The sequence below is a fragment of the Alosa pseudoharengus genome, unplaced genomic scaffold, assembly GCF_046254945.1.
Source record: "Alosa pseudoharengus isolate Yale_2024_CS ecotype anadromous, Long Island Sound unplaced genomic scaffold, YU_APseudo_1.1 YU_APseudo_1.1_scf_22, whole genome shotgun sequence".
NCBI classification, from domain to species: domain Eukaryota; kingdom Metazoa; phylum Chordata; class Actinopteri; order Clupeiformes; family Clupeidae; genus Alosa; species Alosa pseudoharengus.
The window spans coordinates 23,962,509-24,032,762 of record NW_027468680.1 but is presented as its reverse complement, the minus strand read 5'-3'; the positions used below and the strand labels follow the sequence as shown (position 1 = coordinate 24,032,762).

The 70,254-nt window shown below is 40.5% G+C and overlaps 6 protein-coding genes across 10 annotated transcripts in view; 4 read left to right on the top strand and 2 right to left on the bottom strand.

Moving 5' to 3' along the window:
• The window catches only part of arel1 (apoptosis resistant E3 ubiquitin protein ligase 1), a 16,874-nt gene extending 7,318 nt beyond the window's left edge, over positions 1-9,556 (bottom strand). Inside the window, exons 1-8 of one of the 2 annotated variants that reach the window (XM_076299410.1) lie at positions 9,486-9,556; positions 8,492-8,792; positions 6,862-7,030; positions 3,318-3,538; positions 2,699-2,770; positions 2,359-2,585; positions 1,597-1,834; positions 658-827 (exon numbers count right to left, since the gene is read on the bottom strand). In XM_076299410.1, the coding sequence (XP_076155525.1) occupies positions 658-827; positions 1,597-1,834; positions 2,359-2,585; positions 2,699-2,770; positions 3,318-3,538; positions 6,862-7,030; positions 8,492-8,639 (1,245 nt within the window). In that variant the 5' untranslated portion in view covers positions 8,640-8,792; positions 9,486-9,556. The remainder of the gene's footprint in view (positions 1-657; positions 828-1,596; positions 1,835-2,358; positions 2,586-2,698; positions 2,771-3,317; positions 3,539-6,861; positions 7,031-8,491; positions 8,793-9,485) is intronic. The other variant, XM_076299409.1, reaches the window with a different exon arrangement.
• A 1,551-nt stretch (positions 9,557-11,107) lies between these two features.
• fcf1 (FCF1 rRNA-processing protein) lies at positions 11,108-16,960 on the top strand. 2 transcript variants are annotated; one of them, XM_076299989.1, is made up of 8 exons: positions 11,108-11,161; positions 12,044-12,111; positions 13,918-13,989; positions 14,096-14,244; positions 15,105-15,177; positions 15,459-15,546; positions 15,644-15,738; positions 16,745-16,960. In XM_076299989.1, exons 1-8 carry the CDS (start codon positions 11,159-11,161, stop codon positions 16,791-16,793), a joined length of 597 nt encoding a protein of 198 aa, XP_076156104.1. In that variant the 5' UTR covers positions 11,108-11,158; the 3' UTR covers positions 16,794-16,960. The 2 variants fall into 2 exon arrangements, with proteins under 2 accessions (XP_076156104.1, XP_076156103.1); XM_076299988.1 differs by lacking the exon at positions 11,108-11,161 and adding an exon at positions 11,364-11,383.
• Positions 16,961-19,311: 2,351 nt separating this feature from the next.
• vash1 (vasohibin 1) lies at positions 19,312-31,057 on the top strand. Its single transcript, XM_076299408.1, has 7 exons — positions 19,312-20,645; positions 21,213-21,301; positions 21,859-21,915; positions 23,788-23,862; positions 26,676-27,057; positions 27,912-28,021; positions 29,172-31,057. The coding sequence occupies exons 1-7, from the start codon at positions 20,418-20,420 to the stop codon at positions 29,242-29,244; spliced, it is 1,014 nt and encodes a 337-aa protein (XP_076155523.1). The 5' UTR covers positions 19,312-20,417; the 3' UTR covers positions 29,245-31,057.
• A 366-nt stretch (positions 31,058-31,423) lies between these two features.
• Positions 31,424-38,225, bottom strand: angel1 (angel homolog 1 (Drosophila)). 2 transcript variants are annotated; one of them, XM_076299405.1, is made up of 10 exons: positions 37,867-38,225; positions 36,655-37,656; positions 36,124-36,359; positions 35,786-35,855; positions 34,755-35,191; positions 34,457-34,589; positions 34,144-34,254; positions 32,764-32,794; positions 32,479-32,642; positions 31,424-32,296 (listed from the first exon to the last, which is right to left on the bottom strand). In XM_076299405.1, exons 1-10 carry the CDS (start codon positions 38,024-38,026, stop codon positions 32,142-32,144), a joined length of 2,499 nt encoding a protein of 832 aa, XP_076155520.1. In that variant the 5' UTR covers positions 38,027-38,225; the 3' UTR covers positions 31,424-32,141. The 2 variants fall into 2 exon arrangements, with proteins under 2 accessions (XP_076155520.1, XP_076155521.1); XM_076299406.1 differs by having other exon boundaries at positions 31,432-32,296; positions 37,423-37,656; positions 37,867-38,222.
• Positions 38,226-39,574: 1,349 nt separating this feature from the next.
• On the top strand, positions 39,575-45,500 carry lrrc74a (leucine rich repeat containing 74A). Its single transcript, XM_076299987.1, has 13 exons — positions 39,575-39,701; positions 40,110-40,285; positions 40,467-40,574; positions 40,961-41,054; positions 41,141-41,190; positions 41,272-41,353; positions 41,461-41,546; positions 41,849-42,043; positions 42,593-42,688; positions 43,035-43,178; positions 43,324-43,428; positions 43,818-43,903; positions 44,797-45,500. The coding sequence occupies exons 1-13, from the start codon at positions 39,575-39,577 to the stop codon at positions 45,386-45,388; spliced, it is 1,941 nt and encodes a 646-aa protein (XP_076156102.1). The 3' UTR covers positions 45,389-45,500.
• Positions 45,501-46,807: 1,307 nt separating this feature from the next.
• Positions 46,808-57,495, top strand: rps6kl1 (ribosomal protein S6 kinase-like 1). Of its 2 annotated transcripts, none has more exons than XM_076299404.1 (11): positions 46,808-46,936; positions 48,684-49,015; positions 49,742-49,866; positions 50,223-50,315; positions 50,615-50,662; positions 51,047-51,179; positions 51,855-53,057; positions 53,495-53,584; positions 54,909-54,991; positions 55,376-55,471; positions 55,624-57,495. In XM_076299404.1, exons 2-11 carry the CDS (start codon positions 48,880-48,882, stop codon positions 55,732-55,734), a joined length of 2,118 nt encoding a protein of 705 aa, XP_076155519.1. In that variant the 5' UTR covers positions 46,808-46,936; positions 48,684-48,879; the 3' UTR covers positions 55,735-57,495. The 2 variants fall into 2 exon arrangements, with proteins under 2 accessions (XP_076155519.1, XP_076155518.1); XM_076299403.1 differs by having other exon boundaries at positions 50,220-50,315.
• Positions 57,496-70,254: the final 12,759 nt, after the last annotated feature.

Here is a 70,254-nt window from a genome sequence, read left to right as displayed (position 1 = left end):
GGAGCAGAGACAGGTGGAGAGGGAGGAGCAGAGACAGGTGGAGAGGGAGGGAGGAGCAGAGACAGGTGGAGAGGGAGGAGCAGAGACAGGTGGAGAGGGAGGAGCAGAGACAGGTGGAGAGGGAGAAGCAGAGACAGGTGGAGAGGGAGGGAGGAGCAGAGACAGGTGGAGAGGGAGGAGCAGAGACAGGTGGAGAGGGAGGAGCAGAGACAGGTGGAGAGGGAGGGAGGAGCAGAGACAGGTGGAGAGGGAGGAGCAGAGACAGGTGGAGAGGGAGGGAGGAGCAGAGACAGGTGGAGAGGGAGGAGCAGAGACAGGTGGAGAGGGAGGAGCAGAGACAGGTGGAGAGGGAGGGAGGAGCAGAGACAGGTGGAGAGGGAGGAGCAGAGACAGGTGGAGAGGGAGGGAGGAGCAGAGACAGGCAGAATGGCAGAATAGCAAGAAAGCCGGACATGACATAATGATGAGAATAGCGACAACATCTTAGATCACACAGAACCATAAATCAGGTTTAAGTCGGAATGTGTGCATGTGCAGTATATAACAATACACAGTGGCTTGTGAGAATGTGCTCATTTCTATAAAAGTTAGCCAATACTTTTTTAGTTTGCTCAGGTGATTACATTTGTGTGACCGTGCCTTTATTTTTTGTCTTACTGAGTGCATGTGGACACTATAGTTGACTTCATCGACAAGAGACGTAGAGTTGCTGGTAGGGTTGCCGTATTCATCTCGAGGCTCAATCTGAAGCGTGTGCTGTTGGCCACATGTTAGCACCAGTGTAGAAAAGTGGTATGCAATCTTTGTTTTGGATGGAACCACATTTCCTGAGAAAAACATAAAAACAAAACAAATGATTAATATTTCAAACAATCGTACATGCAACATAGTTGTTCTGAAGGAATGGTACAATTATGATTTATTTATTTTTGCCGTCGTTTCTGCTGCCTTTTGAGATATAGACACTGCTTTAACTCTGACAAGCCTTTGTAGTGCCAGTGACTAGAACACTATGCTGTGTGAGACTAGTATCAGAGACCAGTAATGTCTGTATGTATGTATGTTTGTTTGTTCAAAATCGCTTTGGACTAAAGCGTAACCATAACCATGTATGCATATTTATATGTATATATATATATATATATATATATATGTGTGTATATATTTATGTATGTATTTATGTATGTGTGCATGTATGTATGTATGTATATATATATATATATATGTATACTGTATGTCTGTCTGTCTGCTCTTTGCCTCTGCATATCTCTCAATCCGTTCGTCAGAACAACTTCACACTTGGTGGGTGTATTGCCAAGGACACAAATGAGTGCAGTATCAAGTATGATGATGTGAAATGTGAAAGAAATTGTACAAAAAAAAAAACCTCTAGCATAGCAGTGGGACCCTAGCAGTGGGACATTTCATGACTTAAAAAACTCTCTGAGCCACAATGAGGAGTTCTGATCCACCATGTTGAAATGCAAAAAAGCAAAATTGCAGTCCACTATCAACATCACCATTCACTTGCTTGTATACAATTCAATTTCCACTGAAAGGCATGCTTATGCAACCCAGGAACCCAAACTGTCTCACCTGGTTGAAAGATCTTGTAGTAGGGGCTGTAGGCCACATTAAGGCCACCCAACTTAACGGCGACCTCATAGCGGCCTGCTTTGCGTACAGTGAAAGCCACCTTCACGATGTTGGCCTCGGGCTCCTGCAACACCTCCTGTGTGACGGGAATGTCCAACGCCAACTCCATGTGAGTGATGTTTACCCGCAGGCCAACCGGTCGGTGAGCAGGGAATGGCTGGCCATTTTTATAAAACAGCTAAGGAGACAGAAAAAAATATACATTTCCTTAGTGTGCTATATCAGAGCTGTTGTGAGATGCAATATCCCATCCAAAATCTTGGATAAATTAGATTACCGTCACTAAAAACAATACTGGAAATAATTAAAATAGTTACTGCATGAAATAGTTGCTCTCTCTAAAGAAAGGCTGGGCATTATCTCTGCATGTCACAAACAAGATACAGAAAGAAAAGATCTCCGCTGCTGGCCTAATTAAGACTCACGTAAGATTGAACGTAAGATTGAAATTACTCTGCTTGTCTACTACTGGGATGGTAACAGGCATGTTAGACCTATTTGCTAAAATCTAAACCACAATTCCTCACTGGCAGCCTTAAAAAAACACACAAAACAAACCATATAAAGCATCATGTCTTTATCAAGCAGGCTGCACTCCATGAACTGCACTCCATGAACAGTTGGCATGGTAACATTTCCAATCCCCAAAACAATGTTACTATATCTGTATGAGAGACAAAACAATACGGAGACAACACCCACCTGCACACGGAAAGTCATGGTCTGCCCTACTTCCTGTGGCTCCTTCCAATCCCACGCCACTTTGCAAGAGCGCGGGTCGAGGTAGTTGCCCCGTACATAATCGTAGATGCTACGATCACCACGACGTCCTGGGTCCTCATTCTGGAGAAAGCTGACCACCCGTGCAGCAAGCTCGCACAGGAATTTTATGGTGAAGACGAATGCGATGATGGACACAGTTATTCCACCTGAGAAGGAGAGGAGGAGTGGGTTCAGTCATCATCAGGGAGATACACAGACAAATGGATATAATGAAACTATTCTTCTATGCACAGGCACAGTGCAAAGCTTGTGCACTCACCAATCACGTAAAACATGAGGTCTCGAATAAGAAAGCACAGTGCAACAGTACAGCCAAATATAACAGCTCCTGCTGCAAAAAGAGAGAAAAGTTATTCATTCAACATGAATCTCATTTTTATGAAATCCATTATATTATCATTTAACAATAAGATGCTATTTCACTCAGCATTTCTTCCCACAAGTTTATTTTCCCAGCGTTTCATCTTTCCATCACAGTGGCCCTCATTTACGAAATGAATGTATGGAATAAAACATACGGCATACGGCAACGCAGGTGTATGGTAATTTCCACGCAAAGCTTGGCATTTATCAAATCATGAATGACATAAATAGATATTTTTCAAATTGTAAGGTATTGATGAACGAATTGCCATCTGTTTGTACGTGGCTTAATTAGTTCAACTGTGATTGCAGTGTGAGAGTGGCTATATCGAGGTAAGAGAATGTTCTGTTCTTGGACATATTATGCATCTCCATGTTGTGAATGCTATGGCCAAGGCCTCTAACCCGAGAATATTTCCGCACAACCCCCAATATAAGGTACTAACAGCAAGTTATGAATGTAAAATAACTTATACACGTTGCCTCAAGGAAGCTGACAATCAGCACACACTAACCAAAGGACCACCTCTCGTTGAGACGCCTCTCAGCGAGGCTGCGGACCAGCTGAATCTCGTAATCCTGATCACGGTGATTTCTACTGGCCTGGAGGACCTTCACGCCGGTGGACAACTTGATGTAGTCCTCGTAATAGTAGCCCCACGCGGCCAAAGACAGCTGAAGTTGGCTGTCAAACTGGGCCAAATCATCCAAATTGATGCAACCCAGGGTTTTCAGCCTAAACATACAAAGATACAAAGATTCAAGCCAGTGTTTTCAGCCAGATAATGTATAGAACGCTGGTCATTATCGGAAAATAAGTCCCGACAGGGCGAACAGGACCCCGACACGCCAGTTGCTTTCACTTTTGAATGAAGTTCCATTGCACAAAGTGACCGGGCTACTTGCGAAGTGATATGAAAGACTTAAATCAGAAACACAAAACCCGTTACCATTGACAGGTAATTATATGTTTGCAGTGGTATAAATAATTTACCGTAGAACGTTGGGAAATACCATTCAAGTTAATGGAGCGTTCTACTAGCATTGTGAAGAGCCGTTTAATAAACAAAGAGAATTCAACCCCAGTGTTTTCAGCCTAAACACACACACATGCAAAGAGAATTCAACCCCAATGTTTTCAGCCTAAACACACACACACATACAAAGAGGATCAATGCAAAATGTCTGTGACTGATTCACCATTACTTTTGCTGTTAAAACAGCAAATGACAAGAGAGGGCAAAACACAGAAGGCTACAGTGGCATGACTTAAATAGGGTAAGAACCAGTGCAACTTTTTTTAAAGGAACCGTATGTAAGAAATGTATTTCAATTAATCATAAAATGGCCCTGATATGTCACTAGACATTAAGAAATCATGTTCATTTCAAATACTTATATCACTGACAACAGTAGTCCGGCCAGGATATTGTCATTTAAAAAGTGAAGTTGCAGCCCTCAACTGATGTTGATGTTGTGTTTTGTCATGTCATGTTGTGTTTTGGCCTGATGCGCCACCCTCTACCTATCTACTCATCACAAAGTCAGTAGTGTTTCGGCATCCGGGTTGGCAACCTTGAGTCAGGGGGGAGGGGGAGGGGATACACCACTCTACAGTAATTTGAAAGTGATTGCAGTACCAGTTTTGGCCACAATCTTACATATGGTTAAAAAAGAAAAAAGCCACATATGGTCTCCAAAATTGCAGCAATGTCATGTAACTGGAGTCTTATGGCGACATAGTCAGAAATGTCATGCTGTCATTTTTGTGGTGTTCCAGTTCGGAACACAGCATAGTGCATATTCTAGATGGCTGGCGGAAGTGACATCTGACCTTCACATGACAAAACACCATCAAAATGAATTTCAAGATGATACCAAAAATACTTGCCTGATAAGAGCATACTTCAAAAAGTGGCAAATTGTTGTATAGTGTTCTCACAACAGAACATTAACATTCTCCACTGACAAAGTGCAGAATGCAAAGTAGCTTTTTTTTCAAAGACAAAAAGCTTTTACTTGACATTACCACCCCCCACCCCACACTCTTTTACATCTGTGTTAACATAATCATATCCCATCCAGACTATATTGGGACTGGGAAGGTGCAAACACAGCAAATGAGAACAGTCAGCTTTGTAATGCTTTGAACGTATGCAGCTTTGTTATGTCAGCTATGTCTTTTCTAGAGTCATAGTACTACTGCAGGGGGCATAGGCTGGGGCATAGGTAATAGGGCATGTTAGAGGGAGAATGTGGTGGCTATAGGTGGCTATAGGCTACGTGCCAATGCAGCACTGCAGTAAACGTTGTGCAGCACTGGGTGACATCCCTTCTCCAAAGAATGCTCACTGCAGCAATGACCCTCTGTGCTGCAGTTGTTACAGCTGAAAGTCATTGGACTGACAACAGTAGGAAAAGCCTAAGGCTGCCCTCTAGAGGTGGACAGAAGAAACACCAACATTGCCTTCAGCCATCCTGCCAATACAGACTGTACAAACCCTTATCTGAATATTACCCATTAACAGAGTACTGTTCATTTGTCCATGAACTTAAGTTAAAACATCTTTGCGTTAACTCACTTAACTGACGTCCTTGTACATATACAGTTGAATCTAATCTAATCTAATCTAGTTGTGCTGTGGGCAGGCACTTAAGCAACCACACCTAAGTAGAATGGAATTTAATCTTAGGCTGGGAATCAAGTATCAGAAATCAAGTAGATCAGGTTCTACATTTTTCAACATATCAGAATCATACGCCTCATCAATTCCTCTTATCGATGTCAGCATGTTCTTCAGACCATGGTCAAAGACTCTTTCTGAGAGTGAACAGAAAGTGAAATTGAAACAGTTCTACGTGGTTTACTTTATTCTAAGGTGCAGTCATGGCCTCCATGGTAGGATACACAACACTATTTTAAAAGTGTTTTTCTTAAGCAGTAATAAAGGTTTTATGTGCCCAAACCTAAAAGGTGTTGCAGTTCGACTATACATTTACTGGACCTTACACTTTGGATTTGCAAAACTGAACGAGCTGAGGGGTAAACAAGTGTAGGCTACTAAATGCAGACAATGGTACTAGGCATACATGATACAAAATACCCCTTTAAAAAGGGAGCATGGCAAATTATTTTAAAATGTTCAAATGTTATTTGGCAGTGATTGTACACTGCATTCAGACAGCGATAATAACAACTGTGTTGATGCTGAAAATGACTACCTTTTCCACCCAGAAAATGATAAAGATGGAACTGATAGGGAATTGATGGCATCAATAAAACCCCATCAATCCCTATCTGTAATATGAGTTGTTTAATTTTGGCTGTAATGTACAACACGCCTTTGGTCACTTTCACACTAAGATTGGAAGAATATATGTATACACAGAACATAACATATCATACTACATATATAACAACATATGGTGCAGTTGAAAAAGAAAGAGCAAAATGCTAATACAGTCACACCTAAACATAGATTACCTCAGGGTACACAGCAGATTGCTCAGTACACCAATGTTTGCCCAAATGTTCCTTTGGCTCTACCTTACACATATCAGTCATGTATGATTGATCTTGCCTGTCCCCAGTCTATTTACAGAGCAGGATTCTCTGATTAAGCATTCCATGGAGTCCAACAACACAACATAACCAGTTCCGTGTATTCTGATTGGGTGATCATGATAATTGGCCAACTGATGATTCTCAGAAAATAAAATGTTGGCCAATATCAGTGGGAGTGTGCGCCAGAAGAACTACACTCAGGAACACTGCCCAACAACATTGCTCAAAGAGCTGCCTTGTGTATCATCAGTTTTAGATTTATTAATTTGGCAGATGTTTTTATCCTAAGTGAGGGCAACGCAAGCTACAAAAATCAAAAGGAGGAGACTCAGTGACTGGACATCTTCATTTCTAGTCAACTTGACGAGGTAACAAAGTCAATTCAAAAAAACAAAAACAAAAAAACAGTAGGCCTATCTGCTTGGATAACTTGTTTAAGTATTGCATCCTGAATGAAGTGAGGCCCAAGTTTTGGAGTGGAGGTCTGTACTCACGTGTGGTAGTAGTGCTCCAGGCTCTGGGAGCTGAGCCACTCCTGAAAAGCAAAGTCTCTGAGGAGCTGGATGTGGGCTTCAGATATGTCCCGCCAGTGTCGCTGTTCTTGCACGACCTCCTCCAGCCTTGTTAACACATTCAGACTCAGCTCCTCCAGTGTCTGTACATCTACATACACATACACATACATTAACATATACATCTACATGCACATACATAAACATATACAAACACAAACATATGTATACACATACATACATAAACCTATATATACACATAACATAAACATATAGATAAACATGCGAATAGCAATAAACGGCAGGATCAAATCAAACGCATCGGAGTACAATACCGAGTTCTACAAGTTTGTAGGCGGATATAACGTCATCATCACAACAGTTAATACTGGAAAGGCCTTTCTGCAGACACACTCTTATAACCATGGTGAGTCCCCTAATGTACCACAGAGTCACAAAAATGTCCGTGTTACTATGGTAGCATAAAGCCTTTTGTAACTTCAATGTTTAAGACAAAAGCTTAGAGCAGAACAGCGAACAGGTGATCTGAAAGTCAAGGACTCCTGCACAGAGCACAAAGACATTACAAAACACGAGTTTAAATAAAAATGAGTGTCATTGCCTGGAAACAAAAAAAAACGTTCCCAGGTTTCTCACCTCTACTGTGAGATGTTTTACTTAAAATCTGGAAGCCAAATCTCAAAAAAATATCAAAGGCTGGAACTAGACCTACACCATTCTGAACTCAAATAGCCTTCATTAATCATTAATTAATCATGTTTTAAAAGGAAACTGATATGGATAACATCCACACCGAAACATCAATTTTCACATCAAGGACAGCTGAATTCTGACTGGTTTTAGAGGCTTCTTAGCATTTACACTTAACAACCACTCTGTTAAGTCAGAGATAAATAAATGTCAAAATAAATAAATAAAAATGTCAAAATAAATAAATAAAAATACTACACCATGCAACAATATGCATACACAGTAAAATCACCCAGGACTGCCTGATATTATCAATGTATTGAATTAGTTATGACTAACTAACTAACCATATGGAAAGGAATATTTCTTACTACATTGTGAATTATATATACTTGATAAACGATGCCTAAACTGCAAAGAGAATCCCACACAGACTCTACAAAGGATCAATAACAGATCAAGCCAACTTGGCTTGGCTTTGGCCTTGGCTTACTCCACTCCACCACAATCACCAAGCAAACAAATCATGTAGTACCACAGTGGACAGTCAGGGTCAATTGCAAAATGTCATCAATCTACTTCTGTATTGTGGTGATGAAAGTGCAGTAGGCCTACTGTCTTACTGTCTTTGCAACAGTACACTATCTCTAAACCAAATTTCTCCCAAGGGAGACGAATAAATGAACTTGACCTGACTTGACTATTTCATCACTGTGCCAATGTTGTCTGAGCTTGTTTATTTTATTCTATGTGGGGGATACTTTTGGACCCTGCACACAGCCTATTCCACAACATTATCATGCAAAAAATTCGAATCATGGTGCATGATTATCACTATATAATATATGGCAGAATTCTACTATCACAGTGTAAGTGAAGTTCAAGCCATTTCCATACTAACCCTCAAATAAGTGCTTGTACTCGGACAAGCGGTGTTTTTGGAGCCATTCTTCTATCTGAGTTCCCTTCGATTTCTTCCAGCGCACTTCCCAGAAGAACACCCAGGACACAGAGCAGAAGATGAAGGTCAGCACAAAGCGTCGGTCCATCAGACCATCTTCAGTCTGAACTTTGACCTCCGGTCTTCGCAGCCCACACGCTCTGCCACTTAATTAATGTTTCTGATTGGCCTGTGATCATTAAAGTTCCCAGCCGGTTTTCTTGCTCATGTTTCCTGGCTTCACATGTGTGCTTGATTGAATCTAAGAATGAAGACGACAACGTGTAAAGTTATATCTAAAAAAAATGTGCCAATAATATGAAATGTAACGTTTAGTTCTAGAGACAAGGGGTGATACCACGTTAGAAATCTTCAGTGGAAACGACAATCACGTAACGTTACGACCACAATGGCTGACACATTACTCTGTAGCAAACATTATAGACGACAAACAACTACCATGTTCTTGTGACAGGAAAAGAACAGCTAACGTAAACGGTACAAATAACTTTACTCGCCAGATTTAACACACATTTTGAAGTCACTCACCGTTGCCAAATGTTAATTTTCACGTTAACATACAAGAAACACAAAATGACCCCAAGGGGTCCGAGTAAATCGAAAGCTCACGTTAAGTGACACAGAAACGAAACATGCAACGTTATTGGCATCACTAAAACAACAACTTGACCCAAAGTAGCCCGCAATGTCTGCATTCTTGTGAACAGTATTAAGCCATCATTAACACAAGCTATCAATGTCAACGCTGTTGGCTAAGACGCTAACATTGACTGCATTTTAGGGTTAACGTTAGCTGAATAACGTTGTGGATGCGGCATAAATCAGCCAGATCACTGTTCTCTCACGCACATTGTCGCATGTTAAGAAAAGAGACAAACTGTGTATTGTAATTAGATCATGCACATACAGTCATTCTAACCTAGACATTATTTACCAGTATCTTACGTTCTGTTATTGACAGTCGGACAGTCGGAGTATCAGAGCACGTCAGACCACAAATTTCTCCTTCTACACTTCCGGTAGAGTGAACTAACCCTCTCATGCGAATTGCTGCCACCCACAGTTCAAGATGTGTGAACGTTTTAGGGGCCTCATTCAATTCAATTCAGTAGCCTATTAAAAATAATATTCTCATAAGAATAAGCAGAACTATGAAGCAGAAAACAGTCGAGACCTGATTTGTTAATATTATGGGCGTAGGTAAGGAACATGGAACACAGGATGTTTCATAAGAGGTTGCATAACAGTGTGGTGCAAATGGACAGCTAGATGCAGAGGGTTTCTGCATCAGAGAGAAGAAGGAAAGATGAACAGCATCCCACAGTGGAGATAGCCTAGAGTGGAGAGAGGAAAAGAAACAACATGGTTGGACAAAACTCAGATTATTATATAATCTGATATATATAATACATATTTCCATACAAAACTATTAATCTGAAGTACAGTTAGGAACAAAAGTATTCATATGCGTAAATTTCTTTAGCCTAATGTTGGTTTTCTCTTGACCAATATGTTTGTTCTGACTGTTCAATGACACTGCCACATGCCAAAAGATTGTGGAGAAACATGGGATCAATCATTTAAATGAAAAATGGCGTGTGCAAAATCATTCATACCCTTATAATCAATAGAAACATCTTTATTTGCCATCACAGCTCTCAAAATAGTTCTTATAATAATAACCAAGCCTCTCCATGTCTCCACAATGATTGTAGACAGCACCTTTTTAGCAGTAATCCGGGTTTTAAGGCAGGAACGATTATTTGCCATCACTCTGTCCTTGTGCTCACTTTTTTGGATTGAGGTCTCGACTGGCTGGGCCACTCTAAAATGTTGATATTGTCTTGAGTCCTTTTGGCATGTGACAGTGTCATTTTCAGTCAGAACAAATATATTGGTCAAGACAAAACCAACATTAAATCAATATTTGCCAGGGGTATGAGTTTGGTTCCTAACTGTATGTTAGTGTTTAATGTGTTCTCAGGCTCTAAGGTTTACCAAATCCATTCATTAGCTATTTAATTAATTTGCTGAAATAATAATTTATTAAACAAAGAAATGTAATACATTTCTATTAGCCCTGCAGATTGTTTCATTATTATATGTCTAGTAGATGTATTTCTGGGTGTCAAGGAGATAGTTTAGCCTACTCACTGCAAAGCTCTGTGTCAGCTAGCCACTCTTAGCTTAGGCTACATACACAATCCATTTATAGGTATTACATTACCAATACAGTATGTATGAAATGCAGTCCCACTGGAGTCAAGAAAATACAAGACAAGCAATGTAAAGTGCAATGTGATAGTGCAAGCAGCTGTGATCTGTAGGCAGTTAGGTTTAGCCTGAGGCTAACTGTGACAGTGGTTTTGACAGAAATAATTGTTTTTGATTAGGTATTTAAATTCAATATAATTCACAAAAATATTATTTAAATATTATTATAACCCCTTTTAAGAATACATTTCTCCACACTCGAGACCAGTAGGTGGCAGTGATGTTCGCACTCTCATGCACGAACCTGAATGTCGATTGTTGATGACGTTTAAAGAAGTCGACCCAACACACACAACACGCCGACAGAACAGAACACGCCGAGTTATCAACAAAATGGTGATTTCACCCCTTTTGTACAGCTTTTTTTTAACAATTTCTGAAATATTCCGAATCTATTGTTAGTACACTGTACTCGACTAGTTTAACTGTAATTCACGTTACAGTATAGCCAGCGATTTGGCGAAATGCTGGTGTTTTAGGTCAGAAACCATTGAAATAGCCTCCATTCTGCGCCTCTAAAGCAAAGTATTGATTGTCTGGAATTAGCATATGGTTTGGGTGTGTAGAATTCCTTTTCATGATTTGAGAAGAATTTGTCATATTATTGATCTTTATGATGACATGTTTACATATGTGCTGCCAGGCAGGCTGGTTGTTCACTTGTAGGCTAGAGCCAGAGCAAGAATGACGAAATGTGGAGCTCAAACTGTAACTGTTAAGACAAGGAAGAAGAGTTCTAATAAGGATCAACTTGTACTTGTGTTTTACTTGTGTTTGCACGGCTCTCAATGCTGTAAACTGATGTGACTGTTGCGGAGAAAATAGTCCACGTAATGTCGTCCATCCCTAGGATATGGCTCAGTCTGAGATTCTTTGTCTCACATACAGAGCTGATAGGACCTGGGTAACTACCTGGGAGAGGAGCACAGTTAGCAAAACAATAGCACACAATAGTTTCACAATAGCCATTCACACCAGAGTTGACTGTGGTCCAAAGCATGTCAAGAGGTGGGTAGCTAAACAGGGACTGACAACCCCTATCAACCCTTTTGGATAATCAATCAGTGTGTGGAGGCCTTGGTATGGAAGGAAGGTTTGAACTAAGAAAATTCAGAGACGTGGTAACCCTAGTCGGACCCTGGTCTTTGGTTTAAAGGTGGTAGGCTATTAGATTCTTTGTATGTGCACAAGTCCAACTGTACTCACTTTCTATTGTAGGGTAAACAGAAGAAGACAAAGAAGTTTGCCACAATGAAGAGAATGATCAGTCTCAAGGATGCACGATTGTAAGTATAACATTACTTAGTTTATATCATTATAACTGTTTATGGATTTATGTCACAGTAACACTTCACCTGTGCTACACCTATGATTACTCATTAAAAAATATTTAAAATTAGCAACACAATTAGTGATTTTCAGTGACGCTTGATCTTGTCAGGTCCAGCAACTAAGTAAGCAAATATCAGAAACCCCACCTGAAACTAACTTTTAAGGCCAGTGTACACCATGGTCAGACATCTGATAACGTTGAGATGGTTCATTAGCGTCTGTGGCCCAAAATTGGTGTGGTATGTGCTGTATTGTCGACACCAGCAGAACTCCATAAGTTTGGTTGCAGCCGCATTGGAGCTTTTGGTAAAGGTAAAAGGGTCGCTCTGATTGGCTGTTTAGCTTGTTTACCTGTTGCAAGTGTGGTGCAATCATCAGATATCCCCCTATGGAGATATGATCCTGGTAGTTTTGTTTTGCCTCTAGATGACTGGATCTTCAAATTACAATGTATTGAGTATTGCAGAATTGCTGTATTGGGGTGTTATCGTTATCATGGGCAAAGTATCGTCACGGTATCGATTCCTGAGTTATTCTGTGATTCCCACCTCTACTGACAACACCGGTGCCATTTGCAACTTATCAAACATATTCTTTGTTAGAAGAACATAATTTACAAAACTGTTTGTGGTGAACAAGAATCATGTAAAAACAGTAAGCAAACACTGTTTTGTTTGCATTTTGTATGTTGGCATTATGTGCAGGCACAGAATCACGTGCAAGTTGGCCCCGGATAGTAGTCTTTGCAGTGTGTTCCAGTGCAGCTTTTTTGGCCCAATACAGGTAATGCAAAGTGACTCAACAGTCAGTCAGCATTACCGCTAGTGCTTTGAAGGCTGCATGGGGTGCACTTGGCACTAGGTCAGTGGTGACAGTGTCTCTAAATGACATTGGAAAAAAAAGCCAATTAGCATGGACGGACCAAGGGTTATTCAACCATGGTTTTAACTTGTGTCAAATGAAACAGGTTATACCTAGATTGTGAAAATTCAGATGGGGTCTGGATTGCAACCTTGGTTCAGTACTTAACTAATTAATCCAGGGTACAGAATGAGGTGAAGGATTAACCCTGTTAAGCGGTCAGATGGACACTTTAACGCATTATAGACACAGGTGAAAAAAACAGCGATATGACTCCATCCATGCCATCCATTCATGATCCAATTTGGTTATTAAGTCATTATGCAATAATGGGCTGATAATTCTCTTTCCGGGTCCAACGGCTTTTTGAGCCGCTCATTTTTCTCCATAGACAGTAAAATAAAATATTTTGTCCTGCTATTCAGAGTAGCCTTTGAGAAAATGGTCATCCTACTACTCACTTGTTGCCTCAAACTAACAAAGTCCTATTTTTCACGGAAGCCTGAAAGTTACCCCTTGATTATATCATCTGGCTGCACAGCTACAGTAATTACTCTGTTAAAAGTTAAGAGATTTTGTTTTACCCTCACTAAAATGGAGGTGATGGTGACAAGGTTTACAAGTTGTTCAAAAAAAAAGCTTGTTTCTCTAGTAAGCAAAAAGCTGTTTTGCCCATGATGCCGGTCTTAACAAGCGAACAGTAACATTTCAGGGCCTTCTTTGCTGCCATAGTAAAATGCAGTTGTTTCTTACTTCATTCAGCAAACCGGAGAGTAAATAAATGGGCAAATTTCAGTTGCTGAAATAGATGTGGCCTTTAATGTCTTTTTCTTAATCTTAATTAGAGAATTACCCAAGAAGCTGACTCATTTCAAACTGTTCTGTTATGTGATTTTCAGAAAAGATAAGGATAAATCAAAAAAAGAAGTGAGAAAGAAAGAAGACCCATCTGAAATGAAAGAAAAGGAGGTGTAAGTAATTTCTCCAAAGATATGTTATGGTTTCTGTGGAGATTCATTTGGTAAATTCAAGAGAAGCAAAAATATTGAATCCATGATGTCATTTTTTTCCCTCCAGGCCAAAGTATCCATCATGCCTGTTCTTCCAGTACAACACACAACTAGGTCCCCCTTATCACATTCTTGTGGACACCAACTTTATTAACTTTTCCATCAAGGCCAAATTGGATGTAGTGCAATCAATGATGGATTGCCTATACGCAAAGTGTAAGTACCTGAGTCTAAACCCAGTATGTTTAACATGAGCACTTGGGGTTTGATAATCATAGAGGACTGTCCACACCAAGTACTATAACTATAAAGGCAACTGTAACCATAATGATAGGAACGTTTACATTGACCAACGGTAAGAATGGTCTTACTGGTTCATTATTGTGATTTCTAAAATTCTATGGATTCTGATTGGCTGTCAGATTTTTATCTTTCTCAAAATTGCTCTGAATGTTATTCCCAAAAACATAGTTCTTCATGTCCTGGTGATGGGACGTGAGGTGGACGTTATTGTTCTAAGTAACTACAGTGATATTTAGAGCTAAAATATATACCCCTCTAGTTATTCTGGACAGTGTGGGCTTAAGTCACAGGAGTTGTTTGTGGTACAATTGCTGTAGTCTGGGTCTGGCATGATCCCACTTTTTCATACCAGTATCACAACCTGGAATGTCTACCAATGCCAATACCAAAGCATTTCACATGATTGTCGATTAACATGAATGAACAAATAGCAAGCAGCCAGTCAACATTATTTTGGGGTTTAGTTACCTCTTTAAATCTAATTCTGAATTCAGAGTCTATTCTTTGTATTATTGGTCCATGTCAATGGTTCCATAATGGAGATTTTTGACCATCATTTTCAGTTATAAACACAAGGTTGTAAAAAGTGCTTAAAGAAAATTGAACATATTTGGAAGTGGTTTACAGTTTATGATTTACATACAATTTGCCAGATGTATATTAAATGGTATTGTTTACTTAAATGATTCTGTGCACCTTTAAACGTTATTTAAAAAGCTTAAGTGTGGTTTGTGAACTCATTTGCTTTGCTATGTATTTTGTTTATTTGCTAGGTATCCCTTGCATCACAGATTGTGTTTTAGCGGAGTTGGAAAAGCTGGGAATGAAGTATAGAGTGGCATTAAGGTATGGAATTCATGCACAAGGCAAACTCAAACAAAGTGAGGAAAGGCTCTGCAATGAAAGTGTGTTGTAAGGAGATGGATGGCTAGAATAGATGTTGAGTGAGACAGAGAGAGAACAGATCGTCATAGATAAAATAATTGAGTCAGAGAGACAAAGTATGAGATGTTGAAATAAAGATACAAAATGTTGAGGTCACAAAGATTCTACCATTTGTTTTTTGCTGGTTTACCACTTCAACACAGCTTATTAACACAACTGTTGTCTTAAATGTATATCTGCAGAATAGCCAAGGACCCACGCTTTGAGCGTTTACCGTGCGCACACAAAGGAACATATGCCGATGACTGCCTAGTCCAAAGGGTGACACAGGTACCTTTTCTCGATGTATAGCTCACATTCACTTTTCATGTGTCATGATGCCTCGAAAGGGAGTATTATTTTGGTAATTATTTTTCTTCTGCTCTAGCATAAGTGTTACATTGTGGCAACAGTGGACAAAGACCTGAAAAGAAGGATCCGTAAGATACCTGGTGTTCCAATCATGTACATCTCCAATCACAAGTTAGTGTTCATTTTTACCTCAAACAAAACATTTCTGTGGAGTCTTTTGATTGATGCATTCTACCATGTGTGATGTCAGATTTCTGGAGTGTTAAAAGGTGCGTTAAAATTTGGCAAACAGTGGCGAATGTTCGTGGTGAACATCTTTTCTTTGAACAGTTAAGTTTGAACAATTTGGTGTTAACATTCCATTGTAACGGTAATTGCATTGTTACCTTCATCAAGCTCACATCCAGTTCCACCCTATGTTCGCGGAGAACTACCTCCGCAGACTGTTTGCGATTGTTTGCAAGCGTTCCCCCGAAAACTCAAGGCAAACGGAAAACTGTTCGCAAACGTTCGCCTATGTTTGGGAATTTGAATGCACCTCAGAATTCCCACTTTAAATACATTTTACTCTAATTAGTCAAAAAATAGAATTATCTGAATTTGGACCTGACTTAATCCAGTCTTCATTTTTGTTCTAAAATGTATGCAAATTAGTACATAGCACATATTAGATACATATTAGATTTTTACATATTAAAACATCAAATTTGACCAAACCTGCAATACAAAAAATTGATTGACTAGTAAGTAATCAAACGGTGATATCTATTCGTTGTTTTTCTTTTTTACCTTATTGGCCATGGGGGGCTATTTTCTTATGTTACTTCACCCTTCACCATCAACACCCTGAAATTACAAGGAATAGCCAGCTTATTTTCCACAAATTTGCTGACAGAAGTTCTCTTTAGCGAAAATGGTCCTAGTCTATAATATAAGTGATGCAGTTGGCTCTTGAGATTAAGGCATTGTTTTGTGATTTAGACATTCTTCACAACGATCAAAAACTCAAATTTATCAAATTAATTGGAAGATGTCACCCAGTCCTAAAAAAATCTTCTGGACATCTGGAAGTGGTTTAAGTTGACAAGACATTACTGCATAACCTGATAATTTTAGGATTGTTACAGATTCTTAAATGCGAAAATTAAATGGCCTCTTGTCCCCGTCTCCCATTCAGGTACAACATAGAGCGCATGCCCGATGATTATGGAGCACCAAGGTACTAAGTTACAAGAGGTTGCACCAGATGGAGATCATGTTAACCTGTATTATTTTGAACTGTTTACACATTTTAAATTCATTTGTGCATTTTCCATAAGCAGCCCTAGTACAAATGATATGTTGTAAATAATGGTGATTTTGTTTCTGTTTGAATAAAAAAGCAAGTAAGAAATCTGTTCGAATGAAGAAAAAAATAAATGTGTGGAATATTATTTGGCATGAATGATAAATAGTCCTAATAGTAAATAGTAGAAAGATGTGTGCTCCTCAATATGGGGTTGGGGGTTATAGTTAATTAGCTCACTTTATAGTTTACAGGGACGTTGGCACCAGATGAATAGAGTGCATTTGAATTTGCTCAGCCAGATCCATCTGGACAGTGTCCCATTGAAACCGATAGCCAAAATAATCCAAATCCTAGGAACCAATCACAACCACTTATTATCTATGTGGCAGACAGAGACCACCGTTGTTGAGCACCACTTTTGTTTTTGTGCCTGTCAGTCTTTGCACTACAACCCCCCCCCCCCCCCCCCAAACACACACAACATACTATTCATTCATTATTTATTTTTGAGGAGCAAGATCTTCAAGAATCAAGAAACAGTGTTCTGACAGTGGAAAAGTAAGTCACTCATTTTGGATGGTGACTAGTGTGCTACTATCTAGCTTACTGTACATGTAGTGTTGAGTGTGATTGCCACTGTTCTTTCTTAGCCACAGTAAACCTTTCTTTCTCAGGCTCCTGGGTTTGTCACTAATGTGGATTATGCAGCAAGGTGCATTTACTCAACATTTTTTTGACTGAATGGTGGAATCTGTGTCATGTTTTTGAGTGAAGTATGTATGATTGTCAACTTCTATGCTGGACAAATGGACATGTGTGTTTAATGTGTTGCTGAGAAGAGTCGTAATTTGTAATGATTTATGTGATCCACTGTCCGTCTCAATGATATCAAGGAGGGGATCCTATCCTGTGACCAGGTGGGAGGATATTTTTAGAGTGGGGGACATCATTTTGAAAGCTGAACTGTGTTGGAATTTGCACTGATGTGGCCAGGACAGGAGTATGGCTGGGTTTAGTTTGTGTTAGTGGCTCATGTTTCCATGCTCTTCAAATTAATGTGACTATGAAGATATAATGTATAATGCGTCATCCACAGCAAAGCTTTAGCCAGCAAAGCCTTACAGCATAACCTAGGGCAGGTTTTCATATGCTTGTGGTAGTTGCGAATCTAATAAAAAAAAAAAGGGACCGCTACACTTTTCTTTTCTTTACTGAGCTGTCGAAGGAAATGGGGATAGAGAATGAATATCTGCTCGTTCACAATGGAAAAAGTTTTGCAGAGAGTGTGGGAGCTGAGAGAAGATGTCATGGCCTACCTCAAGAATGAAGACCCTAATCTGGCCAAGCATTTTCAGGACAAGCAGTGGCGGACCAGATTTGCCTATGCTGTGGAAATTTTCAACAAGCTTGACACACTGACCACAAGGAGGATTTTGGAGCCGGAAGATGCAGTGCAATGATTCAGTGCATAGGCTATGTGCGTTTGGCTGTAGCAGTCCCAATTAACTGGCAATGTTTCTGGTCTTCTCTGCCAACCTAGAGCATTGTGCACACGTCTGGCCAACAGGAGAATTGAAATGGTATTTCCCCTGACCTGCAGGGATCGCAAAACCTTCAGTGGGAGAGGCACCCTTTCCAAGCTGTGCCATCACAGCCTCTGTCAGATTTGACGGGACTGGCCAGACTACAGGTCAACAGTACAGTGCTGTTTGAGACGGTCACCCTTTTACAGCTTTGGATTGTTAATTTCCAGCAGGAGTTTTCCTGCTTGGCTAGAAGATCTACAGATGTGTTGATATAATTTGGCACCACATTTGTGAGAATATGCATTTTCTACTGAATAAACAAACATATAACAAACTAAACAAACTAAATAGCCTACTCAGTATGACATCAGAATGGCATTCTGAAAACCAAACCCAGAAAAGACCTGCTGGTTAAAAAGGTCAACTTACCACATACATCTAATTAAATTCCATTGTGTGCCAATGCCAGCATCATTTTAAAATAGTTAATTAAGTAAAACTGTTGGTGTTTGGGCTGAGGGATGAAATGTAGTCTACGTGTTTGAGCCCATGAGTCTGAGCAGTGGTCTTGTGGTTTTGGTTTTGCAGACCAATTTTAGGTCGCAAACTGAATAAGCTCGTTCATTGCGCCATCTTAAAAAAAAAAAAAAAAAACTCAGATCTCAGGTCCTAATGGCTACATACCAGCCTATTCAGATGACTGGCATACGGTAACCTACATAAAATAAGCGCAATATATAGTACAGAAGACAACAGAGTATGCACACAGACAATATAAACTGGAATGTCTGTTTAGTGCATTCCATATGGCATGGCACATATGCAGTAGCGTTGGCTACTCAGCCACAGGGTGGACAAGCTGGCCTGTCACTGAGCATGCGCACATGTAGGAAATATGTAATGCGTAAAGCTTGGCCAAAAAGTCTGGATTGGTTGATAAGCGGCACAGTTTGGTGTCACAAGAAGATAATCTGAGTTAACATTAGGAAAGGGCGTTACGGAGAGAATGCAAGGGAATTTCATTTATGACAATAACGGACCGCCTCACTAGCTGGTAACATTAGGTATTTTAATCAGTTGCTATGTTATATCGTGAAGTTGTCGTTAGCTAACGGTAGATGCCGGGTATGGGTGATCTGTGGCATTCAGTCATTGTTTTCAATCATCTCTGGGCAGTGGCCAGCATTGTCGGTTCATCGTGCGCGGCGAGCATTTATCGATTGGAAGATGTTCTGTGGCCAGAAATATCGCTTTAGTGAAATTGAGCTTTAGACTACTTAGTTGAGCAAATTGTTTTCTGTAGTTAGCTGATAAGCTAGCTGTTGGCTAACGGTAGGTTATAACCTGAATGCCTGTGAACCAAGAGGACATTTAACGATAGCCTATGACGTTATGTCTGACTGAATTTATTCTCTTTGGAGTCAACGACTTCTAATGTTAATAGCTAACGCTAACTAAAAAAAAGAATATGAACTAGTTTACTTTCGTAACGTAAATGTGTTGAAGTCGCTCCTTGCCTTAACGTTAGTTTGAAACCCACATTGACGTTAACGTTAGAGCCACACGTTAACGCGGCGTTCGCTAAGGATAACGTTACTCGGTCAACATTTTGTGGATGTCAAGAATCGTAACCTTTTGCGATTTCTACGCATCTTGGATTAAACGAAGACAATAGAGCAAGACCGAGGTGTCTTCGGTCGTTGAGTGCTCCCAAGTCAGAAGGCTTCGTTAACATGTTCCGAGTCTGCTAGGCCATCATAAATAAAGGCATTGTGCGGTGCATGGTCAACCAGACTTCTCTACCAGCGAGACTGCTTTATAACTCAGTTTGTGCGTGCCTTTGGCGTTGCATCTTGATAAACAGTGGTTGACGTGATTCCAGGTTGACCGACATCGGTAATGTCATGAACTGTCGGCGTCTGTCACCTGCTGCGGGAGTGTCCATCAGAATTCAACGGACTAACGTTAAGTAGCAAAGTGCGCGACACCTCTGTGCCAAGTTTGAACCAAGACAACAGTTCAGAACAGTGGGAACAATGTTGCGGTCCACGGCAAGTTTGGGATGTGACGAGGAGAGAGAGGAAGAGCAAGAGGACGAGGGAGACGAAGATTTACGGGATGGAGGAGTCCCATTTTTCGTGAACCGGAGTGGACTGCCAGTTAATGACGAGACTTGGGAGCGAATGTGGAGGCACGTTACCCGTATACACCCGGACGGCGATGCAGTGGCAAAGAGGATACGTGGAGCCATTGACCTGCCTAAGGTAGGTTTGTTTTTTGTTTACATTACATTATTCCGTTAGCCAAATGGAATAGGACGTTAGGAAGTAGCATCAATTTCTAACAAATAAACACAAGTTGATATAGTCAACAGGTAACCGTTTATGGGAGAAATAGGTTACTGCATCACTCAGTAAAATACTCACTCTATAAAAGCACTTGAATTTGTGGCACCCTCTGATAAAAAAACAAAACAATTCCCATATTATTTTGAGAGTGAGGAAATAGAAGGTGCATTTTGTAACAGTTCTAACAGTGTAAAGTCTTTAAGCTTTTAAAAGCAGTAGCTTAACGGATTATATCTGACACAGATTCCTTATTCTCTGAGCCTAGCTGAAGTGGTCTAAATCTAGTTGTTTTTTTAATATGAACGTTTGTGCAATCAAAAGTATGTGTATGTATGTCACTGTATTGCTGTCTGTTATGCACAGTTTGGCCATATTCAGCAGGTAGCCTTGTCTGACTCCTTGTGAAAAAAAAAAGCCCAGGGACTTTGAATGTGAAGAATTGTAGGGCAGCTCATCAGCCATGCCTTTCTGCTCACTTGGCAGATTCCAACACCAAGCGTGCCTACATACCAGCCAACCAACAGCATCCCCCAGCGCCTGGAAGCCATACAGAGATACATCAGGGACTTGCAGTATCCTTCTAACTAGATGAAATATTATACTGCATAGCGTCAAGTAAATGGATAGCCATGTGGTAGCCACACTGTCATGTTTTATTTTTACAATATTTGTCTACAATAATCAGAATGCTGTATTAAACAGCACCAGATGATGCTTGACATGTTGGTTTAAAAGTCTTGTTTTTCAGAGATTAGCCTGCATAGCACTAAAGGCTAGAAATGAAGCTACCAAGATGTGAAGATGTTACCAGGCTACTAGTGACCCCTGAAATATTTACTAAACATTAATATTTCATGACATGCTTGCATCCATGCAAAATGTATACTACCAGCACCTTAAGTAGGAATTGTAAATTGGTGGGTATTTCATATACAAAGTTACAACTGGTAGAATCTAGGTCACTGGGTCACATTATTATACTATATTGTTTTAGTGAAAGAGTATCAACATTGCTGTATCAAATTATTGCCTAAAGTCTAGCAAACCATGCAATTACACATTAATATATCAATCAACACTTTTGTTCAAAGCATTGGTGTTTTGTTGTACACTTAACAGTGTTTTCCAGGTACAATCACACTGGAACACAGTTCTTTGAAATCAAGAAAAGCAGGCCTCTCACAGCGTAAGTACGCATAATTGTGTTATCAGACTTATATATATCAAGCTTACATGGAGTCTATAAAAGCTGATTTAACCAATCCACTGACAGCAAGGAGAAAGTTCTTGAGAGTTCTGGAGATTTTATATTTCAGACAGACAGATCAAATGTGAAGTTTTGCAGATAGTAATAACAGCATGGGGAGCTTTGTGCCAGAATTACTAGAATGACCAGATATAGGTCTATTACATTGGTTAAGAATTATAAATGGTTCGGAGTCTTTGTTTTGATATTTTTGAATTTGTAAATATTACAAAAGAAAAAAAAGGGGTGGGGGGTTCATTCAAAACAGGTACAGTTGTGGCGGCCCACCACAATATCAACATTGACTACCACACAATGATTTAACAGGTTGTACTAAATTGTGATTAAAGCTGGTTAGCATCATGACCCCGCTGCGCTAATTTGTTTAAAAATGTTGCATTCAAGTTAATTCTGCAAACCAACCACCACAAATAGAATTAAATTCTGTGGGAAACACTGAGGTAAAGATAAAATCCTGGTTTATTCTGATGAGTGTCATGAAGTGAGAGTCCATTGCAGTGGATTCTCTGCTTAGTAGCTGAGGTAATGTATACTGCTGAACTAGCCTGCTCCACCATTGCAGTGGATTCCCTGCTTAGTAAATGAGGTAATGTATACTGCTGAATTAGCTTGCTCCACCATTGCAGTGGATTCCCTGCTTAGTAACTAAGGTAATGTATACTGCTGAACTAGCCTGCTCCATTGCAAGCTAGCTGTGAGGCTTCATTTAGCAGCGTAAAATAATTTACCGTACGCAGAAATGTGATCTCAAAAGATAGAACTATTAAGTGTCACACTTGTGTCACGTTTGTCATGGTTGTGTTAGAAAATGTGAGTAGCAGGCTGATCTTGTCACAAGATAGCTGTGTCTAACTGACTTTAGACGCTCTTACATTGAAAAACTAGTCAGACTACTTTTTGCATTAGGTGTGGTAGTACAACAGCTAGTATTACTGTTGAGATTGTTATTTTGGTGAATATGTCTGCCCAATACCTAGCCTTACAATACAGGCCTTAGCTAAAGCATTGTCAGTTACATCAGCCCACCCCTTTTTACATTTTTACATTTTTTTAAAGGATTAAATAGAGGCTGCTGCCTCTCATCTAAGTGCTTGAAGATATCAGTAGACTTACTTGATTTAACCAAATTTATGTAGGCTAATTACTCTTCTGTATGATAATTAAAAATGATTCACGAGTTGATGATTGCTTATGACTGTTAACTGAATAGTGTTCTGTGAAGCCAAGATAAAATTTAAAATGAAAAGGTGTTCCCTGGTGAATGCATTGCAGTCAGGTGTGTGTTCACCTTTACTCTGTACATGGGTTTCTTAGAGTTCTTTTAGGGGACAGAGACCATTGCTGACACCCTACCTAGAACAAGTCATAGTTGAGGGCTTTCAACTAGGTCCATACAAAAACAGGGCATGTTGTTTTTTTGGCTCGCTGAAATCTGTTTTTCAGTTCCTAAAAAGTCTCAGGGTAACGCCACACAGGGCATCTGCTATCTCCATAGCCATTGTGTCTCACTGGACTGGCATTTTACAGACCGCCCATTAGAGAGCGGTCAACCTGTTGATGGAGCAGGAATTGGAAGACCCCAGGAACTTCCAGAACGTTTATGGAAGAACAGAGTATTCTCAAAATGTTTAATCCATTTAGCAGCATTCTATGTTATTGCATTTAAATTGCATTTTCAATTTCAAAATAGCAGAGCCTATCAGAACCACCAACATTCCTGAATCTAGCTCCATACTCCTGGGGGTTAAAACACAAAGCCTCATTGGTGTGTTTTTCAAACTTTCTTTCTAGGTTGATGGATATCGCAAAGGAGATGACCAGAGAAGCCCTACCAATCAAATGTCTGGAAGCTGTGATCCTTGGAATGTATCCTTATCATATAGGTTTGGAGTTCAACTGAACAAAGTGATGAGCAGGTTACTGTGGTTTGGTGCTGTCTGACTATAAGGCTTTAGTCAGATTAAGTATAACTGTTAAATACTAAGTATTGTGATATTAGTAAAAATGTATATATTTTTAAACATATCACTCCAACGTATGGACAACTACGCTACATATCTTTAGTTTGATATCTTATCAATAAGTCAATCCACTTTGTTAACTTAGTCACACAATCACACACCAGATCACACCATAACACACCATTACTTCTGTCTAGCCATCCAGGCTGTGGACCATGGATGGCTTTCCTTCACATGAATTAAGTCTGGTCCTTCACTAAATGCTTTTTTCAATGGAGTTGAACATTTTCATTTAGTCTAATTCTAGGCTTAATCCATGTACAGGAAACCAACCTTATGAATGTCAGTGGTCTGAGATGGAACACCCATGGAAGAACAGCTCTCACATCGTGCCAGAAATATTAGTTTGCATGCTAGCAAGCTGCAATCTGTGTCAATTGGTCTGTTGGTGTTTACAATTAAATTCCAATTCAAAACATTATTTATCCCTGAGTAGCAATTCCAAAGAAATCAGGCATAGTAACGTATAGGCTACAACAGGACGTGTAAAAACAGCACATGTCCGACAAGATATGGCAGAGACGGTACAAGACAATACAAGAGTGACATGACAACTGGCTGCAGGAGTTAGTGTCCAGCGACTGGTAGCCTAATGAATTAGAGACAGGTGTGGTGGCACAGCGACTGGTAGCCTAATGAATTAGAGACAGGTGTGGTGGCACAGGGTTTGCTGTACACTCCTTGCTATGTGGTCAGAATGACCAAATTTGCTTTGTCTTGGCTTGTGGCAGTGTTCCTAGAATGAATGGCAAACGTTGCCTCTGTATTTAACCAGTTTTTTTTTGCCTTTATCGAAACATTGTTCAGCATTGTTTCTGTGAATGCTCGTTTTCTGTTGCCTTCTCTATTGCACGTCTCCTAGGTTATATTTGGAGTTTGGAGAGCTCCAGCAGGATATCCTGTCTGTAGATGGCCAGAGACACTTCCGTAGTAGGGCTTCCGCAGAGACGCCTCGGCCCACGCCAAGGAAGCTCATGGTGGCATCCTTGTTACTCCAATGAATAAAGTGGGCTAGTACTGTAAAAAGTCTGGAGGTTCATAGCAACAATGTACTGTATGTTCATTCACTTTTAAATGCAGATATGAAAGAACATGAAACACTGACTTAAAAACAACAACATTGAGTAAAAACAAACAATAGACAAACAAAACTATGCCAGAAATCAGCTGGTCGCCACAACAGCAGCACCACGGCATCGCCTAGCAACCTTCATACCTCATACAAGGTTTTTTCATGCATTGTAAGTAGTTTAGATTGATCTGCAGTAACTGTAATTGTGCAGTTTTGTTGATGGATTGTGCTAGTAAAATACAGCACCCTGCTGTTCCATAATGTAAGTCAGAAAAACAAAGTATTAAGTGATCAGACAGACTTGTGAGATTTAGACTTTTTGTTTGTACAAACCCATTTCTGAGGGATATTGTAAACCCTCTGACAGCATGAACATAATGCTATATTGAAAAATGACATCACTTGTATGGCGTGGAACATCACTGAAAGTAGGTCATTTGGAGAGAGACTCGACTATAAATGGAATTACAATGATATTGTAGTTAGACTTAAGCTTTATGATGATGTGTGCACAGACAAATCACTTTGAATGGGCTTTTTACGTCATATCCAACTCATTCATATACTATACGTCGCTTTCTGTGTCTGCTGCCAAATACCATAAACATAAACATCCAAAACACTCATGCTAAGTGATATTTAGGGGCAGCCGTGGCCTCCCGGTTAGCGCTTCGGACTTGCAACTGGAGGATTGCCGGTTTGAACCCTGACCAGTAGGAACGGCTGAAGTGCCCTTGAGCAAGGCACCTAACCCCTCACTGCTCCCCAAGCGCCGCTGAATTAGCCGTGAGATTAGTGTGTGCTTCCCCTGTGTGCTGAGTGTGTTTCACTAATTCACGGATTGGGATAAATGCAGAGACCAAATTTCCCTCACAGGATCAAAAGAGTATACAGTATATACTTAAAATGTTAACATCCAAACACACTTCACACTCATGCTAGGTGATACTTAAACATCCAAACACACTTCACACTCATGCTAGGTGATATTTAAACATCCAAACACACTTCACACTCATGCCAGGTGATATTTATTGCCGTCATAGTTCTGCTTTGTCCCCTCCCCTTCACCCCACCCATTGAGGACCGCAATGGAAATAAGCTTTTTAACTTTATGCATTATCCTTGATATCTTTGTAAGAATGCACATGAGAAGCAGATATTTATGTTGTTTTCCAAAATATCGAATAAAGTTTCTATCTATCTGTCTATCTATCTTTCAAGCTATATATGAACAAACTGACAGACACATGGGCACACAGAAATCCCTTGCTTTAGATGCAAGGAAGTTTGATGTTTTAGGACATTTTAGCAATACAGCCTAGTATAACACATGACCACCAAATCTCCACTGATTGTAATGCAAGAGGTTTTTGTCTTTAGTCCTCAAAAATGACGTTTGCACCCCTTGGTTTATTTTTTAATGAAAGGATGCTCTAGTTTTTCTGTTTCAAAAATAACAAGAGCATGCCTAACATAAAGTGACTGTGAAGACAGATCACTTAATGGATGGAGTCAGGTATCTATTTGCTTGGAATGCCCCCCATGACCTACAGAAACGTTGTCCTTAACCCAGGTGTTGTCAGTTACCTCACCAACTGTATGGCCACGGTGGAACGCTTTCCTCTCAGCTTTAAAACTCAGTTCTCAGGGAGCCACTTCCGTCACATCGTGCTCGGCATCCACAGCGGCGGACGCTTTGGGGCGCTCGGCATCAGCCGACGGGAGGACCTCATGTATAAACCACTGGAGTTCCGTACGCTGGCCGACTTGGTGCAGGAGTTCCAGGGCGCATATCAAGGCTACTGGCACACGCTGCGTAAAGTGAAGATTGGTCAGTATGTGTCACATGACCCTCATAGTGTGGAGCAGATTGAGTGGAAGCATTCTGTCCTGGACGTGGACAAGCTGTCCAAGGAGGAGCTGAGGAGGGAGCTGGAGAGACACACGCGTGACATGAGGCTGAAGGTGAGCTTCGGTCAGGAGCATGAATTGTGCTCTCCTCACCAGATATTTCAGTGTGTTCAATTTGGATGAATGACCTTGTTGGAGTTTATGTTCTTGAGTCCATAGTGTTGGCAAGTTGCTAAGGGCACTTTTACTCTTTAGGTGCTTTCTGACTGCAGGAGATTGTGTTTTTTTTCACAGGGTCAAACCCTCAGGTGAAGGGCTGGCTTTCCTGCCCTGTGGTAGCATTTCTCACTTTGGGAACCAATAAGAATTCAATTATTTGTGTGCCGTCAGTGGTTTTTTCACTCTTAAACAGCCAGCCAAGTAGCAAAACAACTCTGACATTTTGATTGGTTTACTCAAAGGTTGGTTTACTCAAAGGTGTTCTTTGTTATCAACTGGTCCATTAAGGGCCCTGTAGATGGGGACATCTGCTGGCCACTTCATGTATCTCACATGTGATTTAGCAAAAGTCATGTGCTTAGATGCTGATATGTCCTTTCCAGTAATGTTCTTGTTCGTGTGGTCCTGAAAAGTGACACAATAGTGAAGCTGATTTATAAAATTCATGGCTAATTTTGAAAACATGTAAAGAACATGTAGCTGTTTTGCTAGTTAGCATATTTTAGGATACTTGTGCAAAGGTACAAACAACTGTTTGCTTTCTATTTAAGAAGTGTGTTTATGAATTTGACAAACATTCAGTTACATTAGACAAAGAAAAAAAAAACATTTGTTAAGGGTATTCATCAAAGAGAATGTTGTAAGTGAAGAGTTGATAAAACCACTTACTTCCATGCACTGCGTATTGATATCGCTTCACTGATGATGCGTGATATGTATTTTAATGACAATGCAATCTGTTTTCCCAGATTGGAAAGGCGATCCCCCCCTCCCCCACCAAAGACAGGAAGAAAGACACTGGCTCCCCACTACGCAACCCGGGCAGCCCCATGCGCCGGAATAGCCGCAGCGATAGACGGTAGGGTGCCACTGACTCAGCCCTTTTTCCTTCGTGTTCACGTTGCATTAAGTCTGCAATGATAAGAACTAATGCACACTACAGAAGTAGCCATAAACAGGAGTATTTCAAAGGCTGCATCAATATGGACCGAAAGATTTTATTTATTAGAATTGGGGATTGAAGATTTTATCCTGTATTTTAGGTAGAATAATTGAGTGCTGAGTGTTTTGTGGCTACCCTTTTCCCCAGGCCCTTTGTGCTATTAGCCTTTGTGGCAGCAATCTCTTGTTGATGTATCATGTATTTGATTCCTCTCCAAGTTGCTATTTGTGTACCAGATGTTTGGATGTTAAATATACTGGTCATCACAGGGTTTTGTAGGAAGAAGTTATTATATTACTCACTATCAAATCTGTGTACCCAAATGTCTTTTGTGGTCTAAAAGGGCCTGGGAACTATAGTCTGACTATGCTTTTGAAATAACCCTGTCGGTAGTTGGAAATGTATTTAGAATTGTTTGGACAGCAGCGTCTATTCATATACAGCCGTACTGCATTCACGTCATGGAATGCAAAGAATCCAAGAGGAGCAATCAGCTCTACATTTCTGTGTGTATGAATGGCCTTTGTTTCCCGTCCTGTACGTTCTGAAACTCAACACATTATAGAAGAAGACTTACTACATTTATCTTATAGCAGGATGGTGTGCACAAATAATTCAAATAAATGAAGAGGAGCTAATAATAACTGACATGTTCTTCATGTTGGTCAGACTATAATAAGGAGAATAGCAATAATAAACAACAGTGTCAATTCAGTCAATAGCCTAATGAAATAAACAATGGAAATGAGGGAAAATAGTAATAATAAACAATAATATCCATGTAATCAATAATATAATAACAATATCATGGTAAGACTACATTAAGGAGAATATCAATGAACAACAATGTCAAATTAATCAACAGCCTAATGAAAATAAAACAATACTATACTGTACAGATCGTTAACGCATATCGAGCGCTTAATGAACTAAGTGCATGTTGAACAGATATGCTATATAAATGTAATGTGTTGTTGTTGTTGTTTCATAGGAGGGATTTTATATATTTATAATGAAATCAACTTCAACATAATACTTATTTGTTGTTGTTATGTCTTTGTTGCAGGCCGTCAGGGGAAAAGAAGACTCTTGAACCTAAACCTCCATCTGACATGAATGGATACCAGATTAGGGTGTAATCTGGAGAGGATGTGCTTCTTCTGCTACAAGTGGATACCACTGATTTTTCTACTTTTTTTTACTCTTATACAGTTGATTGTGCAGTTGATAGAACTGTTGGATTGTTTTTTTAAACAATCAACTGAGTATTTGGTCGTACATGCTGACCACCATGGGACTAATTTTAAGACAATACAGAAAAGACATGTCTTTCAAGTACACAGGGTTTGCGTGATTATCATGAGTGTGACGTTTTGCTGTCTTTAAGCTTTTCCGAAGGTTCTGTACTCTTGTCCCCTGGAAAAAAACTAGCATCTGCATGATGCCACAGTGGCCAGAACGTCCGATGATGAACGTTCTCTGTACCTCTTATATTCTTTTTTACTCATCATATTGTACCTATAGCCTTTAGACCTGTTAGAAAGCTTCCGACATTTTGGAGATACATGTTTCCATATCACATACCTAGTGCCTTTGAATCCTTGTCACAACGTTCACCTTCAGTGATATGGTCTCATGTTGGAAGCCAAGACAGCAGAATTCCAGATATGCCTCCTTGTTGCAGATCTATGTAGTCATGCAGACACCTGTCAATGCTATCGGACATGTTTTGCCTCTCTCCAGTGCACTGTCTACTGCACTCAAAAGTTTCATGTACTAGACTCTGTTTAAGTTCCGCACTGTATATCGTAGTGACATAATGAGCCAGTCCTCCCTGCCATTTCATCTAGGGCTTGGCAGATTCCGTCCAGAATGTTCAAGGAATCCAGCCAGATTGGCAAAAGGCAGAGTTCGCCCCTATTGGCTAGTAGGGCTCATTACATATCGATTTTAAATGGCTGAAATACATTTTACATGGCTACATGAATTGAGATCCAGTTGTTAAGAGACTTGACAAATTGTAGCTCCCTTGGATTTGGGTTATGTTTATGTGAATGAACCCTTCTGACCTGAGCTACACCACTACAGTCCAGTGAGAATGCTAGCTCCAACCTTGATAAATCTCGAACAGAGGTGTCCCAGGTCAAAGTACGTGATAGCGTGCCGATGGGGGAAGGGTAAAGTACAACAATAATTGTTCTGGGAGACCTTTGAAGTGGGAAATCTGACTCAAAACTGAATTCCAATTCATGATGCCATCTGAAATTTTACTTTCAGTCCTTTATCAACAGTACTCAGTGGTATCCAATACCTGTAATAACCCCGATTAAAGGTAAAATGTTTATTACCATGTACTAAGCAGCTATTTTAAGTACCCTTTTAAGTTTTGCATGGCTGGATCGATTTGTTTTCCATGGGAATTGTTGATGTGACCGGCCAACTCAAACCAACTAATCAAATTAATTACCAAAGTACCAAAAAGAAGAGAAGAGTACTCACAAAGAGGTTTTGCATGCTCTAACATTTGCGTTACACCACAGATATACCGATGACTAGATTCTAAGCCTATTGCTATGTGGAAAATGTTACATTATTGTCAATTAACAAAAGGACAATCAGAAATGTTAACATTTGCCACTTTGCTTAGGGGAAAGCATTCAAAGCATATTTCCTGTGAGATGGTGGCACAATTGTTCACGTAATTGTTTGTGTATTTCTTCAGATAATAATGACAAATGCCTTTCCTCTGTCATACGTCTCCAAAGACTAGAGACCACCTTAGCCCTTGAGCAGACAAGTATCATGAAGCAATCTGATGCGTTGTGTTGTTTTTCTGCCGTCCCTATAACTAGTACATTGCACCAGACTGACAACAGCATCCTGCCAGCCTGTGACTAGCATAAGAGCGATGCTATTAGAAGACATGAATAAAGTCAGATTTACTCATTTTAACCACTTTATACAATGTTTTTCCATTGGACAGTTTTTCAGTTGTATTCTATTGAAGTGTCTTCACACTGTGCTGTTAAGATTCCTGTAGTGGATCAAAATAGAATTGTAATATTGAATTGACATGTGTTTCTTTGTTATTGACTAAATTTTTTCCCGTTTAAGCCAAACATGTGAAAGAATTTGAAACATACACCTGTACCTGCACAATAAGTGCATCTAATAATCTCCCACGATACAATCTCCAGTAATGACAATGTCTGATATAAGCAATCATAGAGTGACTAATATCACAACTGATATACTATCACAAGGGGTTGTCTACTGATCTGTGTTTGCCATACATTATGTCTGAAAGTATCTCATTGGATGTTATAAATTACTAGCTAACCTCAAAGTCGATCATCCTCTTAGGCTGTCCAAAAGGAATGGTGCAGATTTCTTAGAAAATGACATGTTTATTAACAAATTATTTCCATTGATAAAACAAAGAAAATCCTTTTGCCGCAAAACATCAGGGTGGCTCAGAAGTCAGAAAATCACTTCAATATTGCTTTCATGAGGTTCATACAATCTGAAATAGAAAGTCTGTATCTTCATTATATAAATATTTTAAATTGACATTGATGCCTTGGAGTGCAAAAGTTTAGAATGTAAATTCTGCAACAGAAGTCTGCTCCATTGATGTAATAATGGTTATCAAATTGATGAGCCAATTCAACATTTCCTTAAGCTATATTCCAAATAACCTCTGCAAATATAAAATTCTGAAGTTTTCAACTCAACTCTAAAATTGTGTTAAAAAGGAACAAAAAAAAAACCCATCGAACTGGATGGAAAATGTCTCTTGATGAAATTATGTACATTTCTGAATGCAGCCTGAACACAAACATATGGACAGACTGTGATGAAATCTTAACAGGATGTGTCTCAACATCCGACTTGAACTGGAAATATGCAGAACCCATCATGATGCCATGACGTATAAAATGTGGTGCATGTCCATTGTCCATTAAGGCCATTAATCTATACATTTCCTGTGTTGATGGCCAACCACAGTCACATAACAATCCCTCTCTGTGTGACATCAGAGTGGGCTGATGCGCAGCTGAAATTTGACCAATAGGCTGAGATGGTCAGAGGTAAAGATCTCATTGGGCAGACCTCTCAAAGACCACAGGTCTGCCTCGGACAGCAGAGACAGTCTTCCTATCAGCTCCAGGCCTCCATGCGCTCCTTTGTCTATGTGAACAAAAAATGCAATAGAAATAATGATCAATCTGTTAACAGACATTTAACTTCTGAACCATTTCCAATGTCTTGATAAAACACATGGTTATACTTTGAACGGAAGCTTTTTTTAAACTAAAAAAATAGCATGGGTTTCAGTATGAAAGTTTTCCTCCTGGAGCAGTCAGCCTGACCTGTTTGGCTTCGGCTATGTTCACTTCTTGCGGTGTAGAAGATATAATCGACTGTTGCTCCAGCACTGGAGTGTACTGTCGTCACCTCAGGCCTGTCTGTTCCAGTGATTATATGACTATAGGCAGAATTCAAGTTCAGACAGTGGCAGATTGTGTTTCGGAACCTGAAAATGCAGCAGAAAATGAACTTTCAGCATTTCAGCACAGACAGTTGATGTTCTACAAAATCTTTGGTTTCAGGGTACATATCTGATGTCAGTGAACTTTCAAACATTTTATACTTACATTAGAGCACATGGCTGCTTTTCATGTTGATCTAGAAGGAAAAAGGAGGAGAAAAGTAACTGGCAATAAAGACTCACACCATTTAAGAGTCTGTGATAACACCACGGAAGAGACCATGATTATGATTATAACACAACTTTCTGTCTTGTGATTGGGAGTCTTTAAAGCAACACAAGCACTTTTCCTGTCGCATGCATGCTATTTGTTTATCCAGCACCGGCTTTGAAAATAACGATGTCCACAGACAAGATAGAGTATGTTGCATGATTTCATGAAAGTATGATGTGTTGTGACATCAGAAGCAAGTCAAATTTGTAGTTTCTTATGTCTCATTCCATCGAACTACAGGTCCGCTACCCGATCTGGCAAACTTGCATAGTGCGGTTATAGCCGATAGAGGGTTGTGAAGCGAATGCAGAAGTGCCGTTCACCCTGTTACGAGTTGATGAACCACTGAAATGATTTTGGAAACATTATTTTAGGGCAGGGATTCCCAAACTGGTACGCGTACCCCCGGTGGTACGCGAGCTGCTTCTAGGGGGTACGCGAGATGAAAAGGGCTATGGCGGACAGGTGTTAAAATGAAAATTTTAAATCTTTTGTAATTAATTCATGAATACATAATTTCGAATCAGGTCATAATGATATGGAAACATGAAATTAAAGGATATCATTTATAAACTCTGTATGTGTTCATAAAAAAAGGGCAGCTTATTAAACATGACGCCTGGAATAGCTAATAGAATGCGCCGGATGGTCCATGGTCCGTGGGGGGAAAGTTTCGCGGATATAACAGGTTTTTGAAAACAACAAAAACAGAAAGGAGGGAAGCAGCAAAGCTAGGAGTTATTTCAGATGGGCAAGGACAAGGTAACATTAAGCTAGGCTTTACATTTAACAAACTAAAGGTAGCCTAAGCCTTTCTAGGCTGTATAGCCTAATGTTGTCCAAACGAATACATCCTTGTCAGGCGTTGTTGTAGGCCTACTGTATTATAAGATATTGTACGTGGATGTAGTTAGGCTACTATGCAGGCTAGTTTTCATTTCCAAATGCACGCACCTAAAACTGGGAAACGGACAAATATTGTCAACGTGTGTGTGTGTGTGGGGGGGGGGGGTGTTTTACGTTTTTATGTGTCGGATGGATGGTGGGGGTACGGAGTCGGAATGTAGGCAGTGGTACTCGGGAGGAAAAGTTTGGGAACCGCTGTTTTAGGGTACAAAAAACTCTTTGGTGTTGCTTTAAAGTCATGGGTGGATATGACATTGAGTTACTACTGTTGGTGGTAACTGGTGGTAATCTCATTTCGACATTTATAATCATCCACCCACAATGAGGGTCTGGGAAACGTTACTGTTGAGTGGTTTGTGTGTTTACCAGGTGCATTGTCTGTGACTCCAGGTATGTGCTCCAGGTCTTTTGGCCGCACACAAGCTGCCTGGCTGTATCGTAGATTGAGCATGTAGTCATGATTGTACTTTAATTCTCCTGCAGAAGAAAGATAACACCAAAATACTCACACGGCTGGGTAAATTAAATTAAAAACGTGCCTAATTGTAATTCCACTATCAACCTCTAGCCAAACACAATACTACAACTTTTAAAACCACACAAGACAGACACATTCTCTCCTGCACTGACATGATAAAGCATTACAGAGAAACAAACACAAACACAGTGGCACTCTAACCTGGCGGTGGTGGCTTAGCCATGCTCGTAGTTACATACTGGCAGTTGTCGTTGATGCCGAGGCTGCTAGGCAACAGTGGAGCAAGAACTCTTCTGGGATGAGTTTGGTGTGACAGGTCCTCCTGTCCTGATATCTGACCGTAAAAGATTCCAAGAATACAGAAAATATCCGTTCACCGATCTTTCTGAACATACAAAATAATAATAACTATTATTTAATAATAATATAGTTTAGCAAAAGTAAATCAGGCAAACCTGCAAAAAGCAGAAGAAAACTTTGTTACTAAATGGACGCTTACCATCCAGGCTGGTAAGCCATGGTAATGGAGCTGTCCAGTGCTGATGAACTGGTACAGTGGCATATTGGGGAGGGAGTTGAAGTCTCCACAGAGAACCACCTCACAGTCTCGCCCCATGGCCTTGCAGCGTTTCACCACTTTATCCACTTCCGCTAGCACCAGCACCAGCTGGGCCAGCTTGATATCACCTCTCCTGGGGTTGAACAGCAAGTGGGTGGTGGCCACACAAATGGGGGTGCCCCTCTCATCGTGGCATTGAGAGGTGATTGGCTGCAGCAATAAAACAATAGCCACATTGTCGCGGTCCAGCAGCTCACATCTCTCCTTGCGCAGCTCCAGCAGACTCACAGAGAGCTGGGAGAAGCGCTTGTTCTGGTAGCACACAGCACATCCATCTGTCTTGGATCCTGTCCGCCGCTTGTACACACAGCTGTACCCTTTGGAAGTAGGAAAAACAATATCAACTTATTTTTCTGAAAGGTAAAATGCTTGTGTGGTGTTCTTTTTTCAGCTTTTGTAGCTTTTTAAAGCTTAATCCAATTTGGTCATGAAGCAGTAATGACTAGATGGTATATGCAGGTGATGTAGTTATTATTTGATTTATTAAATTACTATGATAGCAATATCTAACAGTACACGTTCAGCTTTTAAAACTAATCTATCTATGTATTTCCTCTAAGTTGGAGGTGGGCCGACCCTTGCTAATGATATTCAAACCCCAAGACAATTGGGACCAGATTTACTATTTGAACTCTCAGAAAACATTCAGCTAATCTTTAATAATTTTTTTTATATATACCGAAGTCAGACTAATCGTTATTAAGTGATGGTGAAAATACTTCATAGCATAAATTATCAATAAAAGTTAGCTGGTTCTGGTATCATCTTCAAATTCAGTTTGATGGTACATGGTCGTGTGAAGCATAGATAATAATAATAATAATAATAAATCACTTGCATAATGTGGAACATTGTCCATTTTTAATACTGTGATTCCATCATTCCAGAATAGCCCAGTGTTCTGGACTTACCCATGTCACTGAGGACAGGTTGGAGCTGTTTCTTGAAATGGTCTTCCTGAGCCTCTTGCAAACATAGAATCTAGACACAACCAAATTATTTTGGACTGTTCCATTACATCACTCCAATCCTGTACCAGGTCAGCAATGAACGGCATTACTGAGCTTTAGAGTCTAGCTGTGACAAAATGAACATCACTTTTTCAAGAAAGTTTCACATATTATTTCAAGAACCATTTCCTTAAACATTATAACTAAAACTGTAGTATATACTATACAGTATACATTATTATTCACTGCAGTAGGAACACGGGATACTACAGAGAAACGCTGTACAACATTGTACTCACATCTGGTCGCCAGGCTTGAATCTCCTGGATAATCCCCTTGAGACGGGCGCTCCAGACTAGCACCTTATCTGAACAGTGTAGGTAGAGATCAGGGTTTGCCACTAGTAGGTCCTGAGCCAAGATATTGTAGGACATGACGGAGAACTTAAACAAAGTGTCTGGGTCTTCGTCAATCATCTGAGGTACAGCTGCTTCAGCTTGGGGTCCAGGCAGATCTTCCCATACTCGCCACATTACTAAACAGAGATGTATGCAAGTACTGAGAAAATAAAATACATACATATATATATATATGACATATATACTTTTTACGAAAGACCATGTGTCTGAATCAGTAGCTACAGTATATGTTTGTTTGTTTTTTTGTAAAGCTGCCCTATCAATAAAAGACCCTTTTGTTCCTTAGTGTGAGGCAGATAGTGAACTTGGTGGTGAAGACATTCTACCGATACAGTTAACTTGAGACATGTTCAGCTCACTACCACAGGAAGAAATATTTCCACTACATGATGGCACATGATCACATCACACCTTTAAACTCTGTGTTCTCCTGTAGGGCTGGATAGTAGCTCATGGCTGGGAACTGCCAGTAAGGGCGGTGTGCCATGTCTGCCAACCCATGCCCTACTGGGAAATGCCACCCATCCATCTCTGGTTGGGACTCAGTCTTAAACTGGGGGAGACTGTCACATGTCTGGGTCTCAGCAAGGAGGGCACCCAGGTCCATGACCAGGCAGTCCGTAATGGGACATCCCTGGGGATCACTGGACCCAGTGTGAGGATGCGTTTCTAAATCTGCCTGAGCAACATAAGCCTCTATACCAGTGTCTTGGTTATCATTAGTTGAGGCAGACTCTCCTCCCTGAGCAACTGGTGGTGTCATTCCCCCATCCTCTCTCTTTATGTCTTCCTGAGACGCATCTCCCTCAGCCAACATGTGGCTTTTTGGTTGAACTACACCTTCCTGCACTTTGGCTTCTGTCGCTGGCCTAATCCCCTCTTCCTTCATCTCCACGTCTTCCTGAGACGCATCTCCCTCCTCCTTGTTGCTGCTCAACACGTGGCTTTTTGGTTGAACTACACCTTCCTGCACTTTGGCTTCTGTCTCTGGCCTAATCCCCTCTCCCTTCAGCTCCACATCTTCCTGAGACGCATCCCCCTCCACCATGTCGGTGTTCAACATGTGGCTTTTTGATTGAACTACACCTTCCTGCACTTTGGCTTCTGTCTCTGGCCCAATCCCCTCGTTCTGTATCTCCCTAAAAATGTCTTCATCGGTGGGACAGGGGATGCACCCACTGGCCACTGGAGTTGCTTTCTTCTCCATTATCTCCTCTTGCATCTCCTCAAGACATTTACTTTCATCATCGCCTATTGTTTTCTCTGAGTTTTTATGGATCAGACCACTTGGACCTAGCCACTCATCCAGCACAGCAGACTGACATTTGGCCAACTTCTGTGGACGCGGCCCGCCAGTGTCCCATGTCTCTTTTCCATTCATGAGCACAGAGGAAGCCGCCTTAACCAAAGATTCTGTTGGGAAATCAACAGGGACACACAGAGATAACAAGCACATTTTTTTTAGACACAACGCTTCAACACGGGGCAAATAAGATCACAGACATTACAACAATGTATAGAACCTACTCTAAGCATGCATCTGAAACCTTTGCAGAAACTATCAATAAATTGGCATCATGAGTATGCCTATGTAGAGTATTGTGAAATATCCAACACAGTTACCTTTCAAAACAATTCCACGTGCATTGTGCAGTCCACGACGCAAGATAAAGCTAGGCAGAGTCTCAGCTAACAAAGCGTTAACTGCATTCCTGCTATAGCCTAGATATTTACCAGTAGCAAAGTTCGCCTTAAGGGCTGAATACGCTGTGTGTATTGTCATTCTGTCACCGAATTACTTAGAAGTGATACAATACTAACGTTAATAGTGATTGCTAACAAAATCCTTTTTGTACTGCATTCAACTGAAATTCACGTCTGGATAAACCAGCAAGTAAACAGGCTAACGTTAATAGCAAGCTTCTTCTTCCTTGTTTCATACATTGACATTGAGTATAGTCACACTATTGACATGACAATAATCCGCAATGCATACATAGATAAAAATATCAACACTGTTGTCTTTTCAGGCCATTGTTTTTACCTGAAACTTTGATGACAACGAGAGTTAATGGATATAGCGCATAGAACAGAACGCTTCCCAACATGGTGTGTCTGAATCACAGTATTAGCATTTCCCTGCCAGGAGCGGCCATGATATCGTCAAAATAAAAGTCCTTAATTTACAGAAAGGCTAAAGGTCAACAGTGGGGTTTTAGTGCCTGCTGACACACAAGCTACAGTAGATGTCTGTTCGATCAGTAATGGGGTAAGATGTAATCAAAATAACAAAAACCGGGTAAATAACAGTAACATGTATAACATGAAAATAAACACAAAAATAGAGTCTATAGTGCCGTGACCCAATCAAGGCCTGCAAAGCCTTTTTGGCAAACGCAATCCATGATAGGGTTATATTCAGGCTAATTATGGCTAATAGAGCAAGAAAGACACAGGGAACAAACACATCCCATACTGAAGTCTTTAAAATGTTAATAATTGTGGTAAAGTTTCCAGTGCTGAAGTGCAAAAGTGCAGAATTGCAGTGCAGGCATATCAGTCCATGCTTGACTTTCCTTCAGTCGAGCCCCTCCTCTTCCTGCTCCCCATCTCCCCACTGAGAGTGCCTGCTAGCCTGCCTATTCTTAACCAGGGAGCTAAGGCATGAAATGTTCTGTCTGCTTTTTATTCAAAATTCAGTCATTCAAATTGATTAGAATTGCATTTCCACTCTGCATATTGAATTTATATTGCAACATTCTTAAATTACATGACCAAATTGCTCATTCAATTGCTGTTTGCAATATTCATTTCTATTAGAATAAGTAGGCCAAATAAATTCCATACATTAAGATCTTACTGTTATTTAAATAGTATGCCTAATCTTACTACTATTATTATCTGTCCTACAGGACATAGTCTTATCTGTTAACCTACTATCTTAATTTTTGCCTTTTTTCTAAAACTGTCTTGCCAGACCTCTAGTAGTAGCCATACTTGTAATAGTAACTTGTGTTGCTGTATAACATACAATTACTGTTGCTTTTTTCTGTATGCATACAGTCCAGTCAGACTTTAACTCAATATGGTTAATGCCTCATTTCTGAATTAGTATAAGGAAGATGAAAAATAATCCAGTGGGTTAACCCAACACCTAGAGTAAATTTTTTATGATGCTCTTCCCATTGGTCAGTACAAGTTGTGTGACAACAAAGGCAGCTTAGGTTTCACATGTCACGGTTGCTAAGAATATATTCACTTCATTCTGATGGACGACATTGAGAAGAGACTGTTACTCTGCATTTAAAAACATGAATGTGACATAATGGAAATGCAGCAAGTGGAAATGAACCAGGCCTGCTTGTCATTGGACTCCCTTAGCCTTACAGATTGGGACACCTCAGCCCCAGCCACCCAGCTGGATGATGATGAGTGGGACACAGATCTGGAGACGGAGGGTAAGACTACAAACACAAAAACACAATCTTTATACACGATTTGCATTTCAGCATGTGAAATGGCATATACTGTAATTTCCCAACTATTAGCCGTGGCTTATACATTGATTTTGCAAAAAACTTTTCTGCTATGAGGTTAATACATGGGGACATGTAATATGGTATTAATATGGTTTTGTTTCTTTTAACTTGCATAAAACACTGTCCTGCGGCTTATATACAATGCGGCTAATACACAGGAAATTACTGTAACACTTCCCATAAAACATTGCATACAGATGTGAACATTAAAAAATTGCAAAACAGATATGGCTTTTCTGACAGGTAGGTTATCAGGGGAGTAGATCATCAGACCTTATGGATGCAGACTACACACTAGTAAACGTTCATGCTTTCATCTCCCAACAGAGGTCAGAAAGAGCAAAAAGGACATGTCAATCAAGGAACTATACTTGGAAGCCTGCAAACTGGTTGATGTTGTTCCTGTCTCCTATTTCCTGCGTCACCTGGGTTCAGATAGGCTAAACCTCACACACCACGGCCTGGGACCCTTGGGGGCCAAATCACTGGCTATAGCCCTTGTGGTGAATTCACAATCTTTCAATATACTTTGTCACTCAATGGTTCTCTGTTGATTGATATATATCACACATATCTTTTTACAGTTTGCTTATCTTTTGAAGGAGATCACTACAATAAATCCATCATCCCGTGAATGAAATGTTCTGCTTTAATGTGGAATTCATGTTCTCTGGTGATGTGCAGACTGATATGCACATCAGAACCCTAGAGCTGGCGGACAACCATCTCCTCGCTGAAGGGGCTCAGTATCTTGTGGAAATGCTCAGAGCAAATTTCACCATCCAGAATCTGGTGAGTTTGTTCAAGCTGCAAAGGAGTTTTCATAATCAGTTCTTCTACCTCCCATGTTCTACCTTCCATGTACATTTTAGGGTCTTTAAACTTCATCTCTACATTGAAAGAAATCTGAGGCAATAATTTGTTAACACAAATGCTTATTGAATAAACTGAGCCAGAGGGAAGGTATGTCATTTCAGCAACAGAAGTAAAATATAGTGATAACACAAGTGGTTAAAATACCGTTCGACCCACATCCCTTTATACTGACGGCTTCATCAGGATAGCATGATTTTGAGACAACCAAATACTCTACATCTTTAATTTCATAACTTTTATTTTAAATGGAACACATTTGCCACTCCAGATTGAAATAGGAAATGTGTTTCTGATTCCCTCAGGATCTCTCCAAAAACCATCTTCAGTCTGCTGGAGCTGAGTGTGTGGCAAAAGTCTTACTGGAAAACATTTCTATCAAATCCTTGAAACTGTCAGGTAATGGTGAATTCTAAATACTAAAGAAAATAACAAACAAAAGTCAGGAAAAGTATAAAAATATATTTTGTCTACTGTCTAACTAGGAAATGGATTCATTGAGGATGACGGCAAATACTTTTCTGATGCATTGGCGGTAAGTTAGAGAGCATGCCCAATGCTAATGTAGCATATAGCTAATCATAACATCTTGGGTGATGGCTGTTTGTTTCAACAGAATAACTACAGAGTAAAAGAACTGGATTTAAGTCACAATCAGTTTGGTGGGCGTGGGGGAGATCATCTGGGCCAAATGTTAGGTGAAGGAGAGAGAAATTCTAGTTATACAAAAGACCTCCTAAATTTCAAACTATACAAGTAAGCCCAAAACATTGTTAAGTTGTGATATCTGATTTCAAACCTACAGCCAACAATGAAGGTTTAGAGACGCTAGACCTCAGCTGGAATCATCTGCGAATGAAGGGAGCTGTGGCTTTCTGTGCAGGACTCAAGGTGTGTAGTGTAGATACACATACTGTACAGTACATTACTGTACACAAACACACACACACACACTCACACAAACACACACATACACACACACACACACACACACACACACACACATACACACACACACACACGCATACACACACACACACACACACACACTCACATAAAATGTAAAAGTAATTCAGTAAGAACCTCAGTAATCACTAATGTTTTGTACCTTAAAAACATAAATATTGTTGCATTTAATTACCATACAATGCGAGATAATGAGAGTCTTTTTCATAACATGATGATCTGTTTAGGTGAATATGACATTGAAGTACTTGGACCTGTCATGGAATGGCTTTGGTAATGAAGGGGCTCTGGCTCTTGGAGAAGCCCTGAAATTCAATAACACCCTTCTGCATCTGAATCTCAACAACAACCGCATCACCAATGAGGGCGTGGGCATGTTCTGCAAGGGCCTGGAGGCCAACGAGACCCTCCGAGTGTTACAGGTGAGTGCCTGGAAGTGGGGGCTGTGAGCTGCTGGTGTGGGGAGTTGATGGGGCAACAGAAAGATAGCATGCAAGTGAAGTCATGGGATAGTATGATGATCCGTGGATATACAGCTCTGGAGAAAATGAAGAGACCACTGCACATTTTTCTGATGTCATCCTACAGTTGCTGAGTGACATTCGAATGACTTCGGTCATACTCGAACTGAATACGGTCATATTCGAATTTGCTGTGGTCTCTTAATTTTTAATATGACTGTCAACTCATTTGAATGTCACTCAGCAACCGTAGGATGACATCAGAAAAATGTGTAGTGGTCTCTTAATGTTTTCCAGAGCTGTATATAAAGATCAGCTTTATAGCTGGCAATCCACCATTGCAACACAAGGAGTGGCACAACCTCGTTTCCAAACATGCGGGGACACTGTAAAATATAAATAAAAACAGAATGCATTTGATTAACAAATCATGTTAACCCTATATTTAATTGAGAATAGTACAAAGACAACATATCAGCTGTTGTTCTCACATGCACATTCTATCTACAGCTGGCATATAATTCCCTGACAGTGGAAGGTGCACTGGCTTTGATCCATGTTGTCAAGAACACACCCAAAAGTGGTCTAGAAGAGATCAATATTTGTGTAAGTCTACTCTTATCATTTCTGTCATCATCACAATCTTCTAAAATCCTTGAGGGTGTAGAAAATGTTCCACTTAATGGTCAATCCCAAAAAATAATGCATACAAATGTAGTCAATGTAGCACAAATATATGAAATTACTAATAAAATACTGTTCATTGCTGGTTTAGCTCTGTGTGTGTCCATGAACCCAAGATTTCACAATGAAAGAAAAACTACACTGAATTTATAGCCCAAGTGTAATGAAAACAAGTTGCATATTCTGACATAATGTAAAAACTGACAATCCTGAGAGTCTAAGTTGTATTGTTTTGTTTTAACCTGGACCTCTGTTTGCTCTCATGTAGAATGTGCTGGTGAATGAGCATTTTGTGCAGCTACTTGACCTTACCTGTCATGAACACCCCAATCTTCAAGTTCAATATGGGGGAGTCGGTGGTTTTATAGCCAAGAAACCCCCAAAACGTCTTGATCCAATGAAAGTCATCCAGGTATAATTTCAGTAAAGTATTGATGGATTGGACACAGCCTATAACAATGTAGTTTACTTTCAGGTATATATATATATATATATAATCCATATCTGTGAGTATCTCAGTAAACAGCTGAGTACTCTGTTTTATTTCTTTACGTAAGGATTACCTTGACCAGCGTAAACTGCGTTTGTGGGACTTCTTCCGGAACATTGACAAGGATGGAACAATGCGTGTTCCTGTGTCAGACTTCAGAAAGGCTGTTCAGGTTTGTGCCCAGTAACCTACAATAATCAATAATCAAAGTTGTAATTTAATTTTAACCACATTGCATGAAGCTTGGCTGACACCAGACCAATTCTCACATGGTGAAACCAATAACATCTGTTATTTAAACTTTCAACATTAGGCACACCCACATCAAAAGTCTATTTATTTTTTTACCCACTTCTGCTCTGAGGAGGGCAGAATACAGCTCTATCAGCAGTTGTGGTAGTGTTGCTCAGTTTTGAATTCAGGTTCCTCTTTACTGTATCTGGGCCTATATTTTATATCTATGCTATATCATTTTTTTTAAAACCATAATTGAATAGTATCAGAGAGTAAAATTAACTTATTAAGTGTGTAAACTGGGTACAACTTATCAATCTTTTATAGCAATCCAGCATTCCCTTGGACCGGTTCCAGATTGAGGAATTAATCCAGAGGCTGGACAGAGAGAGAACAGGCATGGTGGACTACAGGTGGGCATAGTACTTTACAATTACTTTACATGAATTGTTTTTGAGCAGCTTCATCTCGACAGTTCAGCTCTTTGGAGATTCAGCTATTGTTGTAGATACTTGCATATTATAGAGAATCATCATGAAAGAAGTACTGACTTAAGCCAACACTACATCAGCCTGTCACTTTTTGAGGTAAATTATGTTTTTTTAATGAGCAACTACTACTGCTATCTTCTTCAAGTTCATTTTAGGCCTATATGGTCATGGTAACCACACAGGTAACCACACATTATTCATTCAGGCGATGCATATTTCTGTGGTTCGCGTTGGAAATCTAAAAAAGCCTACACACTACAACGAGGCCAAACATATTGTCAAAGATGGCAGTTAACATATTAGCAAGCTTTCATCTTACTGGTAGGTCTGTTGGTTGGTGTTGGTGCCAAGTTTCTGCATATTTTTTATGTAGGTAAACAAAACAAGGGCTACCATGGCAATGGAGCTCCTCACCTACAGTATCTGATCTTCTTCTGTTATGTGGCATGACAGCTGATAAATATTACTTTATGATGTGAGGCTAATTACATCCACATTACATATGCAAAACCTTGAAAGGTTGAACAATATGGTTGTCACTAACCACATGAGTGTCTCCTCTGCAGCTAGATATGGAGAACACAAACAAGTTTATGGTAACATGAGAAAAATAGTCGATGGTTTCCAAGATATGGATTGGGCCCACTCATCCACTAGTTTACACCCACTCTCCCCTAAATACACTTTTGTTTATTTGTTTGAAAAACTTTTAAAAGTAATTCGTTCAGAAGATATCCCCACAATTTAGATCATATATATTTATATGACTGATCATTTTGTAAAGTTTAGCCGTTCCTTTCTGTTTTGATCTTTAGAGGCTTGGCTGACACCAGGAAGCAAATGATGAGAGACCATCGGCGACAGCTTCGCAAGGTGGAGTCGCGGCAAAAGAAAGAGAAGCAGAAAAGTGAGCGCATCCTAAAGACCTTTCAGAGCGCAGTGGAGGCTGTCACCCCCCACAGCTCCCTGGTCATGTCACCAGGGGGCGCCAAAGACGACTCCAACGGGCCTCAGCACTTCTCGGCCACGCCACTCAGCTCCTGGCACCACATCGTCATGTCCAACAGCAGCCGCTACTCGGTCACTAACCTGAGCAGTGAGCATGTTCACCTGCCCATGATAGGCGGCACCACATCTCAGTGTTCACCGTCCACGCTTGCCATGCGCTCCTTCTCCCAGCCGAACCTCTACGCGGACTCCCCCCACTACACCCATGGCAAACCCACCTCCGCTCTAGGCCTGCTCTCCATCTCCAACGTGGGAAAGGGCACTTACAAGCTCAGCCCAACTGGGAACCACCTAACAAGATCCAGGCCTGCCCTGAATAAAGCTAAAGGCACCAAGGGGAGGAAGAGGAAAGTCAAAAAGCATGTGGAGAAGAAAGCTCAGACATACCCTTCAAAATGAAATATATTGTATATTAGGCATACACACAGCTATCAGCTATTCCTGTTTGTTATCAGCTATTCCTGTTTGCTTTTGTTTATGTAAAGCATATTGAATGACCTCTGTGTATGAAATGCGCTATATAAATAAAGTTGACTTGACACACACACACACGTTTCATTCTTCAGCCCTCTGTCAATTATGTTTGTTCAGTAATGTAGGTCCTGTAATTAAAATATATTACCCTGAAGATGGCGGCAAAGATGGCAACATTTCCGGAAAGGTACTGGCTTGATGAAATTCATTCTGGACTCTCTATTCGACCACATAAAGACCTCGGGATACTTCGGTTTGGCTTAAGGGACCATCCACTCACTACCACGTAAGTGTTATGTTGTTTGGAACTGTAGAAGAGGTATAAAAATAGCGTTTTGTAGCGGCGCAATTGAAATGCCCCGCTCACTTCCAAGCTACGAGTTGTGACTGAAAACGGTACAATCGAACTTTCTCAAAACACATCCGAATGACATGATTTTGATGTCAACTCAACGTATGTACCCCCAATCATCCGTAAATCGATCTAAAGTGCATTTTACTCCGGATAATTCCTTTAAGTGCCCTTGAGCAAGGCACCTAACCCCTCACTGCTCCCAAAGCGCCGCTGTTGTAGCAGGCAGCTCACTGTGCCGGGATTAGTATGTGCTTCACCTTCACTGTGTGTTTCACTAATTCACGGATTGGGATAAATGCAGAGACCAAATTTCCCTCAAGGGATCAAAAGAGTATATATACTATATACTTTTATACACACACAAATGTACATACAGAAGAAAGGTAAATATAACAGATGCAGTAATACAGCGTTAAGAAAATCCCTATCAGATGTGGTAATTGCAAGAATGTAGACCAAGAATCTAATCTAAAATAAAATGTTATGACTATATGTTTAACTACTGTTTAGGGTCTTTGAGGTAAGCACTATATTGAGGTGAGGGTACGTGACCTCAGCAGTGTTGAAGGACCACATGGAACACACCCCACACAGTGTCCCCTATGAGCAGGATCATGCCTCTTCCACTCTCTGATTGGCTGAGGGATAGCTGGCCCCTGTGTAATTTGACACCATGTGGTTCAGTGCACTTGCAGGGGTTTATCAGCTGCCTTTCTCCCCTGCCCCCACACAGTCCCTTGCAACCCTCCACTGAGGATATTGTTCTTTGTGTGGTTATTTCAGAGGCTGGTTCTCCATGCGATAGCAGCTTACCCTTCATGGGCACTGATGTTCAGAAATAGATTCTATTTCCTTTCAAATGTTCTCAAAATCATAGAGGATGTAGAAGGGAAAATAAACATATTTAATACGACTTGTACAAAATAAATCTGACTTCATTGCTATAAAACAAAGCTCTGTATCTTTAAATGTGAGATCTGAGGGTGATGCGATGGCATCATCGGCCAATCGGCTTTGGTACTGTGCCGTCACTCTCCACCCTTCACATCTGTGAGCCCCTCCCAATACGGCTGTTGGTGTTGGACCAGTGATGGGTGATGATGGGTGACTCAAAGGAGGTACTGTGCATCGTGCCGTCTCTGTGGTTGATGTGTCCTTATGTACGTGTGTCTCTGTCAGGGAGGAACACCATGTCTTGTCCTTTGATATGATCACGGTTTGGTATAATATTGGTGCTAGAGGGCTTCATTTTTCAAATGTGAATCTCTGCTTGCTTTAGGTTTCAGTTCTGCATTAACATAATGTATTAAACAGAATTGTGAGAATCCATCTCAGCTGTTTCCTATTTGGATACATTTGAGTGAATATGGCTTAGGCTGTGATAATAACAGGGATTTTGTACTGTATTTTGTGAAAGTGGTTGCAGGTGACAAGCATGCTATGCTATCTTGTGGATTTAACTGGAATAGAGAAGTCAAATGGTTTCATTGCACTGTGCATGTGATTGTCTTAGACATGTTAGCCTGTCTTAAGACAATGCATTATGTAATAGCTAAATGCTGTGCCATCAGATTCTGCTGACCAAACTGACCTTTGTATCATGGACATGATACTGTAAAAGTGTTAGTGTCACTCCAGTGATGAGAAGATAACCAAACTAAGCTTAAAAGTGTTATATTAAAGCTGCCATCGTGTGCTTTACTGGAGCTCTCTTGTAGGGTGAACAATGAAGGGATCTGTGTCTGTAGAAGTTTCCTGACTGATTGATTGATTGATTAATTCATTGATTCAGTTGAAATTTTAGTTCCTAATCATCCAGCACATGCAGGGCAGATGTAAACATTTTTGTGAATGTCTGTCCGACTGTCAAAATATCAGCAAAGCACAATGAATATGCAGCAATTTTGATTGCTATGTTAAAGATAGTACTTGAAAAAATTGTAAGCAAGTGAAACGTAATGAAATTAAATGCAATCTATCTAGAACTTGAATTAAACAATTGCAATCTGTTTTCATCCTGAACTCTACTTCAATACAGAACTAATAGTTTGTCAAAGCTCCAAAAGACACACAGAATAAGAAAAACATGATATACTTTTGGAAAAAGCAAGCGCATCTTTGAAAATTATTTGAACTGTTAACCACAGTGGCCCTGATCTCATGATGCACTCATTGGTCCTTCCTCTTTTGACTTATAAAACCAACAAAAATCTGTGGCCTATCTATTATATATTGCTCAAACTCTTTTAAGTGAACAAATTACCCATTCGTCATTAGTAAATGGGCGTGGCATTTACCAGTGTCTTCCAAAAGAAACAGGTTTTGTATCATGTTTTTGATTAAGAGAACTGTAGTTCAGCATTTTACAAAAAGTGTGTTTTAGAATTACTAAATGCGTGTAAAGCAGAAAATGCTCTTAAGGTTTAGTAGAACCGATATAGCTCCTAGAGTTAGTAGTTTCAATGTTTTTTCCACAAGTAACCAGTTATTTGTGTCCTAGCACTTGCAGAAATTCTAACCACACAAGCACAACTATCAGGCTAAAAATAAAACACTCTTGTGGTGTTTGCTTTTTTGTGCACAGACATGGCCTTTTGAAATAACGTTTGTAAATAGGGCCTACAGATCCACACAAGCTGGAAGTGTGTTATCAAATTACATACTGAGCGTAAAGCAGTATATTGTGTTTACAGTTTTGCGAAAAACATATTATCAAATTACAGTGTGCATTCAGCTTGACACACTTGGCAAATGTATTGGCAAGTGTTGACAATGCAAATGTTAATGGTTTCAGAGAGTGTGCTTCAAGAATCACTGTTACTCTTTAAGCATTTAGAAAAAAACCTGTAATTTCTTTTGTTTCAGCCAAAAGCCTGTGGCCTTTACAGTACCTCTGTGTAGACATCTGAAACTGTATCCAGAAGCTGATGTTGGGATGGCTTCTCCTTGGACATGCGGTCAAATCTAGAGGGACTTCCAGACACCCAGATCCCTCTCTCAGGGTGGTCCTTTGAGGCTTCCAGTTTCACGTGGAGGTCTGCTGAGCTGAGACTGGGTAGACATGGCCAAAAGGGATTACCTACTGGATGCGGCCCGGCAAATTCGTATGGCACTGGACCGAGAGGTCAGTGAGGACTATGAGGCTGCATTCAACTACTACAAGAAGGGAGTTGATTTGCTGCTAAATGGAATACAAGGTATTACATACTTAAACATATTCATATGGTAAATAATTATTTTATTATTATTATTTTGTTTAATGTAATTTTATTTTATTTCGTTTGGTCTTCCTCCATTATTCTGTTAATGTAATGGTGAATGATTAACATAGTAGGATTTGAGTTTCCTATATATTCTGCCCTACAAAGTCAAAATGCAGACTGCTTTTGCCTTTGTAGGGCAGTATTGGTGTTGGGTCTTTTGGTTCCGGGGGGTTGTTTTCCCCGCCGGACGGTTTTGGGAAGAAGTTTAGAGTTGGAAAGAGTGCGCGTGCGCTTGGTTACGGAGTGTTGACTTGTCATGATTTTGGTTGTAAAAAAAAGAAGAAAACGGAATTGTCACCAGGACACATGGTCACCACCTGTCTTCGTTTTGACAACGTCTGAGACACTGGAAACTCTACAAACCCACACGAATTATCAGGTTACAATGTCGTGAAATAGAACAAATTAAATTAGTAACAGCCACTTCACATATGACATTATTAACACCCCCCTGGTTGTACCGCAGCATATCTATATTTACCCAATCCTATAAAAAAACTCGTTATATCTACAGATGTTACACTAATATTCACACTGTTGGAATAGTTTAGCTACTATTGGGAGATGCTGCATCTAGCTGGATACCACGTCAAAACTGAAAGTAAAACTTTACACCAATCAACTGCTCTCTCACACTAACTGTCAAAATACTGTGTTTAGTAGACCCAAATAAGGAACAGCGTGAGGCAGTGAAGCGTAAAACCACGCAGTATCTGAAGAGAGCTGAAGAGATCTTCATCTCCCACCTGCAAAACAACTATCAGAAGGGAGGATCTCAGATGGAGGTATGGTGGATGCACTTCAATTGATACTTCAGTTGATACTGCTGCCCTCACTGTTGCCACTGGTGTCTAATCAGTCATATTTGTCTCAAAGGTTTTTTGCCGCATGTTAGGCTAGCTACCAGCATTAATAATATAAACGCACGTACAGTATATTTACTTAAACATATTTATTTATTAGCAAAAGAAACAACTCACAGCATCCAGGCAGGCTTTTATCACACGTCTACAGAAATAATATAGCCTATTAATTATTGCCAAATAATATTTGGTTAATTTCTTCAGAGGATGTATGGCAGATTAAACATACAGCGAAAGAACTTAGTTAATATGCTTTTTGTGTCTGGATTGGTTAGCAGGGTTACAGCAGCCTAAGGTTCCGACCAATCAGACACCTGAACTCACCGGTGGAAGATCTAAAGATGTATAAAGTTGTTGGCATCATTGACAAGGTTTGCAAAAGTCTGTATTTGATCAGATGTCATCTTCAGTGTGAAGTTCATTGTGAGTCCATGGATCATACGATAACTGATGCTGTGTGAACAACTCTTGCGATTACAACAACCTAAAACTAAATACTGCACTATATCAGTCTGAAGGGCTGTTGTTCATAAATATGCCTTCCTGCCTGATTTGTACTGTATCAACTTGAAGAACTTACCTTTGGGAGAAATATAGCTCTACAGTATTATAGTTCCAATATATCCAGCTCCTGTCAATTTGTTCTTTATTGAAGTCTGTCTTTTTCTAGGTTCTGACTGTTCAGAGTCTGGTTTGCAAGGATACATTTGTGATAAAGGTAATTTTATATTTTAAACATCCACAAGTAGTTCTTTCTTGTAGTTGTATCTGCTCCAAATGCTACATATTTTCACCAAGTTTCATGAAAATCAGGGCAGTAGTTTTTGTGTACTTCTAACAAATAAACAAACCACGCAAACAGTCAGGGGAGAAAATATAACCTCCTTGGGATAGGATCCGTCACAGATCCAGTCCAGGGGCTTGGCAGAAGTATGCATTCTAGAGCCATTCCAGTTCTATTTTGTGACCACCTGAAAAGACTTTAATGCTCATACAAGGCCTGGTCCAGCTCTTTGTAGTGGCTGTCTTGTCTAGACATTGTCATACTGTGGACATACATAACGGTACATATTAAATTCGGTTACTATCTCTGTCCTTTTAGAGCCTTCCCAAATCGAGTGGAAATTGGCGTGATAGGCCTACTATCATCCCTCAGAATGTTCCATGTATGGTGAAACTTCTGAGGTATTATGTAAGTGAGGATGCAGTCTATCTGCACCTGGACCATGTGAAAGGTGAGAAACAGCAATGACCCAGCACTACACTACTTTTATGTATCACAAAATGACCCAGCACAACACTACTTTTATACATCACAAAATGACCCAGCACGACACTACTTTTATACATCACAAAATGACCCAGCACTACACTACTTTTATACATCACAAAATGTGACTGCACTGTGTGATTTTCTACTGCAATAATGTATTGTAATTGGATTGCATTAATGTTTTTGTTTGTTTGCTTTTTTTTATCTTTTAAATGTCATCATGAAAAACTTAAATATAAACCCAGTAAATAATATTTCACTTTGGAAAAAAAGTGTCTGCTAAATGAATACATGTAATACAGAGTGGGTGTGTGATATATTATACGTGGATATGTTATATATCACACAGACACACTTTATTACATGTATTAATTTAACAGACACTTTTCATCCAAAGTGACTTACATTATGTCTATTCTATTACAAGGGATTACATTGTCCCCGGAGCAACCTGGGGTTAAGTGCCTTGCTCAAGGGCACAACGGTGGAAGCCAGGAATTGAACCCACAATCTTTTTAGGCTACTGCATGCTAGCCCAGCTCCTTAACCACTATGCTACCACCGCTTTATGACAATATGACAGTAGTATAGTGCAGATGAAGGAGTAATTCTTAACTATTATTCATGTTCTATACAGGAGGGAAACTATTTTCTAAACTGCACAAACTCAGGGGACAGACAGCGAAGGAGCATCCTGAGTGCTGTAGTCAGCACAAGATCGGACTGAAAAACAGCTACACATCACCAGCTATCAGTACGGAATATGGTCAATATGATGGTCAGAAGGTCGGGAGAACCCAACCCACAGAGGGAGGACCTGCGGTCACGACCTCGCCAGTGTCCTGGTATGAGGCTCAGCAACGACTGGAGAACTGTCAAACCCACTCCTATAGTGAGGAGACAGGCTGCTTGCAGCATTCCAAGTTGGAGAAACTGGATGCGAAGTTGAACCGGGAGTTGTCATTGCATGCAAAGACACCACGTGAGCTTTCAACATCCTCATCTCCAAAAAATCATAGTTTCACCATGCATCTCAGTACCCACTCAGATCAACAACGATCACCAAGTATACATTCAGAACCTCCCATAAATGACACTGGACCTGACAAAACCATGTACAGCTCAGAACTTGGTATCGCCTGTAACTCTTCTGATCCATTGCACAAGTGTGGGGCTTGTATGACGCCACTACACTCTGGAAGTAATTATGCAGTGGATAATGTTCAGACATCTTTGGAACACCCTCTTTCAACAGCTCAGAGGCAGACGTCAAATGACGAGATGGGAACGACTGCTGCTATTGAACCTGCCTCTTTCTCCAGGGAAATGGACTCAGAGACAAAAGGCGAAGCCATTAATCCAAGGTGCAATAAAACATCATCCTCAGGAAATGTTTGCTCTCAAATTGTGTTGAGTAGCGACGATTTCAGTATGCAGCACTTGGCTGACCCTGCTGTTAGGGTATCAGGAGAAGTATCCGAGGAGAGGCTTCAAAAGCAAAAGGAGGAGAGAAAGGGAGATCTGGGTTCAGTTGACGGAGAGAAACTTCAGAAAGCAGCACATGAAAGTGGCCTAGGTTCTCCATCTTCTAGCCTCACCAGGGACACCCATTCTCCAAATGAAATGGAAGACCTTGAAATTGAGGTGGATGGCTGGTTCCATGTACCTCAGTTCAAGAAGCAGGTCCCCAGAACGAAGTCCCCCCATGGACACTGGGGTCTACCTGAGGCTGAGGTGTGTACATGGGGAGCCCAGATCCTTGTGGCGCTGGAGAGCCTTCACGAACAGGGTATCATCTGCTGCGACCTCAACCCAAACAATATCCTTCTCAGTACTCATAGTGAGTATCTCTTCTTCTACATTGTTGCTTGTATGCTTTACTGCATATTCATTGCACATTTTATGGATTAGTGGATTATGTCAATCTTAGCTGAAATATACTATATGGGCCTCATATTGGAAAGATGCTATGGGTCTCTCTGGGCCAAATGTGATTGTGGACAATTACATCTAAATTTTGGTTTTGTGGCAAAAAGCAAGATGTGCAAGCAAGAACTTAGCCACAAATTGACAAATATACCACTCATCTTCTTCTGATTGACTGCACCACAGTTATGAACCCGCCCGAAAATGTTGAGCTAAATGTGGCTGTTTATTGCAGTATGATAGTCGCACATGGTAAGATATGTCTGGCCCTGTGAGACTGTTCTTACTTGAGAATGAAAATGAATGTGATGTGTTTTGAACAGGTAAATTAATGTGATGTGTTTTGAACAGGTAAGGTCTGCCTGACTTACTTTGGCCAATGGAGTGAGGTGCAGCCAGTGATCTGTCCAAAGGCAATGGAACAAATGTACTGCGCTCCAGGTAACAGCACTGTATGTTCTGTGTTCTGATTTTTGTTCAGCACCTACACAGAACCAACATTCTGTACATGTGACTCTCTTAACCACCACACGTCACGTGACGCCAGGCTCACCACAATGGGAATACGGGCCTTGTCCTATACTACACCCAAACTGTGGAACCCACTCCCCTCACACATCCATGATTTCAATGCCATGTCACAATTCAAAACAGCTCTTAAAACCCACCTTTTCAAGCTAACTTATAGACTTTAATGTGCCTTTTTAAGATTTAAATGTTGTGTGCTGACATTTTTTTTATTGTGTTATACTCTGAAAAGCAACCTTGGGTGCTTTGAAAGACGCTGTGTAACAAATACAATGTATTATTATTATTATTATTATTATTATTATTATTACCCCTTAGTCAAAGTAATAATTCTGTTTAAACCTTGATGATATACTGGTACTGTAGTTTCACAATCAGGGACAGTAGCTTGTTTCAAAGGTTCTAAATGAACCTTCTTCAAATGTCTTTTAAAGTGTAATATCTCTTTAAGGATAAAAAAACTAGTTCATGGCAATTGGTCAACTCTAAAACATAACGGAAATGTGCTGGATGGAGGTTAACACGATAGGTGTTGTTATATACAGTATAAAGACGCCTGGAGGGGCAAAGTCAAACTCAAAATGGCAACAGTAACTGAAATAGCCCGAGTTTCTCACTCCATGACCTATAGCACTGCACAACCCAAGTCTCAAGCAAGAACAGAATAGGCAGAAACAGGGCTATTTAAAGGTGCTCTAAGCGATGCTGGGTAACGTCACTTCTGTTGACTTTCAAACAAAACAGAAAGCTAGTTCGCAACTCTCCTAAACGCGCATCTCGTCTGTGATTTGCTGGAACAGTTTGTTATGTTTTCATGAGCTAGGTTTGCCCAGGTTGTTTTTGTTGACGTTTTTGGAGCCTGGGCTGTCCACAGAGATCGCGTTTTTTTACAGTGTATTCAGGACACTGACAGCTAGCAGTTGGTTAGGTGATGTTTGCCGTAAGTGACATAAAATGTTTTAGCCTAAAAAACCCATGGCATCGCTTAGAGCACTTTTAAGGTGTGGACACTGATTACTGATGACACCCAGGTCTCTGGAGCAGATTTCTGCTCCCATCTGGTGGTAGACTTGCAGTATGACAAGTAGAGAATGTTCTCATTTTCTCTTTTTTAAGTTTTATTTTCAGTTTCTTTCTTTAAGTTTTTATTTTTATTTCAGAAACATGTATGTGGGTAATTTTGAATAAGCCTCTGAGATGTTTAGATTTGTGTGTGTTTCATGTGTGTTATCCACAGAGATAGGTGGGATGGCTAAGATCACAGAGGCATGTGATTGGTGGAGTTTGGGGGCCTTGCTCTTCGAACTTCTTACTGGGATGGTAAACCTCTTTGGCTTCTTTGAATGACATTCCTTCATTAGCTCTGATGCAGGCTGTCCTCACACATACACACTTTATCTGATGAAACCTACTGGTCAGAGTGTATTTTCATGTGGAGAAAGCAATGTTCCATACAGTTCAAAGCACCTTTTGTTAACTTAGAGAAACAGGCCCTCAGAAATCTCACCATAGCACAGAAACTGTGGTGGAACAGCCTGTCTAATGACTAAAGGTGTCATTATTTGACACCATACAAAACCATCAGTATGTCAGAAGCTGCATGTCTGACATTTTGTCCTGATCACGGGCAAGTAAAAAATGAAAGCCACCATAAATGGGCCAATACTGCTGTTACATTGGTCATCATATGCCTCTTGCCCACAGCCGCTGTGGCAGTGTCACCCCACAGGAGTGGACTCACACACCCAGCTCCTCGTCCCAGACCACCTGAGTACGGCGGCAGCCTCGCTGCTCACGGAGGTAAGACATATTTATCAGACCCTTGCACAAACACGGCTTGCATATAAATCTCTTGCTGTACATCCTGACCCTATTCCCTGCTAGTACAGTACATTCTGAAGAGTCTCACATCAGTATCACCTATGTTAATTAACATCTTAATGCCCCTACAGCTCCTTCAGTTTGATGCTGGCTATCGTTTGGGCTCCGGTGGTGGTGGTGTGAGCGACATCAAGTGCCATCCTTTCTTCCACTCAGTGGTGTGGCCCAGTTTGGACAGTTAATGGTGATCCCCCAAGATAAACATCTTGGGCTCTTTTGGATCATTAGCACCCTCAGAAGAATTATTCATATCAACTTCAAGCTCCTCAGGAGTAGAACCGAACCAGGGCCAAGTTTGAACTTTCTTCAAGCTGGGTGATGTCCCTGGCCCTGGGGAAGTGATTGTGGTGGTCATTGAGTGTGCTTAGGTGAAAGGGTCTACTGCTAATAGGTTAAGGGAAAAAATGATATAGAGGTGTGGCCAAATTTGTTGATACCCTCCACAAAAAAAAGAAAAGCCCTCAATATTTCTCTGAAATAATTTGAAACTGCTAACAGTAGTGGACTATAAGCCAGCATGTTTATTTCCAGTGGAGCGTAAGTAACAGCATTTTCTGTTATATTCTGCTCATTTCGTGTTCACTCTGACTCTAAATATCTTGTTCATGCCCAACAGGGCAACTCTTTATTCAACTTTGACACACGCATAAATCCTTCAGCATTTAGCATGCTTAGTCACTAGGTGCAACATCCAACAGGTTCCACAGGTATGCTAAAACAATAGCCGTTACATCACATTTTTTTCGTCCGTGAACATAGAGCTGATGATGAAGCTCTGGTTTAATCTCATGAGTCCAAAAAACTGATACATTTTAGCCAGTTTCAGTCTGGGTTTTTAATGTGCTTCTTTCAGCAGTGCAGCCATGTCTAGGCTGAATGGCTACAGTCCCATGGACCTTAAACCTAAAAATATTTGCAAGTGTAGTCACAGGGACATCAAGTCACTTGGAGATGGTCTGATAGCCTTTATACCTTTAACATGTGTGTCTGTAGTTTTCCCTCTGATCCCCTAAGACAACTCTCTCATGTGCTCTCCCCGCTCAATGCTCATTATGGTGCACATGGATTTAATTGGTCAACACATTGGAAGAACTTGGAGCCAAGATGAGATAATGATATTGATTGTTAATGGAAACCATATGCATGTGCAATGCATCTTAAAAAATATCTTTGTATACCCTTATTTAAACAAGAAAACCTCTCTGAGAACTAAGTTATCCTTTTTAAGACTTGAAGAATAGACTATTTTTTTAAGAAAGTGTAAGAAATAAAGAGTAAAGAAAAAAACTGACATTACAGTAATATGTCACATCTGTAACAGTAACATGTATTGCCCTGTGAACAAATTCAAAATTGTGCCCCCTCCCCTTCCCCTGAGTCCATCCAATGAATGTAAACCCCTCCATTCCATTCCATTTTGCTCTTTGGAATGGGGTCTTCATATATACTTGCCCATTGTGATAAAGAGAGATTCAGACTGGCTTGTTTTTGCACTGTTGGCTCGTTTGCCTGGTTTTCTACAGAATATTTGTGATGATGAATGAGCACCTCCTAGTGGACAAATTGAGGGCATCCCTTTTAGTCTTCTTGCAGTTACCATTATTATGAACCACAACTAAAGCTTCCTTCACATCCAAAGAGAAAGGGACAATGAAGAATAATATCATTGATGTTTCGGAGTCTCTGTGGAATTTTGGCATTTATAATTTATTTGACTTGCAACTTTTATTTATTTATATCTTGTGCAATTTATAAGATGCCTCTTAATACTTCAGCCAGAGACAATAAATGTTAACAGCACTGTAATGTATATACAGTATGTTGATGGTCTATGATATACAAATGTTGCATGAATACATGTATCCATTGTAAATTGTTGTCTAAATAACAACTGTTTGAACACCCAAGCACTGTCTCTATGCAGTAAATCTTTGCCAAATGAATCTAATGAAACAATTTTGTGATGATGTCCTGTGCTCTGAATGAGTTTCTCTTGTTGAGAAAACTAGTGCGTGATTAGTGTGTCCACTGCAGTGCATCTCTAAGCTACATAAAAACCGCTTCCTGTCTTGTGAGTCTGGTAGCTAATCCTGTGGGTTTTGTTTCTAGTTGAAACTCAGTCTTCTCAGAATACTGGTCCTCAGGCCACAAGCCTGAGGTTGAAACTATTGTCTGGGTGAAGTCTTGTGATTAAGGAAGAAGTTAATCTCACATTGTTTCCTTCCAATCTCCAGTAGCTTTTTTTGTTACAGTATGATTTAAATAACCTTACCCTGATTTGATATCAAACACTGCTTTTGAGTTTTGTGTTATTTGTAGAGAGCACTAACTCAGCAGGCATATCTCAGTAACAAACATGAGTAAAACAACGTTGATGACACATTTGACTTGAGTAAATTTTAGAATGGAAAATGTACTACCAATGCCCACAGAATGTACTAATTCCCACAATACACCACAACTACAGAACCTACCCTCGCTCAGCGTCTACATTACGGGTCAGGTCAGGTCCACCCATTTTAGAGGTTAGACATTCTCACAGGACAGAGGACCCGCCTCTCCTTCATACAATCTAACATTATCTATAGATGTGAAGACACAAACCAACGTCCTCTTACTGTGTCATTCATTTCACCGTTGTTTACTTGTCACTTCAATAGATGAAAGTTTTCCTTGATATCATAAGTATAAGTAAGTATATATACTCTTTTGATCCCGTGAGCGAAATTTGGTCTCTGCATTTATCCCAATCTGTGAATTAGTGAAACACACAGCACACACTAATCCCGGCGCAGTGAGCTGCCTGCATCGACAGCGGCGCTCGGGGAGCAGTGAGGGGTTAGGTCCCTAGCTCAAGGGCCCTCCGGTTACAAGTCCGAAGTGCTAACCAGTAGGCCACGGCTGCCCAATGTTATAATGACATTCACAACATTTCATCACGCCTTAAACAGACTCATGGTACACATTTTTCTCAAGATGAATTGTATGGATTTATGCAGTATTTCTCCTAACATTTCCATCATTAAATGCCCCTGATTCACTGGCATAAATCACTGAAGCACTGATCATACAGAGGATGTCAAATATCTACATGCCTTAGCCTACAGAGTGAATTGCAGTTAGCATATTAGACATAGGGTTGTGTTGTATCACCAGTAGCACATTTATTTGAAAGGCTAATATGTAGCACTGGCTCTATGCTATGTTCACACTTGGTCTTTTTTTGACAAGATAAGTTGGCCAGGACAACTCCATGAATTAATATGGTGATACAGTTTAACTTCCCCGTCATTTAGCTCATTGTGCTCAAGGTCGATTGTAATAAGGTGGGTTATAAAATAAATTAATTTATGTGTACATTTAGTGACTGTACACTCATCGGCCTGTAGATGGTGGTGTTGAGCGAAGGGTTGCTGGTAGAGGATGATGAGGAGAGGAGCTACAATGCAGGACTGTCTTACACACACTCTCTCTCACAAACACACACACACACACATATGCGCACACACACATGAACACAAACACAAACACACATGTACACACACTCATATTCTGATTTCCAGTATTGGCATTAAGTAGTTGGTCCACCAGATGGTGCAGCAAGACAGAGCCGTATATGGCTCTGCTGCAAGACACATTCATTACTCCACTTCACTTCCGAAAACTACAATGGATAGCTTACGGTTTCACAGCATTGTGTCTTGTGTATTCATGGTAGGAGGATTTTCAGGTAAAACGTGATTAGTATTTCTTCTTGAAGCTGAAATAAACCTGAGAATGTTTATCGGACATGCTTGGTTTTTACTGCAGGTAGGCTACTAATCTAAACTAATCTTTTATTAACAAATTTGATTAAAAATGACTATCGGCCGATATATCGGTTATCAGATTTTGAATAACTCAAATATCGAAATCAGTAGGTTATCAGCCTTCAAAATCCCATATTGGTCAGGCTCTATAGGAGATGGAGACAAATTGACATACGCACACACACACACACACACACACACACACACATCCACACAATTAGACACACACACACACACACACACACACACACACACAGGTACACACACACACACACAGGCACGCACATACAAGCATACACAAAAGTTGCAAGAGTCGGGGGTGGAGTAGGAGATGGAGACAAATTGACAAGCGGGAGAGGATGAACAGGACTGAGCAGCGGTCATATTTTGTACCGATACAATACAACCGATACCGATGTACCATCTAGTTCAGTGTTTCTCAAACTCAGACCAAGGACCACTTAACCAATAAAATAAAAATCACGGACCACCTAGCTAAAAAATAAATCAGTAGACCTACTCCAACAGTATATTACACAATAGGCCTACTCACTGAACCACCTTGCTTATTGTCTTTGCACCTTGCTTATTGTGTCAGAGGATTCATATGATTTAAACTGGCGTAGCTTACATAGTCAGTGTTGCAGAACTGTTTGGATTTACATATAAGTTGGTTCAATATTGCAAACAACTGATCTATATTTTATTTTACCATGTCTGCTCGCGGACCACTTGGGATAGCATGCGGACCACCAGTGGTCCCCGGACCACACTTTGAGAAACAATGATCTAGTTTAATTAAAAGTTGAAGTGACACCTTCAGTTCAAAATTAGGTCTTATTTAGTGAAACCATTACATCAAACAGTTCACACCAAACACTTATTGGTCCAATTGCGTTGATGCTGATTTAAACCAAGAAGCAACCAGTAAACAGCGATGAGCTGTAAGGTCAATGTGAACTCCCCAAGCTGTGGTTGTGAAACCACTGAGAGTTTTAGGCACACACAGCCAGGCTAGTATAGATGAAACTGACTTCAGGATGGGGCTTCTATGTAGGCCAGGTTAAGGTGTGGGGGGGTGGGACGGTGCAAAAAGCCACCACGTCCTGGCCTTTTCAGGCCGTGTCTCTGAGGACGGGGGCTGTGGTTGGGTTGAAAGTTGGCATGCGAAAAGTGATCTTAAAAAAGAAGACTGCTTAACCACACACATGCTTAGTGTAGTGGACTGACCTTTGCTGTGGTAAGGAGAGCATGTGTGCCAAAAGAGGGTGCAGAGATGGCATTGGACGGAGCCAATAGAGCATCAGCACTGACTGCCTGTGGTCATTTATAGCATATAGGATGCAGGCTTCTCATAATTGACGCAAAGCTTAGATTAATAGTGTTCTTCCTCAGAAATGTATTTAAATAATGATTTCCTTTCCTTTTTATAGTACTGTGATGTTGCTTCACAAGGTCAAGTAAACAGCTACATTTGCACTGGCTGTTTGCATGCAATGCAGACATGACATAATCAAACTGTGATAACTGCTTCATGTTTTATTTAATGTTTTTTTTTACTGGAAACCCAAACAAATAAGACTACATCTTTACACAAATGTACATTTTCTGAGTGTCTGAGAGAATGATGGCACTTGTGGTGCTCCTGTTAATTGCGTGTTTTCCTGTTCCTAACCCGCTTTGAGCTCTAGGGTTTCTCCACTAAAAGCATTACCTACCTCCCAAGACACATGCCCTTCGAGAAAGGAGAGAAGAAGCGATAAAAATCTTCACTTTGCAGACCCTTAAAATCTTATTGGGCACTGTCGTAAAAGCCCATATCACTTCATATGTCTCTCACCCCCCCCCCCCCCCCCAAGCTCATCGCTTCCCACTGTCTGCCCACCATAGCACTCCACCACCCTCTCCACTCCCCTCTATCTCTCAGCTGAGTGTGGGTCTCTAGAGATGGGAGCAGATGCTTTCAGCCCAGGGCATGACCATGCTCCTTGGTCACCAGACTGCTGCAGGTCCGCGGAGTCTTGCTCCATCCACTCAATAACAACTTGATTAGTGTGCAAAACAAAAAAAGCCCTGAAGAGCTTGAAAGCCAACACCAACCATTTGCATTAGGGAGAAATCCTCAAAGTATCATCTTTTAACACACAGGAGGGAGGGTGGTGGACACCAATATTTCCTTCTAAATTAATAAAGCACATTTTACCTCAATCTTATCTTATGTTTTCACTGACATTAGGAGCAAATATTTACATTGGCAGAGTTAAAGAGGAGTTCAGGTTTCAGAAAGCTCTTCCTGCTTCACAGATTGTAATCTATAACCATTTGTGTGATATGGTTTATGTCTTAATTGTTTTTAGGGCTGCACTAGAACATGATTTTCTACTTCATGTTTCTAGTAAGCTATCTTTATCTAAAAGTAGCACTATAAATATGTTGTCCTGATACGTCAATGCAGCATTCTTTTCACAGTTCTGTTTTTAAAATGTTTTCATTCAGGACATGTTTTTGTGAAGGAGAATTCCTGCACTTTCCTTTGGATTTGCAAGAAGTAACATTTGTACAGCAAAACTGGCTTCAGTATCTAAAATTAGAATTCAGAACAGATTCAGGGAGTAAGATGTTGCTGTCGTGCTCTGACACATCATATTTCTGAATTCAGTTGGGCAGATGTATACCATTTTCACCCAAAAGTCACCAGTAAATTAACATTTTCCCTTTTTTTGTGAAAATACAAAGCCTGCACTTATCCACTGGGACTATCTTACACCTAGTGCAATAGCCTCAGGTGTAAGGGAGGGATCTTTTATAGTTACTAGTGCAGTGCCCGTTCAAACATGCTATTTCTGTAGAAAACCCGTAGCCCAAATACATGCCCATAGGTAAGCCTGCTTTAAAAATAGGGGAAAACATCATCCTATGCCAAGCATACAACAATGAATACTGAATATTATATTATTTGTGGTACAAAGTGGAGACAAGTCTCTGACACTGTCAAGGCGTGCATAGATTGCTTAATATTGCACTGTGTAAATAACCTGACCCTCGCCAGATGAATTTCGCTCCGCCTAGCTCCATTCATCCATCTGGAACCGATCCATTGGAATGGTGTTTCAGAAGGCTGGGCCTAATCAAAAAATGCTTGCATATGATTGAATAAGCCACTTGTCCATCATCTATTGACGTGCTACTTCAACCACTCACATCGAAGCCAACCCGTGACGCTGATAACAGTCTCACGGTCGCTTCTCTACTACGTGACATCTATGAAACTCCTGCCCTGCCTGAACCATATGGTGCTGAACCATAAAGTCGGTTGCAGAAATCACTCTAAATGGAAGAGGTCCCAGATGGATGTGAGTGAAGCTAGGTGGAGCTAAGCGGAACGAAATTCATCTGGCGAGGGTCAGGTTACTGTGTAAAGCTGTTGATCAAAAAGGCTCATGACCCTTTTAGTTGTTTTTTTAACTAACCGTGTAAGTCCTAAACGGTGTAATTGCCATCAAGGGGGAACTGCATAACCGGTTCCATTGGATTATGAAAGTTCTCATGAAAATGATGATTAAAGCTCTCAAGAAACTTGAGGTTGGTGCAGGGCCGGTGTTCCAGTTTAGATGGTGAGCAGTTTAACTGGTGATATTTGCATATAATCAGTGAATATTCAACAAGACCCTGTCTACTTCTTAATCTGCTCTGCCTCGATAGTGCAGGTTTATATTAGGCTACATTTTCACGAAGTGAGACAATATAACGGATATCGCTGAAAACATCACCAGTGTATGTCTAATACATGTCCGTTTAAGCATTATCCACAAATATGACACATACTGAATGAATGGAAAAAAATAAAACTAGCGATCTAGCTGGGATTCGAACCACGCATGGACAAGAAAATTAATTGAATTAGCTTCTACATCGTCTACACCACTACACTACGAGCCGCTGAAATTGATGCCAGATTTCTATGTATATATTGAACTGTTAGTCAAAGTTAACACAGGTTAACATAAGTGAGAAATATACGCCCATGTTAACTGGTGCCATCACAATTTAACATGGGCATATGCAAGCCTCAAAACAACAAAATAGGTTCATCTTTGCCTCACATACCAAAACTGATGTACAACAAACTGGCATGTCCCACTAACACTTTATTCCGTTTTGGGGGTTAATAATATGAAATACGTCAGTCATGTCTCGGTGAAGTTATGCAGTGAGCTGTCTAATGATTTGAAGTGAACACATGAAACGTATTTTTTCCGAGTTAAATATTATTTAATTTGTTGGTCCTAATTTGACAACACAAAATGGTTATCATGGTAGCATATATTTTGATGACAGATGTTGCTGTTTCAGATTCCCATGTAGCCTAAATTAGAAAATAGTTTAGCCTACTTAGGCCTACTGCTCGTTCAGCAGCCAAACATTCACTTAGCCTAGATGTTTGCTATAATGAATATCTTGATCTTGAGCTGTCACAAGACAACATAGACCTACATTCATTTAATAGGAACACCATGCTATTGCATAGATACAAAATAACCAGTGGTGCAATTGGTTAGCAAGGTGGACTATTGCCTCTAGCTTGCTATTTTAGTGAGCAGTTTGAGGCCTAAGTGATCTTCATAATTTTTGCTTTCTGCACAAAAAACGTCTGATGGGGTCATTTGTTACTGTTTGTGATGCAAAATTACTGAGGCAAAATTAATCTGGATTATTCAAGGCATGCATTCGCTGTGTTTGCTCATGTTATAGGCCAGTGGTTCCCAAACTTTTAACAGGCATGTACCCCCTGAGACATTATGATCTTCCGGAGTACCCCCAACACCACCAATTGTTAACAAGTTTTTTTTAAATTGTTTTATTAATATTTATTTTTATCAAATTTAGTCGAGAATAGTGAATAGGATCATAAACATATGATACAAATCTCATCAATAGTCAACATATGATAGGCCTACAAATGTGCTGAATATAATGATTTTAAATAGATCTGCACCTAATCTCACACACAATCGTCTTGTTGAATGCAGTGATCGATCTTATCTGGTGCTTGTCTTTGCCTTGTAACTGGAGATTTAACTCATTGAGCTTTCCAAAAATATAGCTAAGATAGGCCAGCTTCGTCAAGAAATGTTCATTAGTGAACGTGCTTGCAGATTCAAACATGCGCTCTTCCTCCAAGAAGAGGCGACTCGGAGCTCAAACACGCGACAGCACTTTACCTCGGGAAAGCCACCTTGCCTCGCTGTGAAACAGTACAGCCTTTTGGTCCGCTCCCATCTCCTCTCAAAGTGCGGAGAATAGACACGCTTTTAAGGGCCGGGTCTTGATGAAGTTCACCATTCTCACAACCTCGTTCAAAATCTCATTCAGGTCGGGACTAAGCTGCCTTGACACGAGCGCTTCCCTATGAATAACACAGTGCGTTCATTGCGCATCGGGTGCAACCTGGGCCTAGGCTACAGATGAAAAAATAAATAAATAAAACTCCTGTTTTTCACGTCAGTTCGCGCCCCACCTGGCATGTCTCCGCGACCCAGTAGTGGGTTGCGACCCACAGTTTGAGAAACGCTGCTTTACCCTCTCTGTCTCCACTCTCGAATATTTTGTTAATGCGTAGAAAATAAGTTTTTAATGTGCAGTGCAAATGCGGAAGTTAAGTTACCAACGTGGGATAGAGAAAATGTTTGAAAAGGCATAGGCTATGACTTAGATCTTTTTTCGCGTACCCCCTGAAATCAGTCCACGTACCCCTGGGGGTACGCGTACCCCAGTTTGACAACCGCTGTTATAGGCTATCACCAGTTAACATGGACATCAAGATAGCTAGTAAGCTAGTAGACTAGTCTAATAGACTAATAACAAGTGTTGCTCTCTGTGGCGTAGTGGTGATAGTGCTTACTGCTTAGAACATTTTGCCTCAGTGAGACTCATGTTCGAAACCCAACAAAACCTTCGCTGATTTACTTTGACACATTTCCTGTTTGCACAACATTTTGTGTGGATGCTTAAGCAGACATGCATTATACATAGCGATTCCCGCATGTTTTCGGCAAGATCTTGCTTCATATTCTGTCACGCACTGTAGGCTTGTGAAAATGTGAATCTCCAGCACTGGAAGGGCGGAGGCAGAGCAAAGCGTTGTTAACAAGTAGGCAGGGTCTTGTTGAATATTCTCGGATTTTATGCAAATATCACAAGTTAACCTGCTCACCATCTAAACTGGAACACCGGTTCTAGCCATTCCTGCCAACACTCCCGTTTTTCCTGGGTTTTTTCCATATTTCAAGGTCATCTCCCGGCGCTCCCGTTTTGTTATTTCTCCTGGGAAACTCCTGGAATTTGCATGACCATCAAATTAATTTTAAAATCACTGATCCTATCATTTTTCTGTTAGTCTGACATTTCCTGGGTTGCCAAATTGTGTATGAAATACACCCTACACATAGCCTAGACTTAGCCTACACTATGACCCAAATAAGGAAGCGGGTGCACACTGTGCAGCCACTGAGTCTCGTAAGCAAGCGGGCTAGTTGAATAGCCTAGTTTGTCAAATTGTTAGAGAAGAAATGCTGTGATTAACACATCACATTATAACTGTTATTGAGTGAGTGTTGATACACAATAAGCAAATTGTGTCCTCGGAACATAATCTTTGGAGCAGCTTTGGAGTTTTGGAGGAAGGCTGCAGGCAGCAGGTGGATACATAACTGGCATGCGTATCTATTTCGGTAAGGTAAAAGCAACAACCGAAATCCAGATGTAGTGTTGCAAGTAGTGTATGAAACTCAAATATGCAAAACACTCAAATATGCAAAAAATTATTCTGTGCAAACACTGGCAACCCCCCCCCCAAAAAAAAAAAAATCTCCCGTTTTTTAAAAGCTAAATGTTGGCAGGTATATTCTAGCCCACTACATTTGGGTGGACTGGTAGAAATGTTGGGTGGTCAACAGCAAAGCGGTCAAATTGGAATCAAAATGTACATAAACACAAAACGCAACCACAAAAAAGAGTTACTGCAGCCAACAGCCAGGGATGGGATACATGTATTTAAAATAAGTAGGCCTATTTCAAATACAAAATAGTATTTTGTCATTTGTATTTTATTTTGTTGGCTTCGTATTTTGTATCATTTTAAAAATATGTATTTTATTAAGATACATGGTGTGACTAATGTATTTTATTTTGATACATTTAAAATCAGGATACTTGATTTTCTATTTTAAAATACATTTTGATGTATTTTTGCCCATCCCTGCTTACAGCTAGAGCAGCCAGGTCGCTACAGTGCTACACTCTTCATCTTTAAAATCATGCCCCCACAGTGTAGCACTGTAGCTGCCCCTAGAGTGTAGCACTGTAGCTGCCCCTAGAGTGTAGCACTGTAGCTGCCCCCAGATCATAGCACTGTAGCTGCCCCCAGAGTGTAGCTGTCGTGAGCTCTCTCCCTGCATGTTAACGAGCCTTCATTGCTCTCAATTATCCGCCACTCCCAGTCTCTGGCTCTGCTCTGCCTGATTAGCCGCACCTGTCCCTACCCTTGCTCTCTCGTTGACCTGCCAGCTGCACTGTATTTCCTGTTAACCATCCCCTGTATTTAAAGCCCTGTTTTTCAGTCCACCTTTGTCAGAATGTCTGCAAAGCCTGCACCTGTAACCTGCACGTCTACGCGCTACTCCTGACTCCTGCTTGTGTACCCGGACCCGCTTGACTCCCCTCTGCTCTCCTGCCATGGTAACTCGGCCTGCCTGCCACCTTTACTGTGTGTGTGTGTGTGTGTGTGTGTGTGTGTGTGTGTGTGTGTGTGTGGGGTGTAAGCCCAGACCCTTCATCCCCACCAATGTTTGATGCCTCTCTGCCACTGGGACACACACACCTTTTCCCCCCAACCCTTTAATAAACTGAAAGAAACGTGACACACTTGTGGTCCTTGTCTCTCTTGCCTGTGACCGTAGCACCCTAGCTGCCCCCAGAGTGTAGCACTGCAGCAACTCAAGCTAGGTTGGAGTTTCTGGTTTTTTTTCTCGTACCGACAGTACTCAGTGACAGTGACTCAGAAACAGAGATCTATATGAAAAATAGAAGAAAAAAAAAGGCATATGGCATCAGGAGGAGGGTTTATCACACATACATAGGCCTACTGCACAATTATGCACCAGCTAGCTACCACTACACTCAACACCAACTCATGTACATCCAAGCTTGGTTTGAGGCTGCAGACTGCGCAGATAAATTGGGTGGGCAAGACACAATGACACAATGCTTGAGTGGGCGTAGCCCACCCTGGCCCCTGCCTAGAGCCGGCTGGGTTGGTGTGAGAGGGAGTGTATTGTGTGTGTGTGAGCAACCTATACATAACTCATCGACATCTTGCACTGGGTCATCTTCCTGAATCTCAATATTCTGATCACAAGACTGGGCAAATTACTAATTTGGGGCAGCCGTGGCCTACTGGTTAGCGCTTCTGACTTAACCGGAGGGTTGCCGGTTCGAACCCCGACCAGTAGGCACGGCTGAAGTGCCCTTGAGCAAGGCACCTAACGCCTCACTGCTCCCTGAGCGCCGCTGTTGTTGCAGGCAGCTCACTGCGTCGGGATTAGTGTGCTTCACCTCACTGTGTGCTGAGTGTGTTTCACTAATTCATGGATTGGGATAAATGCAGAGACCAAATTTCCCCTCACGGGATCAAAAGAGTATATATACTTATAATATATAAGTCAGCACCATTTGGCTCCATTCCTTGTTTTGCACTTTTATGATGTCATCACATCACTAAAAGTATTGGTTTTACTATAAATATTCGGACATATTTTTTAGCTACAAAAACACAGACAAATGTTCTCATACAGAAGAACCCCTGATTGATCAAAGGGTGCATATTACAGTGTTCATTAACATATCTTCCGATAGATTTCTGAAGATCTCTCCGCATGCAATGAAATCTGTTTCCTCTGTAGAGACTCATTCTTTCCTAATATGTTGCAAACGGGTGGCACTCCAGTGTTTCCCCTGCTATGCATTCAGTAGCGGCGCAGCGGCGCTCCTAGAATTTAAGCGCCGCCGCAAAAAAGTCACGTAATTAAAAAAAACTCACCTGGAATGGGCGGTGGCACTCTGATTTGTTTATTGCGTGGTATACCCAACACACCCTCATGATTGATTAAGAGACATTTTTGGACCATGCGCCTGGTAAGCAACATCAAACATTTAGGGCCCTGTACAAATAGGGGCCTAATTGTTTTGACCACTTGAGATGATTTTCTATAGTCTTGAGTGCTATAAACACTTCAGAAATATTTGTATTGACAACTTAATGTCTGTCTAACATCTAGTATCTAAAATGAGTACTTAAAAATACTTACTTACCGTACTAGTAACTGATACTAAGAAACGTCAACGTTGTAAATTAAAGTAAATTGTCATAGGCACAGGTTTAAGTGTTGCGCTTATGCATGTGGTGAGTTTTCTCACACTCGGAGGATGGATTGTGGACTGGTAGCCTTACTGACCTAGTTTGGCTTGGCCTGGTACTGGTGTCAACAAGCGGGTGTGAATGAGGGTGTGAAGCATGCAGGTCTTGAGCTGAAAGGGCTGTTGCGGTCTCTGGTGCTCTTGAAGTTCTAGAAATATCATCTAAAAGGGACAGAAATAAGTCCCAGTTATGAACATTCAACCTAAGAGTTCCTCCATAGTATCACTGCCATTTTGTGTCATGGTTTATTCAGTCAATCATGTTTACTAGTTTCACTGAGACACGTTAGAAACAAAATACAGACAAACAAATAAAATGAATAAAATCTTTCAAGACATTATGTCCTCTGAATAGACGTTATTATTGTCGTCGCTGTAAACACCATGCCACAAACTCAAGCTGCGTTGTGATGTGACGATGACCTGCTTCCAAACCAAGAACCAGGACAATTTTTCTGGGTAAACAGAATGGTCAACCTCAGCCCGGAGTCCTCATGACGCTGGGCTTGCGGTGTGCTAGAGCTGGGTCACTGACCTGTTTGTGAACGCGGAACATCTGAATGTCTCCATCTATTTCACTGCCATGAAGAACCAAGAGGACTTCGATCCCTCCTGCTACCAGATACCAGAAATGCACATCCGCATGCACATCCATAGACTGTGTTATGCAGTAAAAGTCCCTGTAAACCAACGCATCTCAGAAAAGGGTACTATTAACCACTGAATCAAATCTGAATGATTAAACATTTTGACAAGCATGTTAAATTGGGCCCCTATATCCAGCAGCAGCCATTCGGTAAACCTCCGGTCTGTCAATGGCAACTTTGACCACTGACTTTGAGTGGAAGATACTGTCAGCGGTGACTAGTGGAAGATGCCACTCTGTTGGTTAGTAGCAGGCGGTTGGTGGGAATGTTGGAAATTTAACATTCTAAAGAATGGGTTCACTCAGAGCCGTATAAAGATATCTATCTTTATACGGCTCTGGGTTCACTGAATTCAACATTGAATTTTAGAACCTTGTTGCGGAACAGAATCTTCTGTTAGAATGTTCAAAACTCCCCTCCTGTTATCCTTGGGGTCAATTTGACCCCAAGCAACGTTTAACATCATGAAATATATGGTTCACTTTTGTTTTTTTGCTTCATGTTTCATGACTTTTCCTCAATTGAAGGGTACAACAGAGCAAGCATGAAATGTGTACAATAATATGTTTTCAATGTCATGTACAAATATTTTGTACATTGGTGTTCCTTGGGGTCAGTTTGACCCCAGCTGTATGAAACATAAGATACATGAATATTCGACACATTATTGTAATAGTATGAGAACATATTGTTATTATCATTATTACATATACAAGTAGATATTACATATAAGTCATTTTGGCAGGACTATATAAGTCAAAAGGTGAAGCAA

Excerpts from the sequence above, each read along its gene's own strand:
- fcf1 (XM_076299988.1), top strand. Across the intron at positions 14,245-15,104 it reads GGATTGCCTATACGCAAAGT|GTATCCCTTGCATCACAGAT; the intron begins GTAAGTACCTGA and ends TTTATTTGCTAG. Across the intron at positions 15,739-16,744 it reads ATGTACATCTCCAATCACAA|GTACAACATAGAGCGCATGC; the intron begins GTTAGTGTTCAT and ends TCTCCCATTCAG.
- vash1 (XM_076299408.1), top strand. The coding sequence starts at position 20,418 with ATGTTGCGGTCCACGGCAAGTTTGGGATGTGACGAGGAGAGAGAGGAA. Across the intron at positions 21,916-23,787 it reads AAAAGCAGGCCTCTCACAGC|GTTGATGGATATCGCAAAGG; the intron begins GTAAGTACGCAT and ends CTTTCTTTCTAG. Across the intron at positions 28,022-29,171 it reads AATAGCCGCAGCGATAGACG|GCCGTCAGGGGAAAAGAAGA; the intron begins GTAGGGTGCCAC and ends TCTTTGTTGCAG.
- angel1 (XM_076299405.1), bottom strand. The coding sequence starts at position 38,026 with ATGACAATACACACAGCGTATTCAGCCCTTAAGGCGAACTTTGCTACT. Across the intron at positions 35,856-36,123 it reads TTCAAGCCTGGCGACCAGAT|ATTCTATGTTTGCAAGAGGC; the intron begins GTGAGTACAATG and ends GGTTGTGTCTAG. Across the intron at positions 32,643-32,763 it reads AAGCAGCCATGTGCTCTAAT|GTTCCGAAACACAATCTGCC; the intron begins GTAAGTATAAAA and ends CTGCATTTTCAG.
- lrrc74a (XM_076299987.1), top strand. The coding sequence starts at position 39,575 with ATGCAGCAAGTGGAAATGAACCAGGCCTGCTTGTCATTGGACTCCCTT. Across the intron at positions 41,354-41,460 it reads TCATCTGGGCCAAATGTTAG|CCAACAATGAAGGTTTAGAG; the intron begins GTGAAGGAGAGA and ends TCAAACCTACAG. Across the intron at positions 42,044-42,592 it reads AGACCCTCCGAGTGTTACAG|CTGGCATATAATTCCCTGAC; the intron begins GTGAGTGCCTGG and ends TTCTATCTACAG.
- rps6kl1 (XM_076299403.1), top strand. The coding sequence starts at position 48,880 with ATGGCCAAAAGGGATTACCTACTGGATGCGGCCCGGCAAATTCGTATG. Across the intron at positions 49,867-50,219 it reads AGGGAGGATCTCAGATGGAG|CAGGGTTACAGCAGCCTAAG; the intron begins GTATGGTGGATG and ends TGGATTGGTTAG. Across the intron at positions 54,992-55,375 it reads TCGAACTTCTTACTGGGATG|CCGCTGTGGCAGTGTCACCC; the intron begins GTAAACCTCTTT and ends TCTTGCCCACAG.